Source organism: Bos indicus x Bos taurus, chromosome 5 (assembly GCF_003369695.1).
Source record: "Bos indicus x Bos taurus breed Angus x Brahman F1 hybrid chromosome 5, Bos_hybrid_MaternalHap_v2.0, whole genome shotgun sequence".
Taxonomy (NCBI): domain Eukaryota; kingdom Metazoa; phylum Chordata; class Mammalia; order Artiodactyla; family Bovidae; genus Bos; species Bos indicus x Bos taurus.
In genome coordinates, this window is record NC_040080.1 from 66,704,565 (window position 1) to 66,776,653 (window position 72,089).

Here is a 72,089-nt window from a genome sequence, read left to right on the forward strand (position 1 = left end):
TTTCTTCACAGTCCAACTCTCACATCCATACATGACCACAGGACAAACCATAGCCTTGACTAGATGGACCTTTGTTGGCAAAGTAACGTCCCTGCTTTTGAATACGCTATCTAGGTTGGTATTAACTTTCCTTCCAAGGAGTAAGCGTCTTTTAATTTCATGGCTGCAATCACCATCTACAGTGATTTTGGAGCCCAGAAAAATAAAGTCTGACACTGTTTACACGGTTTCCCCATCCATTTCCCATGAAGTGATGGGACCAGATGCCATGATCTTCGTTTTCTGAATGTTGAGCTTTAAGCCAACTTTTTCACTCTCCTCTTTCACTTTCAACAAGAGGATTTTAGTTCCTCTTCACTTTCTGCCATAAGGGTGGTGTCATCTGCATATCTCAGGTTATTGATATTTCTCCCGACAATCTTGATTCCAGCTTGTGCTTCTTCCAGCCCAGCATTTCTCATGATGTACTCTGCATATAAGTTAAATAAGCAGGGTGACAATATACAGCCCTGACATATTCCTTTTCCTATTTGGAACCAGTCTGTTGTTCCATGTCCAGTTCTAACTGTTGCTTCCTGACCTGCATCTAGGTTTCTCAAGAGGCAGGTCAGGTGGTCTGGCATTCCCATCACTTTCAGAATTTTCCACAGTTGATTGTGATCCACACAGTCAAAGGCTTTGGCATAGTCAATAAAGCAGAACTAGATGTTTTTCTGGAACTCTCTTGCTTTTTTGATGATCCAGCAGATGTTGGCAATTTGATCTCTGGTTCCTCTGCCTTTTCTAAAACCACCTAGAACATCTTAGTTCATAGTTTACATATTGCTGAAACCTCGTTTGGAGAATTTTGAGCATTACTTTACTAGCGTGTGATATGAGTGCAATTGTGTGGTGGTTTGAGCATTCTTTGGCATTGCCTTTCTTTGGTATTGGAATGAAAACTGACCTTTTCCAGTCCTGTGGCCACTGCTGAGTTTTCCAAATTTGCTGGCATTTTGAGTGTAGCACTTTCACAGCATCATCTTTCAGGATTTGAAATAGCTCAACTGGAATTCCATCACCTTCACTAGCTTTGTTCGTAGTGATGCTTTCTAAGGCCCACTTGACTTCACATTCCAGGATGTCTGGCTCTAGGTGAGTGATCACACCATCAGGATTATCTGGGTTTTGAAGATCTCTTTTGTACAGTTTTCTTTGTATTCTTGCCACCTCTTCTTAATATCTTCTGCTTCTTTTAGGTCCATACCATTTCTGTCCTTTATCGAGCCCATCTTTGCATGAAATATCCCCTTGGTATCTCTAATTTTCTTGAAGAGGTCTCTCGTCTTTCCCTTTCTGTTGTATTCTTCTATTTCTTTGCATTGATTGCTGATGAAGGCTTTCTTATCTCTTCTTGCTATTCTTAGGAACTCTGCGTTCAGATGCTATATCTTTCCTTTTCTCCTTTGCTTTTTGCTTCTCTTCTTTTTACAGCTATTTGTAAGGCCTTTCCAGACAGCCATTTTGCTTTTTTGCATTTCTTTTCCATGGGGATGGTCTTGATTCCTGTCTCTTGTACGATATCACGAATCTCTGTCCATAGTTCATCAGGCACTCTGTCTATCAGATTTAGTCCCTTAAATGTATTTCTCACTTCCACTGTATAATCATAAGGAATTTGATTTAGGTCATACCTGAATGGTCTAGTGGTTTTCCCTACTTTCTTCAATTTATGTCTGAATTTGGCAATAAGGAGTTCATGATCTGAGCCACAGTCAGCTCCTGGTCTTGTTTTTGCTGACTGTATAGAGTTTCTTCATCTTTGACTGCAAAGAATATAATCAATCTGATTTCAGTGTTGCCCATCTGATGATGTCCGTGTATAGAGTCTTCTCTTGTGTTGTTGGAAGAGGGTATTTGCTATGACCAGTGTGTTCTCTTGGCAAAACTCTATTAGCCTTTGCCCTGCTTCATTCTGTATTCCAAGGCCAAATTTGCCTGTTACTCCAGGTGTTTCTTGACTTCCTACTTTTGCATTCCAGTCCCCTATAATGAAAAGGACATCTTTTTTGGGTGTTAGTTCTAAAAGGTCTTATAGGTCTTCATAGAACTGTTCAACTTCAGCTTCTTCCCCATTACTGCTTGGGGCATAGACTTGGATTACTGTGATATTGAATGGTTTGCCTTGGAAACGAACAGAGATCATTCTGTTGTTTTTGAGATTGCATCCAAGTACTGCATTTTGGACTCCTTTGTTGACCATGATGGCCACTCCATTTCTTCTGAGGGATTCCTGCCCGCAGTAGTAGATATAATGGTCATCCGAGTTATATTCACCCATTCCAGACCATTTTAGTTCGCTGATTCCTAGAATGTCGACATTCACTCTTGCCATCTCTTGTTTGACCACTTCCAATTTGCCTTGATTCATGGACCTGACATTCCAGATTCCTATGCAATATTGCTCTTTACAGCATTGGACCTTGCTTCTATCACCAGTCACCTCCACAGCTGGGTATTGTTTTTGCTTTGGCTCCATCCCTTCATTCTTTCTGGAGTTATTTCTCCACTGATCTCCAGTAGCATATTGGGCACCTACTGACCTGGGGAGTTCCTCTTTCAGTATCCTATCACTTTTCCTTTTCATACTGTTCATGGGGTTGTCAAGACAAGAGTACTGAAGTGGTTTGCCATTCCCTTCTCCAGTGGACCACATTCTGTCAGACCTCTCCACCATGACCCGCCCATCTTGGGTGGCCCCACACGGCATGGCTTAGTTTCATTGAGTTAGACCAGGCTGTGGTCCGTGTGATTAGATTTACTAGTTTTCTGTGATTATGACTTCAGTGTGTCTGCCTTCTGATGCCCTCTTGGAATACCTACCATCTTACTTGGGTTTCTCTTACCTTGGACATGGGGTATCTCTTCACGGTTGCTCCAGCAAAGTGCAGCTGCTGCTCCTTACCTTGGACGTGGGGTATCTCCTCACTGCTGGCCCTCCTGACCTTGAACATGCAGTGGCTCTCTTGGCCCTCCTGCACCTGTGCAGCCTCCGCTTCTGGTAAAGTAATTAACCTGATACAATTGCGAAAATTTTTCCAAAATGTGCATAAAGTGGGCAATGACTTTTGTATTTCATATTTAAAAACATAAAGAAATTAGATTAAATTTTTTTGGTTTATTTCTTTTTCTGTTATTTCATTTGAAAAAAAAATGTGACAGAAGTTTGCAATGACATATTTCACTATATCCTTAGTAAGAATGTTTTCTTTGAAATAGTCGTTTTAGCCAGGTACAGATATGTGTGTGGTAGTAGTTTTATTAAGGGAACTGGTGATGATTCACCTGGAATTTCCCATAGATTATCTTCAGAAATGTACATAATGACAGAAAAGTTCAAAACTCTATGTTAGCTCCTAGTTATTTCTGCCCTGTGAATTCTTTAGCAGGGAGCTTGTTATGGCTATGAGAGGACATGCATCATTGTTGTTAAATGTGTAGCACATAAAAGGCGATGAGGGTGTGCGGGCCACAGGACCTACATTTGACCGATGCGTTTGCAATGTGAGAACTCCCATCTGAAAACTCAGGGCACATGAAAAGAAAGAATGTTTTATTTTGCAATATAACATTGAAATATGTCAAGCACATGAACTGAGACTTGCTGGGCTCATACGTGTTCTGAGAATAAAAGAAACATAAATTGCTAAGGCTCAGGAATATGCTCATTCTATGAATAGAGATCGACTTTGCTATCAAGGGAAGCAAGTTGCTTGGGTTTTAGGTGATGCATTCCCACTCTTTACCAAGAAAAAGGTTTGGAAAGCAAACTACTTGCAATGTTTTCCCAGAGGTTTCCAATGAATATCAAACCCATAAAACACCACATTTATTTTAGACACAGACTCTCTATGCCTCAGGAAACTCTTTCAACTCAAATGTCATTGGAAGCACCTGTCATCTTCCTTCACCTCGTACTGTCAGGCTATCTGCCTTTCAGGGAGGTCACCTTTCTTTGGCGTCTGGCTTCCTTATAGGATTGGAAGCTGAATTTCTTCCTCTACATGAGTTGTATTTGGAATCTGAGGTCTCTTTGTGTGCCTTCATTTGCTGCAGCCTGGATGGCATCATCCACTCAATGGATCAAACTCTAGGAGACAGTGAAGGACAGGGAAGCCTGGCATGCTGCAGTCTGCGGGGTCATACAGTCAGATATGACTTAGCCACTGAACAAGAACAACAACATGTCAATTTGACCATTGCATGGTCAAACTGTCACTTTCATTCATCTATTTATTCATCAGAATATTTCTATATTATATAAATATTACATTTAAAATATTATAAATTCGTATTTTATTAGCTATTATTTACTGAACTGCTATGAGGAACAGATAGTTTTAGGGGTAGAAGAGTAAGGCAGGGAGACTTGCTCTTGCAACCTTTGAGTTAGCCTGGGGAGAATGGTGCTAGGAGAAAGACAAAGAGGTTTCTGTAGCAACAGAACAGAATCAAGGTCTGTTACTGCTCTTCTTAAAAATAGGAAGAAATGGGGTTCCCCTTGGACATATGTAGAGACCTGTTTCCGACTATCCCTGCAAATTTCAGTCCAACTCCTCTATGAAGAAAGTGATGAGTTATTTTTGTAAAAAAACTGGAAAACAGCTTTCCTAAGTTTTTTTCCCACTTTGTTTCCTATCAGGCTTAGGAATGAGATCCTAGGATTCAGTATGCAATGCTGAGCCTGGGCAATATGTTTTTATTATTCTAGAAACATTTCCTAGAGCCTCTCAAGGTTAATCAAGTACACCAGAGGCTTCTATGGGGGTTGCAGAACCTAATTACTATTCCTTGTGGTTTCCAAACCAGCTTCATCAATGCTGCTTTTAGAACTCCTTCTGAGAGAGTGAACAATTCCACAGCCAGGTGCTTATGGAGAGAGTTGTTCTGCCTCTTATCAGATTCTAAAGGGCAAAATGAGGAGAGGAAGGAGTGCCTTTGGTTTCAGTGACTGATCAGAACTGAGTTTTCTTTTACTCTTGTGTTAAAAATCCAAAAGACAGTGCTTTAATAAGAATATAATGGGTGATTGGGTGATAGGAGACCCGTATGAAATAGGAATTTTTGAGGGAGTGTGTGATAGGAAGAGAATTATTACCACCTGTTTCACATTGAGAACAGGGAGACAAATTCACCTTGATTCAGATTATATTTCTTCAGGGAAGAGTGAGTAGGGAGTAATCTTTAAGTTTATATTTTTAGATAAATGAATCCAGGAGCTAATCTCATAATGTCATCTTTTGCTCTCTGAGAGGTTTAGCGAATGCAGGCCAATGAGGCTCTACCAATTAAATCATTCCAAAGAAACAACAAGAGACCAGCCTAGTGAAAAAGAGGGTTGAAGATTTCATTCACAAAGATTGATTACTTAATAGGATGGGACTGCTTTGACCTGCATAAGATGGTGTTTACTTTTGGGGGAACAATGACTAAAACTGGGGGACACATCTAAAAACCAACTCATAACCTTGGTGCCCCAAATGAAACTTGGACAGGGACATAGACCACTAAGGTCACCTCGTTATGTTTGTTTAAACAAAAAATAGAGTCACCTAAGAATGAGAATGTGTAGCAGCTGTGGAATTATGTTCTCAAGGTGAAGAATTAAACTTTCTATGGTTAAGCTATAGCAGACATTATCAGTTGATTATCCAAAAGTCATTCCACATCCCTTTATCTTCTGCAGGCTTCCCAACTCATAGTCTGTAAAGATAGGTCTCTTTCACTGCAGAGGTGACCATATAAGATAGATCTGGATGCTGATGTGTCAGGGGTAATCTAATTGTGTGTGTGTTGGGGGTGGGGGGTGGGGGGATGTTTGGAAAGATAATTTCTAGATGAATTGGTCAGGAACAGGAGAGTTGGATCTCTTCCCATAGCCAATGCTTCCCAGACTTGAACTTGTACATGATGATACCCAGAGCTTAGCCAGGCATTTATTACTGGGAAAGAGGAGGTGATAACATGTGTGTGGAGAAAAACCTTATACCCTGAGAATAATTTACAATGAAAAGAAAGCCGGTGACCTTTACTAAACCCACTGAGTGGTTTTCTGCCTCCAGACTTCATTTTAACTGAACAATAAATGCCCCCTGACTTAAATAGCTTCTATTTGGATATTAATACTTAGTGTCAAAAGCATTTCTCACTGATAAATAAGGTATGTAAGTACCCAAGGCATTGGTTGAAAGATAAAATACATGTGAATATAGTTATTTCAAGTTTGGGAAGTGAGTTATTTTAGTTTCCCATATCTTCTCAAAGACCTTTCACATAAATATGTATTTGGTTAATATACTACCTCTCAGAAGCAGACAAGGTTAGTGTTGATTACAGACTTATAAATGAGGAAACTGGATGACAGAGGCAAAGTGCATGCATGTTTAGTCGTTCAGTCCTGTCTGACTCTGCAATTCTATGGACTGTAGCCCGCTGGCTCGTTTATCCATGGAATTTTTCAGGCAAGAATACTGGAGTGGGTTGCCATTTCCTTCTCCAGGGAATCTTCCTGACCCAGGGATCAAACCAGCGTCTCCACATTGCCAGGTGGATTCTTTACCATTGAGCCACCTGGAAAGCTCCACGGAGGTAAAGAAACTTTATCTAAAGCAACAAAACACGATTACAAAAGAGCTAAAGCCTGAACTAAGATCTTTGATTGTTTGCCTAAGATCCTCTGCTGGGTCATGTTGCAAGTTAAAAAATAAATAAATAAAATTATTTTGTATCAAAGAAACTGGACGACAAATGAGAGTGATTTTTCTCTTTTGTTTCAAACTAAGTAGTAGCAATATACTAAAGAAAGCATATTTCACCTAGGCTTTCTCCATTTTCTGCATAGAAGGGAATTTATACAGTTATCCCAGAGAACTACCTTCCTACAACAACAATCTAGATTGTGGCTACAGCAAATGTGTTTACTTGGGTTAGAAATACAAAACCCAACCGTTTATAAAAGGAGCCAGAGAAGGTTGTAGCAGAACCACTATAGCTCTGGTTTTCTTCTTTCAATTCAGATCCTGCCACAGAGCCACACTCCCTTTTGGGTATTCATGGTTTGCAAAGAGAAAGGATATCCAGTTTTATAGTTTCTCTGCTGAAATGCAGCAAAATGAATAGTCTGTACGTCAATCCAATAATGTAAATCCTTAGATGGGCTAATCAGCCTGTATAGAAATCTGTTCATCCCTATACACAAGAATCAACTATGGTGTTTCTTCAAATGCCCTTTAAAAATAACTGCAATTCAATTGCTTTTCTTTTATCCAGGTAATCCAATTTTGTTTGCGGATTGTCTTTTTATAATGGAAAAAAAAAGAGTATTAAATGCTTTTGAAATGAATGTAATAGTTCTATGAAAACAACACACAACTCTAAATGCTCCATACTTTATCTCACAAATGCGTTAATACATTGAGGGCAGCACCTGAGGCAGCAAAGGTCCTGAAATGAATGGGAACCACAGTGATTCACACTTGGCTATTCTGTTATTATTAAGAAATTTATGATTTCAGATAATTTTTGAAAAAGCATTTTTAGATCTTACTTAGTTTTCCTAGAGATGGAGACTTTTTGGAAGTGGGTTGGAGGAGATAATTCAATCAAAATATTTGATATGAATTATTTTTGTAACATAATATACCAAATCCAATATCTATTATATGATGATTTAGTAGATACTGGAAACTAACAGGCGAGATTGCTTATGCTTTCTGTAGAAAACATCTTTTTCTTTTTAATAAGTAGATACTGATATACTTACTGAAGAGGAAAAAAAATATTTTTTTTCTTAATAGACATCAAGATCATTCTTTGATTTTTGGACATGGTAAAGGTTAATCATTACCAAGTCTATGTCCCAACCAGTAACGCTGAAGAAGCTGAAGTTAAACGGTTCTATGAAGACCTACAAGACCTTTTAGAACTAACACCCAAAAAAGATGTCCTTTTCATTATAGGGGACTAGAATGCAAAAGTAGGAAGTCAAGAAACACCTGGGGTAACAGGCAAATTTGGTCTTGGAATACGGAATGAAGCAGGGCAAAGGCTAATAGAGTTTTGCCAAGAGAACGCACTGGTCAAAGCAAACACCCTTTTCCAACAACACAAGAGAAGACTACACATGGACATCACCGGATGGTCAACACTGAAATCAGATTGATTATATTCTTTGCAGCCAAAGATGGAGAAGCTCTATACAGTCAGCAAAAACAAGACCAGGAGCTGACTGTGGCTCAGATCATGAGCTCTTTATTGCCAAATTCAGACTTAAATTGAAGAAAGTGGGGAAAACCACTAGACCATTCAGGTATGACCTAAATCAAATCCCTTATGATTATACGGTGGAAATGAGAAATAGATGTAAGGGACTAGATCTGATAGATAGAGTGCCTGATGAACTATGGAATGAGGTTCGTGACATTGTACAGGAGACAGGGATCAAGACCATCCTCATGGAAAAGAAATGCAAAAAAGCAAAATGGCTGTCTGGGGAGGCCTTACAAATAGCTGTGAAAAGAAGAGAAGCATAAAACAAAGGAGAAAAGGAAAGATATAAGCATCTGAATGCAGAATTCCAAAGAATAGCAAGAAGAGATAAGAAAGCCTTCCTCAGTGATCAATGCAAAGAAATAGAGGAAAACAACAGAAAGGGAAAGACGAGAGATCTCTTCAAGAAAATTATAGATAGCAAGGGAACATTTCATGCAAAGATGGGCTCGATAAAGGACAGAAATGGTATGGACCTAAAAGAAGCAGAAGATATTAAGAAGAGGTGGCAAGAATACACAGAACAACTGTACAAAAAAGATCTTCACAACCAAGATAATCCTGATGGTGTTATCACTCACTAAAGCCAGACATTATGGAATGTGAAGTCAAGTGGGCCTTAGAAAGCATCACTATGAACAAAGCTAGTGGAGGTGATGGAATCCCAGTTGAGCTATTTCAAATCCTGAAAGATGATGCTGTGAAAGTGCTGCACTCAATATGCCAGCAAATTTGGAAAACTCAGCAGTGGCCACAGGACTGGAAAAGGTCAGTTTTCATTCCAATTCCAAAGAATGCTCAAACTACTGCACCATTACACTCATCTCACACGGTAGTAAAGTAATGCTCAAAATTCTCCAAGCCAGGCTTCAGCAGTATGTGAACCGTGAACTTCCAGATGTTCAAACTGGTTTCAGAAAAGGCAGAGGAATCAGAGATCAAATTGCCAACATCCACTGGATCATGGAGAAAGCAAGAGAATTCCAGAAAAAACATCTATTTCTGCTTTATTGACTATGCCAAAGCCTTTGACTGTGTGGATCACAATAAACTGTGGAAAATTCTGAAAGAGATGGGAATACCAGAGCACCTGACCGGCCTCTTGAGAAACCCGTATGCAGGTCAGGAAGCAACAGTTAGAACTGGAACAACAGACTAGTTCCAAATAGGAAACAGAGTACATCAAGGCTGTATATTGTCACCCTGCTTATTTAACTTATATGCAGAGTACATCATGAGAAATGCTGGCCTGGAGGAATCACAAGCTGGAATCATGATTGCCAGGAGAAATATCAATCACCTCAGATATGCAGATGACACCACCCTTATGGCAGAAAGTGAAGAAGAACTAAAGAGCCTCTTGATGAAAGTGAAAGAGGAGAGTGAAAAAGTTGGCTCAAAGCTGAACATTCAAAAAACGAAGATCATGGCATCTGGTCCCATCACTTCATGGGAAATAGATGAGGAAACAGTGAAAAAAGTGTCAGACTTTAATTTTGGGGGCTCCAAAATCACTGTAGATGGTTATTGAAGCCATGAAATTAAAAGACGGTGGAAGGAAAGTTATGACCAATCTAGATAGCATATTCAAAAGCAGAGATATTACTTTGGCAACAAAGGTCTGTCTAGTCAAGGCTATGGTTTTTCCTGTGGTCATGCATGGATGTGAGAGTTGGACTGTGAAGAAAGCTGAGCACTGAAGAATTGATGCTTTTGAACTGTGGTGTTGGAGAATACTCTTGAGAGTCCCTTGGACTGGAAGGAGATGCAACCAGTCCATTCTGAAGGAGATCAGTCCTGGGTGTTCTTTGAAAGGACTGATGCTAAACTAAAAGTCCAATACTTTGGACACCTGATGCGAAGAGTTGACTCATTGGAAAAGACCCTGATGCTGGGAGGGATTGGGGACAGGAGGAGAAGGGGACGACAGAGGATGAGATGGCTGGATGGCATCACCAACTCGATGGACATTAGTTTGAGTGAACTCTGGGAGTTGGTGATGGACAGGGAGGCCTGGCCTGCTGCAGTTCATGGGGTCACAAAGAGTCGGACACAACTGAGCGACTGAACTGAATCGATCTGAAAGTTTAATCAGTGGAGTTCACACACAGTAGTCTGAATCATGACCAGATGCAATCAGCATCTTAGTTCCCAGACCAGGGATCAAACCCAGGCCCCCTGCATGGGAAGCGAGGTGTCCTAAACAATGGACTGGCAGGAAAGACTCTGGGAACAGCTTCCCTTATTCTTCCATTAATTCTGAAACTAATGACTGAATGAAGAAAAGATGTTGGAACACAGGAATGAGCAAGACAGATAGCTGGAATGAACTAAACTGATGAATTAAGAGAGAAAAGGGAAAAACTTAGGGACATAGGGAAAACCCCCAAAATGAAGAGAAAAGTAAAACATAACCAAAAATTACATTTTTGCATTGTGTGCTAACTACCCAAATTATGATTATTTCTGCTGACAATTCATCATTGCACTTTTTGTTTTATATGCTTGTTATATAAATATATCTTTTAGTTTTTGCCATCTCTTTAAATCATTCATTGCTTGATTGGCTGACTCATACATTTCTTTATTATTTCATCCAGATATTTATTAAATATTTATTGGATTATTTTAATGTACCATGGATTAAGTTTTAGAAATACAGATAGTCTTGGTTCCAAATGGGTGACACAGAAATTGACATAAAAAATTAGAAATACTTTTAAAGGCATTTTGATGTACATATGTGCAAAATGCAAAGGGAGAATTTTGTAACTTTACCTTTTTTTAATTGAAGTATAGTTGATTTACAATATTATGTTAGTTTCAGGTATACAGCAAAGTTATTCAGTTATATATATATATTATTTTTCAGATTATTTTCCATTACATATTATTACAAGATACTGAATATTGTTTCCCTGTTTCTCATCTGTTTTATATATAATGGTTTGTATCTGTTTATACCATACTGCTAATTTATCCCTCCTCCCTCCCTCCCTTTTGGGAACCATAAGTTTGTTGTCTATGAATCTTTTCCTGTTTTCTATATAGATTCATTTGTATTATTTTTAAAATTTTACATATAAGTGATACATGATATTTATCTTTGTCTGACTTACTTCACTTAGTATGATAATCTCTAGGTCCATTTATGTTGCTGCTAATATCTTTATTTTACTCTTTTTTATGGCTGAGTAATGTTCCATTCTATATATGAACCACATCTTCTTTATACATGTATCTGTTGATGGATATTAGGTTGTTTCCATGTCCAGCTAAATAGTGCTGCTAAGACCATTGAGGTGCATGTATTTTTTAGAATGAGAGATTTTTGTCTTTTCTGGATATATCTCTAGGGGTGGAATTGCTGGATCATATGAGAACTCTACTTTTAGTTTTTTAAGGAATCTCCATAATAGCTACTCCAGTTTACATTCCCACCATCAGTGCAGAATGGTTAAAGAGAGAATTTTAAAGTTCAGAATCTGATGTTTTTCAACACCCCCACTGCTGCCTCTTTGGTCAGATCCACATTATTCAATGCTTGGATAATTGCAGGAGGCTTGTCACCTAACATCGCTGCATCTCCCTTTTGCTGGAAAGATCCCACATGCCATGGAACACCTAAGCCAACGCACCACAGCTACTAAGCCTGTGCTCTAGAGCCTGGGACCAGCAACTACTGAAGCCTGCATGACCCAGAGCTGCACTCTACAACAGAAGCCACCAAAATGGGGAACTCACACCCTGCCACTTCAGAGTAGCCCCTGCTCACCACAACTAGAGAAAAATCTATACAGCAATGAAGACCCAGCACAGCCAAAAGTCAATCAATAAAATTATTTTAAAAAATCATAGTGGAGAGAACATGAAAAAATATTATATATATGTGTGTGTGTATATGTCTGAATCATTTTGCTGTATAGCAGAAATTAACACAACATTATAAATCATTTATACTTCAATAAAATGATTTTAAAAAAAGAAATATGAGGAGTGTGTCTTACAGAAAATAAAGAAAGGGTATCTGCTAAACCTTCTCTCTTTTTTCAAATATTTTCTCTAAAGTCCCACTTTCTCAGTGAAGTTTACACTGGGAACTCAATATGGCAAACTGCCCCTTTTCCACACGTATTTCCTATTTCCTCTATAATGCTCGATTTTTTTCTTATTTTCCCATAATAATGTTCACCATGTAACATGCAACATGACCTGTTTACTTATTTTAATGACTGACAATGCTTCATTGTTTGCATTCCTCCCCGGAATGGAGGTTTTAAAAACTGGGATCTCTAGTTTGTTCACTGGTGTACCCAAAACATGGAGACCATATGGTAGGCCCTTGATCACATGTTTCTGAATGAAAAAACGAAAAATAAGGACTTTATTCCACTAGTGGGTAGATGAGAAGAAGATTGAGAAAGTCAACCACAAACTAACGACCCATGTATTTAGATTGGTAATATCATAGTCATTTGACAGTCATTCACTAGGAAAGAAACTCTCAGGGAGAGAAAAGTTGTGTCAACAAAAATGAGGCTAGAAATAAGTATGTGGAGGTGTACAAATTTGCCTCTTATCTTAGGTCAGGGGTCAGAGAACTGTGGCTTATGGGCCAAACTCATGCAATTCAGGCCATATTCTTTAATATATTCTCTCTCTATATATTCTCTCTCTCATAGTTAGAACATAGCTATGCTACAAATGGTCCTCAAAGACATTAATTTCTGAAGCTTTTAAGAAAAAGTTTGTTACCCCTGTCCTAGTAATTAAGGAATAAGTGAAAGCTTAAAGCTGGAAAGTGCATGTTCCATATCATGATAGGGGAAAATCATTTTCTCTTCAACTCAGCTTTCCTAGTTAACCTTTCCCTCAAGATATCTCATAAATTTTATTCTTTTTTAGCTTTTTTCATGTATGTGTGCTGATGTGTAGATTTTTATTTTGTCCTACCAACTATAAAGGAAAGTTTCATCTTATACAGTATATTTTATTTTCGTTTTATCTTCAATCCTAGTTCCCTGGTCTTTGTGGATCTTCCTTATAAAATATAGCATGTGTGCTAAGTCTCTTCATTCATGTCTGAATCTTTGTGATTCCACGTTCCTCTGTCCATGGAATTCTCTAGGCAAGAATATTGGCATGGGTTGCTATGTCTTCCTCCAGGGAATCTTCCTGACCCAGGGATCAAATGCATGTCTCTTACATCTCCTGCATTAGCAGGCTGTTCTTTATCCCTAGAGGCACCTGGGAAGCCCAACAGCACTTGCTACTAAAGACTAAATGGGTGATGATAGCATGGAATATTAAAATTCATCCAGCCTCAGGGTCTGATGTGAGATGCTTTTAATGAAAACACGAAACAACAGATGGTTTCCAACGTACTTTAGTTATTTGTGTCATTATTTGGATTTGGTTGACTTTCCAATCTTTTTATCTTCTTTTGAGAAACTGGATAAAAACAGTGTATTTGAAGAATAAATTAATTGCTAAGGTGGGCCAAACACAGTTAATCATGCAAAATATCTGGTAGAAAGTGAGCTGGAATCATCACACTAATTTAATTTATAAAACTCAAACTGGTGAGAGACTGTGCAACACTAATGATAGCCAGTTGCCTAATTAGCAATTAGCTCTGCAACAGTCTTTCAAATTTATTAAAGCAAAATGAGCCATAGTGGTGAATGAGCAGATAAATTCCTCTTAAAAATCTGTTTGAATGTATAGGGAGGTGGGTTTAACAATAGAGGTAGTCTAGTATACATAGGTGTCTTCAGCAAATGAGAACATTCAAATGACATTTGAATGTTATATTAAAGGATGTAAAATTTATCTTTATCTAAAGCAACAAGCACAAATCCATGAATAATCTAAGTATGTTTCTCAATAAACATTAATATATTGTTAAAAAGACTCTCCTTTTTTTTTTAACAGGGGTTTATTTCATTATTCACTGTTTATTGTTTATCCAAACTGTTACTATAGGTTTGTTTGTGTATTGCTTTGAGAAATTAAAAAAAAAATAAAGGAGTCTCTTTCAACTAAGTTATTCCTAAGATTTTTATGATCATTTGTCAGATATCCTGTCTCTGTAACATTCAGGTGTGGTTCAGAGGATAATCCAAACTATGAATGACATGATAATCTGGCTGATTTTTAAAATTTACAACCTAGACAGTTAGTTCCCTTAAAACAAACAAGGATCTGCATTAAAAAAAGTATATGGAGTGGGAGTCATTCCTTCTGCTTTCAGAGGTTTACAAGCATAATTAAGTTGCTAAAGTGCTCTAAGTGCTCTAAAAATCTGAAATTATCTAGAAGAAAAAGGGAAATGAAGTTGAATGAAGGAACCAACAGTATGGATAGATTAGAATATTCCAGACTTGCAACACTTGAAACAGGTAACACAATAATATGGAATATCAGGGAATTTCCTTTGGGTATTGCTCATAACTCCCAGCACAAAACCACATTAGCCAGGCATATGGACATTAGCAGCACAGATGATATGATTGGAAAAAGTCTAAGGTCCTCTTTTCAACATAGAGTGGCTATAAATTTCAGGCATACACGTAGAGGGTAGCTGGAACAAATGACAACTAAACATCATGTAGATATTTAGTTGTCCTTTGTGAATGAATCCAAAAATCACTTCAGATGGTGACTGCAGCCATGAAATTAAAAGATGCTTACTCCTTGGAAGGAAAGTTATGACCAACCTAGATAGCATATTCAAAAGCAGAGACATCACTTTGCCAACAAAGGTCTGTCTAGTCCAGGCTATGGTTTTTCCAGTGGTCATGTATGGATGTGAGAGTTGGACTGTGAAGAAAGCTGAGCACTGAAGAATTGATGCTTTTGAACTGTGGTGTTGGAGAAGACTCTTGAGAGTCCCTTGGACTGTAAGGAGATCCAACCAGTCCATTCTGAAGGAGATCAGTCCTGGGTGTTCTTTGGAAGGAATGATGCTAAAGCTGAAACTGCAGTACTTTGACCACCTCATGAGAAGAGTTAACTCATTGGAAAAGACTCTGATGCTGGGAGGGATTGGGGGCAGGAGGAGAAGGGGACGACAGAGGATGAGATGGCTGGATGGCATCACTGACTGGATGGACATGAGTTTGAGTGAACTCTGGGAGTTGGTGATGGACAGGGAGGCCTGGTGTGCTGCAATTCATGGGGTTGCAAAGAGTGGGACACGACTGAGCGACTGAACTGAACTGAACTGAGCTGTGAATGAACAGAGAAACATATTTGTCTTTTTTTAAAAACTGGAGTATAATCACTTTACAATGTTGTGTTAGTTTTTGACCTGAATCACCTCTGCTGCTGCTGCTATGCTCAGTCCTGTCTGACCCTTTGCAACCCCATAGACTGTAGCTTGCCAGGGTCCTCTGTTCATGGAATTTCCCAGGTAAGAATACTGGAGTGGGTTTCCACTTCCTACTCCAGGGGATCTAATCAGGTATATGTATACATATATCCCCTCCCTCTTGAGCCTCACTCCCACCCACACCCCCATTCCACCCCTCTAGGTCATCAGAGAGCTACCGGCTGAGCTCTCTGTGTTAATACAGCATCTTCCCACTAGCTATCTGTTTTATGCATGGTTAGTGTACATATGGGGCTTCCCTGATAGCTCAGTTGGTAAAGAATCTGCCTGCAATGTGGGAGACCCCAGTTCGATTCCTGGGTTGGGAAGATCCCCTGGAGAAGGGAAAGGCTACCCACTCCAGCGTTCGTGGGCTTTCCTTGTGGCTCAACTGATAAAGAATCCATCTGCAATGAGGGAGACCTGAGTTCGATCCCTGGGTTGGGAAGATCCCCTGAACAAGGGTAAGGCTACCCCCTCTAGTATTCTGGCCTGGAGAATTCCATGGACAGTCCATTGGGTTGCGAAGAGTCAGACACGACTGAGCGACTTTCACTTTCTTTCAGTGTACACATGGGCTTCCCTCATAGCTCAGTCAGTAAAGAATCTGCCTGCAATGCAGAAAACCCAGTTTTGATTCCTAGGTCAGGAAGATCCCCTGGAGAAGGAAATGGCAATCCACTCCAGTATTCTTGCCTGGAAAATCCCATGGACAGAGGAGCCTGGCAGGCTACAGTCCATGGGGTCTCAAGAGTAGAACACAACTTAGCGACTAAACCACCACCACCAGTGTATACATGTCAGTGCTACTGGCTCAATTTGTCCCACCATCCTCTTCCTCTCCTGTGTGTCCACATGTCTTGTTCTCTATGCCTGCCTTGCATGTCCTGTTCTCTATTTGCCCTGCAAATAGGTTCATCTGTACTCTTTTTCTAGATTTCATGTTTAAGTTGCTAATTCAGGATGATTAAGTGAGGTAGCTTACATGCTTTCAAACTGACACTGGGATAGAACAAAGGTTGGAACTGGTAGGAGGGTGTTATCATTCTACCTAGTTGTTCATTCATAGATTCTGGCTGTTAATTTTACTTTACACAGGAAGAAAGTGTCATGGTTTACAGTATAAGTTGGCTTAAAGCTCAACATTCAGAAAACGAAGATCATGGCATCTGGTCCCATCACTTCATGGGAAATAGATGGGGAAACAGTGTCAGACTTTATTTTTCTGGGCTCCAAAATCACTGCAGATGGTGACTGCAGCCATGAAATTAAAAGATGCTTACTCCTTGGAAGGAAAGTTATGACCAACCTAGATAGCATATTCAAAAGCAGAGACATTACTTTGCCAACAAAGGTTCGTCTAGTCAAGGCTATGGTTTTTCCAGTGGTCATGTATGGATGTGAGAGTTGGACTGTGAAGAAGGCTGAGCGCCAAAGAATTGATGCTTTTGAACTGTGGTGTTGGAGAAGACTCTTGAGAGTCCCTTGGACTGCAAGGAGATCCAACCAGTCCATTCTAAAGGAGATCAGCCCTGGGATTTCTTTGGAAGGAATGATGCTAAAGCTGAAACTGCAGTACTTTGGCCACCTCATGCGAAGAGTGGACTCATTGGAAAAGACTCTGGTGCTGGGAAGGATTAGGGGCAAGAGGAGAAGAGCATGACAGAGGGTGAGATGGCTGGATGGCATCACTGACTCAATGGAAGTGAGTCTGAGTGAACTCCGGGAGTTGGTGATGGACAGGGAGGCCAGGCGTGCTGCGATTCATGGGGTCGCAAAGAGTCGGACATGGCTGAGCGACTGATCTGATCTCATCTGATCTGATAACCAACTTAGCATCCCCATGTCTCTTATGATCAACCAAGGAACTCTAGCAAGGCAAAGAACTCTCAAGGAATCAGCAGGTTCTCAGCTGCCTGGGAACACCTGAGAAAGGTGTTCTTAACACAAGTCAGGTACCCAGTGGTTTTCCAATTGAGTGTAACACAATATCTTGACTCCTTTCTTGGAGCAGGTTTCATTTCCAGAGAAAAAAATGTTTCTTACAAGGCTGTCCCCATAAAGATCAATTTACTTCATCATTATTACAGAGCTCACAGAAATCATTTGCTTTAACATATATTTGCAAACATCAGTGAAAGAGTAGTATTGTACTAGAATTTCAATACCAAGTTTGGAATTATCCTAATAATACTTCTGCCACTTCAGAAATTCAGCTGTCCAGATGAGACTCTAAAATGAATGAAAACAACTCTCACTCTTGTATGAGGATTTAAATTAATTATTGAAAAATGCAAATAGTATTTACCTGGGTCATACCTACCTGTTAAGATAGTGATTGGAGGAAAACACAGAAGAAACACCATTCTTTCATTATATGTTTGATTTCTAGAACCATCTTACATGACATTTACAAACTTTCCAACTTATGAAAAGGCAGGTTGTGCAATGGGAAACTACAAGCTTTGGGGTTGTACAGTAACTGTCAACTGTCATTTACTAATTAGTTACTAGATCACAACAGGCCTTGTTGTCCAAGTCTCTGAAATGAGGACTAAACACTTAAATTATAGGACCTTTGTGAAGAGTAATTGAAATAACGAAAGCAAATATTTAAGACACACTAATTAAGTAATCTCATTATATTATCATTATCAAATAGAAGTATATATAATAATTTACCAAATAATTTATTAAACAATATTTACTTCCATTCCTTTAGCACTGTTGAGTCTTTCTGTCATTGTTAACCCTGTAAACATTTCTTTGGTGTTCAGATTAGTTCTGCCAAACATAGACACACCCTAGTATCTTTTTCTTTAATGTTAGGTATTTTTCATAAAGCGCAACACAATATTGTATTTCATAGCATAATTCAATAGCAGAATCTACATCATTTCGTTCTTTACCATTAGCTTTTAACATAATTTATTTCAAGCAAATCTTTGTGTGTATGTTTAATTTGATGGCTTTCAAAGTTCTTTTTTGACTTTTTAGCAATCAAGCCCTTCCTCCTCCCTTCTGAAGCAAAACTTTACATAGACCTTCGATATATAAAACTGACACAAGTTGAGATTTTATTAAAGCTGATATAATGGGTCAGGGCTATTTACTCACTTTTACCTCCTTCCTGCCTACCCACCTGCCCTAGCAATCCCTGAGTCACTCTGAAAAACTAGTCACAACCACAGTTTAAAAACTGACATTTTCATCAACCCATTGCATGCTTTTCTCCTATGTAATGCTAACACAGTGACACTAACTTTACCCAACATAGTGACAAAATGTTAAGAAAATAAAACACTGAACATAACTTTTACTAATGTATTTGACGTGCTAACATTTTTTTATCTGTTCATGTTCATCATGGGACCCAGTGTGATTCCTGGTGTCTTTCTGGTCAGTAACTCGTCTGCTCTCTTAGATCTAAAGAGTAATCCTGGCCTTGAAATGTACAATTTGAACTTCCTTTAATTGTCATCATAGGCATTTTTCAAGGTTACTTTGAATATCAGTTCTACATTTTCTATCACCCTGCCTGGTGTGTAGACTGTCTATAGAATGAATTTCATGTGATGCCAGTTGACCAATAAAGTGAAAGAAAACACCAGGTTGATCACATTTTTCTATAACTGTTGTTTATTATATGTTTTTGGCACACTTTAAATTTCATTATGACAATCATATGCACATGAATTGACTTTCCTTCCTGTCAGGAGAGGAATATATCACTCACACATGAGAGAAAAGATGCTTCTCTTCTTCTCCTGCCCAACCACCTTAAAATTATGTACAGACTAGGGACTTGTTCTCTATCAAGAAAGAGGGAAAACATTAAGATTCATAGAGTGTTTAAAATGAAAACAAACACACATTGCCATCAATTTAATCTATCATTTTTGATCAGTAGAATGTTCTCCTTGGGAAACTTCATTACAAATTTTGCGTTTTGGAAAGTCATAAGGTGTTGCTGGTGCTTCTAGCAGAGGCAAATATAAAGTTGTTTCAAATGAGCAAAATTTAGGTTTCTGTCTCTATAGCTCATTAGCATTAGCAAGTTCCAGTCTCATAGCAACCCAGATCTGATGATGAACACCTGCCAGCCCAGATGGTTTAGAAAGAAAATTTTTAGCCAAATGGAACAAAGTTCTGCTGTTTAGCTGTCTAAGCCATGTTTTAACAGAGTTGCTATAAGAACTCTGAACTCTTTTTGTGGAGTCATGATAAACAAGTATCTCCCAAGTTGTCATCTTCAGTTGCCATCACTTCGAATGTCTAACTAATGCTAGTACTTTTTAAACTTGTGTAAATAATATACAGTTCTATGTCACATACATATTACAGAACGTGCATGCTCAGACACTCAGTCGTGTCCAACACTTTGCGACCCCATGAACTGTAGCCTGCCAAGCTCCTCTGTCCATGGGATTTGCCAGGCAAGAATACTGGAGTGGATTGCCTTTTCCTTCTCCAAGGGATCTTCCCAACCCAGGGATAGAACCCACATCTCCTGTGTTTCCTGCATTGCAGGCAGAATCTTTAGAAGATACCAGATGTCAGTTGGTATTGACAGAGCATTGCAGCAAAATTGATAGCATCTGCACAATTAGGAAACAGATGCTTGCATTTTCATATTTGCTTTTAAATAAACACAATCCTTGCTTCTTCTAATGAACTGGCTGATGTTCAAAAAACTATCTTCTGAAATAGAATCTTAAATAGAAATTGAGTCAACCATTCCAGCCCACAGTACTTTCTCTCTCTTCTGAACCACTACTTTACCGCGTGTGCCATTGGCAGAGAAAAGCATATGGCAGCAGAGAAAGGGCTGGATGGGGAGACAAAAGTTCTGGGCTGCTGGGTATCCTTGTTCTGTTGTTGTTTTGTGACCTGATTAAGCCATTTAATCTGAGTTTTCCTGTCTGTGAAATGATTTGGAAGTAAACAACTAATTGTGTTTTGTTTTTTTTTTTCTCCAAGTGTGGAAACAAAGTTTGCTTCATTATCTTTATTTGCGCATAGTTGCTTTACATAACAGTGAACTCCTTAGAACAAGGACTGCACTCTAATATCCCTGACTAGAGCTTTGTACACAACAGATGCTCAAGAAATATTAGTGTTCTCATTGATTACCTCTTCAGTTAGTGGAAATTACAGACATTACAACTTGGTTAGAAGATTTACTACTTCATAGCTCTGTGATCTTGGGCAAATTGCCTAAGTTCCTGAGCTTCTCTTTCTTCATTGTACTTATCTCATGAGATTGGAAAGAGTATTAGCAAACTGATACACGTATATAGTGGATTCTCAGTAAACTTGATTTCTCATGTTTGTCTGTGGTTGCTGGCACTGAAGACTGCATAGAGTTGATATTTAGGGTGATACCATGCAGCAATTAAGAAAACAAGAAAGTTTGGGTTCAAATCTGGCTTTGCCATCTCCTACCTTGTACAAATAATTTAATCTTTGTTTTTCTCAATTTCCTCATCTTTAATAGAAACAATGGTAGTATTTACTTCATAGGAATTGTATGCAGAGTCAATGAATTTAACACATGTAAATTATTTGAAGATAATAGGACATAGAAGTATTATGTAAGCTTAGATCTTAGTTTCAGCTTTACAAATATCCATGATTTAGGTCTGTGAGGAAAATGCTATTATAATGTGGATTGTTCATAAATTTCCACCTTATTTACTTGATATTAATTATGTTCAAGATGAGCATGATAAGTATCCTTGAATTTGGTGGATTGCATATAATATACATTTTATAAAACAACAGATGTGTGGTTTTTAAACAAGTCTTTATAATGTACCTTTTTTAATTGTATGCTAATCAATATTTTAAAAGAATGCAAATAGATTTCTTGCCTACTCTCTACACATTGTGTTAATTTCTATCTTTTTAATCTATTTATACTCAAACATCTTCATAATATGCTAATGATAATGATAGTTTAATATTTTTAAGGCCACCAAATTCTGCCAGGTTTGTTCATTTCAATGATACTTGAAATTTATAAATGTAGTCTATGAGTGCTTTTTCATCTGTTTAACTCTCAACTTCTTCTAAACCAACATGACTGTAGTGTTGGGATGTTATTCAATACCACAACTTCATAATTGAGAGTACTGTATCTTTTAAAATTATTGAAGACCTTTCTTGTATTGTCTATTTTCCCCTATGTAACAAACAAAATGCATTCTAGGAGACTGTCTCCCAAATATTCTTAAATGTTAATTGATAAGATATGATGTTCCCAGGGTTAAGAAAGATGGAACACTGGCAAGGGTGTTAATAGATGATAAAAACTTAAAACTATTGAACAGAAGACCATGAAAGCTGCTGGAATGGAAAACTGTGGTCTTTGCCCAGGCCAGTTCAAATTAAATTCACAAACCCAGAGCTCTTGATTAAACGGGAATCCTAGAAGTCTTGAGGAAGGACTCTACAATCCTTTGAAAATACCCACAAGATCTGTGGTCATTTGCAGATCTGTGTGGTCAAACACTGATACCTGGGAAACCAAAACATCAACTAAAATACGACATTATGGAGGTCAGATGGACGTGTTGGGTAAATCTGTATTATAACGTTTTTAAAAATTTTCAGAGATACTATGTGATTATTACCCCAGTCCTGAAATGTGTTCTTGGAACTATATATTCAGCAGTTGGCAGAATAATCACACTGGTTTCCTGACTAGAGAAATAAGAGATATTATTATATGAAATGCCAAATGGAAGTCCCAGAAACTACTGGAAACTATCCTGCCCCTGCCAAGACAGTAAATCAAAAGTAATAATGCCTCTGGGAAGAAATGCCAAGGGTTTTCATGTCATTATTTAATTAGCCAGTATAATCCTTCCAAAAATGAGATGAATAAATGGTTGATGAGTATTGACAGACATAAATTTAACCAGTTGGTAGCCCCAATTTCAGCTGCCATGTTGAATATTTATACTTTTATTTGAGTAGATCGTTAAAGCCTCTGACACTTGGTATGTGGTCATTGATCTGGCAAATGTTTTCTTCCTGATCTTCTTCAGCAGGGAAAACTAGAAATATTTTGCCTTTGCATAAAGCGATGGCAGACCTCAGTACCTGCCTTGCCCCAAGGATATGATCTCTTCCTCTCTGTTGTGATATATGCACAGGGATGTCGATTATTTTGACACTCCACACACATTATACTAGTTCAGTATATTGATGACAGCATATAAACTGAGTCTGATGATAAAGAAGAGACAAGTACTCTAGATGCTCCAATAAAATATTAATACATACACGTCACAACTTTCCTCGTGGTCCAGTGGTTAAGACTCCATGCTTCCACTGCAGGAGCATGGGTTCCATCCCTGGTCAGAGAAGTTCCACATGCCCCACTGTGCAGCCAAAATATATATGTCATGCTCTTTCGTGCTCAGTTGTGTTTGACTCTTTGCAACCCCATGGACTGCAGCCCGCCAAGCTTCCCTGGCGGGCTTATTTATTCCTGGTTCCTAGAACAGAGCTCCTAAAACACTTTAGATAAGAGGCTCTTCTGTTATCATATTTGGTTCTAGTCTCTGGTTCTTCATATGAGAGTTTCTAAGACTCTTGGAATCTCCAGAGCATTAAGAGTGTCCTATTGCATGCTAATGAGATGACTGATGGCTGAGGGCCCCTAGGTAACTTCAGAACAGGAGGTTGGTTGCCAGAAAGAACAAAGGATGATTAGAAGGCTGAAACTTTTAATCGCATCTAGACCCTGACCTTCAGCCAAGGAAGAGGTGCTGGAGATTGAATCAATCATCTATGGTCAATGATTCAATCAATCATGTCTACATAGTGGAGCCTCCATAAAAATCCTAAATAATGGGGTTTGAAGAGTTTCTGGGTTGGCAACTGCATCCACATACCAGGGAGTGCTGCTCTTGAACTCCGTAGGGATAGAAATCCTTCACTCAGGTTCTTTGGTCTTCAGTCTATATAGCTCTTCACCTGATTGCTTATTTTTATCCTTTACAATATTCTTTATAATAAACTTGTAAATATAAGTAAAATGATTATTGTAAATTTTCCAATCTGAGGACAGAGTTGTTGGAACCTCTGATTTTTAGCTAGGTTGAACAGAAGTGTGGGTAGCTTGGGAACCACTTCTTGTGACTGGCGTTTGAAATGGGAGATAGCCTTCTGGTACTGAGCCCTTTACCTGTAAGGTCTGCTCTAACTCAGAAATGAATTAAATTTTAGGATACTCAGTTGGTGTCTCAAGAAAATTGGAATTTCTTGGCGCGGAAAGCCTATGAATTGGTGTCAGGAGTGTTATGAGTAGAGTAACAGTCTTCCATCAGCAGATTAGAAGAGTACAAAGGAATGACACCATGCTTGAAAAGCCTCAGCTTAGAAATGACACATTGTTACTTCTGATCACATCCTATTAGTTGAAGCAAGTCCCCTAGGCTAAACTACAAGGACTTGGGAAGAGAAGTGACTATTTGCTGAATTATATCCAATCTATCACAATTTCTATGAAATATGACTTAGCAATATCTATCAAGAAAGTCCCAGAAATTCCACTCCTAGGATTTTATCCTATAGGTATATGGCACAAATATGAAGTTCTATCAATAGATTATTTGCAAAGTCAGTTACATCAATTCAATAAGTCTATGCAACTCATTAAAAATAGTGAGGTGACACTGTACACTTGTGGAAGAATCACCAAGATAAACTGTTAGATATAAAACCAAGGAACAGAAAAGTATGTATATAGGTGTTATAATGGGAATACCAGACCACCTGACCTGCCTCTTGAGAAATTTGTATGCAGGTCAGGAAGCAACAGTTAGAACAGGACATGGAACAACAGACTGGTTCCAAATAGGAAAAAGAGTATGTCAAGGCTGTATATTGTCACCCTGCTTATTTAACTTCTGTGCAGAGTACATCATGAGAAATGCTGGGCTGGAAGAAGCACAAGCTAGAATCAAGATTGCCAGGAGAAATCTCAATAACCTCAGATAGGCAGATGACACCACCCTTATGGCAGAAAGTGAAGAGGAACTAAAAAGCCTCTTGATGAAGGTGAAAGAGGAGAGTGAAAAAGTTGGCTTAACACTCAACATTCAGAAGACGAAGATCATGGCATCTGGTCCCATCATTTTATGGAAAATAGATGGGGAAACAGTGGAAACAGTGTCAGACTTTATTTTTTTGGGCTCCAAAATCACTGTAGATGGTAACTGCAACCATGAAATTAAAAAACGCTTACTCCTTGGAAGGAAAGTTATGACCAACCTAGAGAGCATATTCAAAAGCAGAGACATTACTTTGCCAACAAAGGTCTGTCTAGTCAAGGCTATGGTTTTTCCTGTGGTCATGTATGGGTGTGAGAGTTGGACTGTGAAGAAATCTGAGTGCCAAAGAATTGATACTTTTGAACTGTGGTGTTGGAAAAGACTCTGGATAACCTGGTGTACGAGACAGCAAAAGAGACACTGATGTATAGAACAGTCTTATGGACTCTGTGGGAGAGGGAGAGGGTGGGAAGATTTGGGAGAATGGCAATGAAACATGTAAAATATCATGTAGGAAACGAGTTGCCAGTCCAGGTTCGATGCACGATGCTGGATGCTTGGGGCTGGTGCACTGGGACGGCCCAGAGGGATGGTATGGGGAAGGAGGAGGGAGGAGGGTTCGGGATGGGGAACACATGTATACCTGTGGCGGATTCATTTTGATATTTGGCAAAACTAATACAATTATGTAAAGTTTAAAAATAAAATAAAATTAGAAAAAAAAAAAAAAAAGAAAAGACTCTTGAGAGTCCCTTGGACTGCAAGGAGATCCAACCAGTCCATTCTGAAGGAGATCAGCCCTGGGATTTCTTTGGAAGGAATGATGCTAAAGCTGAAACTCCAGTATTTTGGCCACTTCATGTGAAGAGTTGACTCATTGGAAAAGACCCTGATGCTGGGAGGGATTGGGGGCAGGAGGAGAAGGGGACAACAGAGGATGAGATGGCTGGATGGCATCATTGACTCGATGGACGTGAGTTTGAGTGAACTCCAGGAGTTGGTGATAGACAGGGAGGCCTGGCGTGCTGCGATTCATAGGGTCCCAAAGAGTCGGACATGACTGAACAACTGAACTGAACTGAACTGAACTGTGGAAAGAAATATAAATATGCCTGGAAATAGATATATACTATGTCCGAAAGGAGTTATTAGAATCTGGCAACAAAAGTTACTCCAGTGAGGGAAATTTAGTGTCTGGAAAGAGTAGTAGAAGGAAGACTTTCTTTTCTTTTTTTTTTTAATACCATTTTACTATTGAATTTGGTACAAGGCCCACTTTTTACTCCCTTCAGAAAAATAAAGAACCTATATACAAGTTAAAAATAATATAAGATTTTTCTCTTTTTTCATTGATCTGGAGTTGTTGAATGTCTGGCACTTTCTGAAGTTCTGACCTTTATGTCCCCAGGTGAAGCTATGGGGACTCAAGAAAAATTCAGCTCCCTGTATAAGCTACTGCATCAGATAAACGTGATTCTGTTTCAAAATCTACTTCATGCTCCTTGTTCCTCTTTGGATTCATATACTTTTCTACTGTTCTGTTTGTTTCTCCTTCACCATCCCTTATAAAATGATTTTTTGCTTCACTCTGTAGATTCCTGCTTCCATTGCTTTTTTAAACACATCACAGCTACAGTAAGCATTGCCACTCTTAAAAGCTTTTGTTTATACCATTGGATTTCAGAGACCCATTGAAGAAAAAAAAAATGCAGATACTTGTTAAAGATGGTAAGGAAGATATTCTTCCAAAAGGACTTTATATAATTGGAATTTTGCATTAGGAGAGAGAGACTAGACTCAACTCCTAGTACAATGAAGACAAGTGGAGATTTATGGACCAAGAACAGGGTTGTCAGTGTATTAAAAAAAAAATGCTAACAGGAAATGTCAAGTTGGGAGGCATTCTTGCTAGACCTACTCAATAGGAGCTATTGTTGAAGGCAGTTTGGTTTTAGTCACAAAGTCGTGTCTGACTCCTGTGACCCCATGAACTGTAGCTTGCCAGGCTCCTCTGTCCATGGGATTCTCCAGGCAAGAATACTGGAATGGGTTGCCATTTCCTTCTTCAGGGGATCTTCCCAACCCAGGAATCAAACCTGGGTCTCCTGCATTGCAGGCAGATGATTTACTGACTGAGCTATTGTTGAAGGCAGGGTAGGGTGATAAGTTATCAAGTAGGGCATGAGAAATTTGATCAGATTTAGAGATTTTTCATTAAACTGTCTGAGCAGGATTCTTGCTAAAACTAGACTAAGTAGACCAAGAAGAAAGATCAAAGTTGAGGCCTAGTCAAAAACTGGACTCAGGAAAACCTAACTCAAGTCTGATCAAGAGAGAGCCTTTAACAGGCAACACTTAGTCTCTGACTCTTACCTATGTTCACTAAAAAAGAGGCACAACATGACAGTTTTGACTGAAATTTTATTTGGGGCAACATGAGTTTGAGTAAACTCCAGGGGTTGGTGATGGACAGGGAGGCCTGGCATGCTGCAGCCCATGGGGTTGCAGAGAGTCGGACACGAGAGCGACTGAACTAAACTGAACTGAGGGCTGCAGCCCAGGAGATAGCACCTCACATAGCTCTGAGAAACTGCTTCAAAGAGGTGGTGGTGGAAGGTGATATGATTTCCTTGAAGGGGGGATTTCAATGCAATCAGGCACTTAATCTTACAAAAGGTTTTCTGCTAGTCAGAGGAGAGGATGTTACCATGAAGGGATTTAGCGTTTTTTCTGGATATGAGATAAAAGGATTGGGATCCTGAAATTAGTTCCTGAAAATATCTAGCTATCTAAAGACCTGTTCCACCAGTTTTCCTGGAGCACATAGTGCCTTATTCTCCACCTTAGACTCCCTTCAGGGCATGTAGAAGGTCAACAGCTGCAGCAGCACAGGATTCAATCTCTGCAGAGGCAGATGGCAGATGCCCTTGGCAAGAGCCAATTCATAATTGACACCTTCTGATTCTGCTCTTTAACTTTCCTTCTCTTATCTGCTTTGCTCTGTCTTACCCAAATTTCTGTAGAAGTCTGAAAGTACTCTTTTTTTCCTGTAGAAAAAAAATTCCTTTTCATTTTTTAGCCTCTGGCAAGAGACAACTGGTCCCAGCCCACCAATCCTGAGGATTCATCTCTGACTCTCTTCTGGCTACTCTTGTCTGCAGAGGACAAATGGCTCAGGGGTTAAGGAATGGGTTGATTTACCTTGATAACTTTTATATATGAAAGCTTCTATTGGTATCTTATGGCTCTGGGATCTTTTGACAAGGGGTGATTAGAAGCACCAAGCTTTTATAAAATAAAAAAAAAGAGAGAGAGAAAAAAAGAAGCACCAAGCTTAGGCTCCTTAGACAGAGTGTGGGCTCCTCCCTGACATCAGAAGGCTGATCTCTTGTTTCTTGGTGTCATATTTAAGAAGAGCGACTCTTTAAAATATCTGCTATTAGGAAAAGCCTTTGCTGCCCTGCACATAGGACTGTTGGTACTATCTTTCTAGATTCTATATATATACATATGTGTCTTAATATATGATATTTGTCTTTCTCTTTCTGACTTACTTCACTCTGTATCATAGGGACACAGACATAAAGAACAGAGTTTTGGACTCAGTGGGAGGAGAGGGTGGGATGATTTGAAAGAATAGCATTGAAACATATACATTACCATAAAAATACATAGCCAGTGGGAGATTGATGTATGATGCAGGGAACCCAAAGCCAGTACTCTGTGACAACCTGGAGGGATGGGGTGGGTGGGGAGGTGAAGAGGAGGGTTCAGGAGGGAGGGGACACATGTATGCCTATGGCCAATTCAAGTTGATGTATGGCAGAGGCCATCACAATATTTTAAAGTAATTATTTTCCAATTAAAATGAATAAATAAATAAAAAGCCCTGATGATCCCCTTGGGGGTGTTGATGGTGGTAGAGCCTGATGAGTAATTGCTACAGAGTGTAAATATACTTTCAAAGCCCCTATTCTCCCACTCATGTAAAGTACAGTCCTTTCTGGGCTTTGGCTATAGTTAAGGGCCATACAGTGACTACTCAGGTAAGAAACGGATTCTAAAGGGAAGAGGATGAGCCTGAGAAGGAACCAGGAAAAGTTCTCTGAGGCAACAGGAACACAGTTGCACTGTGTAAAATGTGACACCGTGTAGTTGCATTTTACAGGGCAATTCTGATTCCCTCCTGGGGCAGCTTTGTAAATAGTTCAACTGCTTCAACAAGACATTAAACCTGCTTTCTTCACAACTAGAAAAAATTATCCAGTTGGGTAACTGATCAAATCTTTGGAGCTCAGTGGAGAACGAAGTTCGGATGTCTGAGAAGTTTTATGAACTCTAAATAGCCTTTTAGTCCTCACTTATCAATAACTTCAGATATGCAGATGACACCACCCTTATGGCAGAAAGTGAAGAGGAACTAAAAAGCCTCTTGATGAAGGTGAAAGAGGAGAGTGAAAAAGTTGGCTTAAAGCTCAACATTCAGAAGACAAAGATCATGGCATCTGGTCCCATCACTTCATGGGAAATAGATGGGGAAACAGTGGAAGCAGTGTCAGACTTTATTTTTCTGGGCTCCAAAATCACTGCAGATGGTGACTGCAGCCATGAAATTAAAAGACGCTTACTCCTTGGAAGAAAAGCATAGATAGCACATTGAAAAGCAGAGACATTACTTTGCCAACAAAGGTCCGTCTAGTCAAGGCTATGGTTTTTCCTGTGGTCATGTATGGATGTGAGAGTTGGACTGTGAAGAAGGCTGAATGCCAAAGAATTGATGCTTTTGAACTGTGGTGTTGGAAAAGACTCTTGAGAGTCCCTTGGACTGCAAGAAGATCCAACCAGTCCATTCTGAAGGAGACCAGCCCTGGGATTTCTTTGAAAGGAATGATGCTAAAGCTGAAACTCCAGTACTTTGGCCACTTCATGTCAAGAGTTGACTCCTTGAAAACAGACTCTGATGCTGGGAGGGATTGGGGGCAGGAGGAGAAGGGGACGACAGAGGATGAGATGGCTGGATGGCATCACTGACTCGATGGACGTGAGTCTAAGTGAACTCTGGGAGTTGGTGATGGACAGGGAGGCCAGGCGTGCTGCGATTCATGGGGTCACAAAGAGTCGGATACGACTGAGCAACTGAACTGAATTGAACTGAAATGATGCTTCCTTGACATTGGAGGTTCAAGAAGAAGCTCAGGAGTGGAATTCTATCTTTAGTTTTGTAATTAAAAGGCAAGGGGTGCACATTTGCTCTAGGGGAAGGGAGTAACCCTGCCTTCTGCTTCTCACTGATGTGCAGAGCTAATCACTGAGGAGGAGGAAGTAAAAAATAAACTAACAATAAAAGCAAAAAATACCCAAACAAGTACAAGAGTTGAGACCATTTGTCTTTTGGGAGGAAAGGAAGAGAGAACATGTTCATTTTTTTATTTGGAAAGTCAGACAATGTCTCTTGGAAGGAAAAGAGAGCAAAAGGAAAACTGTACCTGAGGTACAGCCTTCCTAAACCTGGAAGGCCTGGAGCAAGCAGGGCCCTCAGGCATGATGACTAAGTTGCTTGTGTAAGGTCCTGAGCTATCAGTTCAGTTTGGTCACTCAGTTATGTCTGACTCTTTGCAACCCTGTGGACTGCAGCACTCCAGGCTTCCCTGTCCAACACCAATTCCCGAAGCTTACTCAAACTCATGTCCTTTGAATCGGTGATACCATCCAACCATCTTATCCTCTGTCATCCCCTTCTCCTCCCACCTTCAATCTTTTCCAGCATCAGGGTCTTTCCAAATAAGTCAGTTCTTCACATCAGCTATAAAGCCTGGTAAACCTGCCAAATGTGATTCAACTCTCAGTCAAGCACAACACAGAAAGGAGTGTCATCATGCTTCAAAGGACCTCAGCAGTTGGGAAGCTGATCACTAAGTCACAGGCAATGGAAAGAACAGCAGAGACACAGACAGTTCTTGAGTACAAAGGATAATTTTTTAACTCTGAAGACCTGTGCTTGAAGTCCAGCTTTAGCATGATGGCACAGAGCAGGCAGAACCAACTCGTCATTCATTACAGTGAACCTGAGTTTATCGATTAGAGAAGTCCGCAAGAGAGATTTTGAACTGCCTGCTCACCTGAGCATGTGGTGGCTTAAGCAATTAATTTGAGTATTTAAAAAAATATGTATATATATATATAGTCTTTTATATGCTATGGATTTCTGAAGTGAATATAGGGTGTGATTTGAGTATTACCCCAAATATTCTGTCCTAAGGAATATCACAGACTTCAAGCATTCATGTCACACAATGAGTAATTCTCATTTTTTTGTCAAGTTATTGAAAGCTTTTGTTGAAATTCAAGTGTTATCTAGATCATTGACTGAACATATGTTGCCTAAATAAATGAATGCTATATAGAGAAGAGGATAGCAGAATTCCAATATGGTAGATTGGTTGCCTAAAGGCATGAATTAAATTAAGTAAGAAAGAAGGAACAGTTTTTTACAGCCCATTATTGAACAGATGACAAACCAAAGATATAGAAATCAAGTCTGAGAAGCTCAGAGAAACAACTTATGATGTAATTGACAGAGTTCAGGGCAGATCATCGCAAAATATGCCACTTTGGCATATTGATTATTTGAATTAAAGTTACTAAGTCATGACCAGTGCAAGAAAAATGTTGACCCTCCCCTGTTCCCTTGAAAGCAAGAAATAAACTTACCATGTGAAAAACATCTTTCCTGTACAGGAAGGTAGAGAGATATCTTTATCATCAGAGATATGGAATTAAGGACTGTAAAGGTTGTATAAACAGTAGAATGACTTCTTTACGAACTTATAACCCCCAAGCTCAAACTTCTTTTTCTTGTCATTTTCTCACAAATATATTGGTTCTTTGTCTAAAAGCTATTAAAATCATTTGCTTTGGTCACTTCTTTGAATCTTATATTTCTATGATCTCTTATATGTGCAAAATTTGAGTATGTTTTTTTCTCCTGTTAATCTACCTTGTGTCAATTTAATCTTTGGTCAGTCAAAGAACCAAGAAGGGAAAAAGGAAAAGTTTCCCCCCAACATAATTTTTCTTTTCCTATTCTAGGTCTGCATCTTTTGCAATGATATAGTTGTACACTAAAAAAATAAGATTCTGTAACTTATATTGAGAATAAAAAAAGCAGTACAAGGGTCTTGATTTTCATAAATGAGGTCATAGTAACAGGGCCTAGATGCCATAAGAAATGATTGGAAACGTGGATCAATGGTGAAGTGGGAATGTTAGTAGACTAGGGTACTAAAAGGAGGACAATTAGAAGAAAAGGAACAGTACAATCTTTTCTTTCTGACATCTTTGCCCTGTTGTTGACTACAAAACAACTTTGCTTTTCCCAAATACAACAAAGAGGAATACCTGCATATTCTGTGCCTACCTGGTGATCACAGAAGGGTATTTATTCAAAAACATTTAGATTTCAGTCAAATCAGTAGCCATAACTTAGAGGATATCCTTGGCTGTAAGGAAGAAGACAACTGATTTAATCATACCCATCCTTATCTGATTGAATGACTTTGTAAACAACATCTGAGTTTTCAAATCTCTGAGTTTGAAGACATCATTAATAAATTATTACTAATAGGAGACATTATTAATACAAGTACATTCTGAGAAATGTATCTTTGTGGCTTTTAAAATCTGGCTATATTTTAACATGATCTGGAGAACTTTAAAAGAGAATCCTGGTGACTGAGCCCCACCTTGAAAGTGAAAGTGAAGTTGCTCAGTCTTGTCCGACTCTTTGTGACCTCATGGACTGTAGCCTACCAGGCTCCTCCCTCCATGGGATTCTCCAGGCAAGAGTACTGGAGTGGGTTGCCATTTCCTTCTCCAATGCATGAAAGTGAAGACGTTCAGTCGTATCCGACTCTTAGCGACACTGGAGTGGGTTGCCGTAGAATAATTAAACGCAAATCTCTGGGAATGAGCCTGTGACTTGAACAGGTATTAGAACAAATGAACAAACAAAAATCTCTCTCCAGGGGATTCTAATTTGTAGTCAGGGTTTAGAAACATTGACTTGAAGAGCATCATTGCCTACATCCATTTTTACCTTGCCATATTTGTATTTTCACTGGGGCAAAAAAGAAGATATTCAATGTTTTGTTTCCCTGAGAACTGGTAGAGTTGTTTCAAAGTGTTATGGATTGTGTTATTTTACCACAATTCTTTCATCCCTACATTCCCCTGCCACTGCTTCCCTGTTGCTGGAATATACTTTTCCACTCTATTGACTTCAGACTTGGACATATGACTTACTTTAACTAGTGGAATGTGGAAATGACACTTGGTCAGTTTTGATCTAAGGCTTTAAGAAGCATGACAAATGTCCACCAAGACTCCGGGGGCTTATCCCTTCCCTCATTAGGCCTCCTGGTAGCTATCTGCATGGTCATGTCACTCAAAATGGTTGTTCTCCTGCTCTCTGTACAGCTCTTGCTTCACCAGTGCCTGCTTCACCTACACCCTGCTCACATAACTGACTTTCCTACATACTTACCCCAGGTCCCAGCTAGTGATTGTTCCAGCTTTAGATCAAAACTCTCCACTATACTTATCAAAGGGCAGTGAGGGGTGTATCTCTCTGCTAGTTTCCCTGGTAAACAATGATCCAACTTGACGTAAGTTCTTTGTATAATTGGTAACCTCCCCTTCCCTTGGGAGTAAAGACTGTTGCCATGTCTTGTCCAGAGTCTGCTGCACTTGGTGTGGTGTCCCTCCAGGACCTTGCTTTGGACATATGAAATCCTTATCCCTTAAGCCACTGATGTTTCTGTTTCTGACTCTGGGGCTCTTTCTTCAGTCTTGATGTTGAGTAAGTATAGGCATGATAGGCAGTCTAAAACCATTAATCTTTGACCTTAATCCAGGAATAAAGCCGTATGGAAGTCATCCATAACCCAAAGTCTAGAGACCCACCTGGTGGCAGCTAAACCAGTCTAAAATCAGCAAAACTGTAACTGACCAATAATACTATGAATATGAAACAAACTTTCTTGACACAAACCTCTGAAATTTTGGAGTTGTTTTTAACCCAGCATTATTGTAGGGGGTAAAAAAAAGAAGCTAATATACAAGTATTTGTTTGTAAATAATCTGTATATCAAGCAATATCAAGCAAATAATAGCTGCTAAATAAGTATTTGTTAAGTTAATCTGCTTTTATGTAGGGCTCAGTTAAACTTGATCATACTAAACAAAATTGGAAATCAAATTTTAAAATGTTTTACATTTATTTTATGTATGTTAAAAAATAATGTGATTATCAGAGTTTAAATGAATTAAATGGATTGCATTCCTATGGCCTGCTAGTTAGTCTGTCCATTAATGAAAAGAATATTAGGAGGTATGCTTAGCATTGCTTTTTCCAGTGGCCCAATAGATCAACTTTTCACCTAGATGATGGTTTTGTGGAAAGCATCTGCCTTCTCAGCAAGTGTGTATAGATGGAGATCAAACTTTGCACTGATTTGGAAATACTCTCCCTTGCCTCTAGGATACTGCCAAATTTTCAGTTAAGATTCAGAAAATTCAATTTGTAATTAAGAAATCTGTGCATCTGAGAAAGGTTTTATCATTAACATTGGAAATTATTAATAGCAATACACAATGGAGTATTACTCAGCCATTAAAAAGAATTCATTTGAATCAGTTCTAATGAGGTGGATGAAACTGGAGCCTATTATACAGAGTGAAGTAAGCCAGAAGGAAAAACATCAATACAGTATACTAATGCATATATATGGAATTTAGACAGATGGTAACAATAACCCTGTGTACAAGATAGCAAAAGAGACACTGATGTATAGATCAGTCTTATGGACTCTGTGGGAGAGGGAGAAGGTGGGAAGATTTGGGAGAATGGCATTGAAACATGTATAATATCATGTATGAAATGAGTTGTCAGTCCAGGTTCAATGCACGATGCTGGATGCTTGGGGCTGGTGCACTGGGACGACCCAGAGGGATGGTATGGGGAGGGAGGAATGAGGAGGGTTCAGGATGGGGAACGCATGTATACCTGTGGCAGATTCATTTCGATATTTGGCAAAACTAATACAATATTGTAAAGTTTAAAAATAAAATAAAATTAAAAAAAATAGCAATAAGCAGATAACACTTCTGGGGCAGTAACTTAGTCAAGATGAAGAATTAAAGAATAAAAATCATTGAAAATATCCTTTGTAATAAATTAGGAAGTTATAGTCAGGCAAGCAATTATAGAATTCTTCAAAAGAGAAAATCCTAGTTTGAAGGCAAAATACATGGTAATGTCAATTAAACTGTCTTTTTGAAACTACTAGTCTAGATAAAACATGCTTATTCACTTTTGAAAGTGTTTTAGTTCATTTTAATATAACACTTCATTTTTAAAGTCATTGTCTTAAGTTCTTCCTTATGGTAATCATAAATTACTTTATATCTGATTTTGATGATTTATCAGTGATTACTAAGGGATTTAGACATAAAGTAGAGGTACCAAATAAATTATCTTTGCATTATGGATAATAGCAAGATGTAATTATGTTGTTACCTCCTCATGTTTTGAGACATATCAGAATGCATTAAATAGATGCAAAAAATACCCAAACTTTTTTCGACTATGAAACTGCCATTCATATGTGATGTTATTTATAGCAAAGGCAAAAATAGCATAGCACAATAATACAAGAAATGTGGCGCTCACACAAATTGGCTTTGGTGTCCAGGTGTCTTTTTAAAAAAGTATTAATTTTACAGTATCTTGGGGACCAAGTTGATGCTCCACACATAATCCACAGTGTCACAAATGTCCATAGTAAACCACACTCCCAGTTGCAAAGCCTTCACACTTAATATAGCAGAATGTCACTCTGTGCTCACTGGGTTGCCAAAAAATGCTAGCAAGGTTACCACTATATCACCTACCTTCCCCCCTGAGATGGGAGAGAGTAGACAATTCAAATTAAGTGTAAAGAAGGCTGTTAGTGTTAAGTAAGGTAGTGCATTTTGATTCCAGGTATTTGGATGTTGGCTAAAGTCTTATTCCAGGCATTAATGTGGTCTTACTGTAGGTTTGCATGAGACTTTTAAAATACATTAACAGAACTTAAGAATCTCCTGCATTCAATATATAGTGTTTTATAACTAAATGTTATATTGCTATCCATTTTCTCATGTTTTCACATTTTTTTCCACTCACAATAATCAGCTAAGTACAAATCTATGGTAAATATGTGCCTGATTTGGACTAATAAATATTATAATACTAGAAAAGTTATCTTTCTACAAGGAAAGTATTTGATGGAAAAAGTCTAAAGTCCAAAGAGGAGGACAAGTCAGCACTCAGTCATATGCAGTCCAGGGGCAATAAGACACAAGGAAATTTTACTGATAAGGTGTACCCTTCCTTTAAGAAAGTTCAGCCAAGCTGTTCTGTCTTTTTGTGAGATGGGACCTCCTAAAACTTTTCAGTGATGGATTAGTTGAATAAAGAAACAATCTTAGAATTCCTGATATAGAGAGGATAAGAGGTAGAAAAATTGTGACACCCAAGGAAAGTTTATAAACACCACTTGTACCACTTACCTAAAGCAATAACTCACATCTAATCAACGGCATCATCAGGATTTGAAGCAAAAGTGATGAGTAGAAGGAAGAGATTGTTAAAGGAGAAAAATGGAGAAGCAAAACACTAATTATAGAACATTAATTGTAGGGCACTTATATACAGATATATATATATATATATATATATATATATATATATATATATTGCAAGGTGGTTATTTTTAAAAGCTTGGCTTTTCAGTTTTTTAAGGATCTAGTGTTTCAAGTGCATACCTCAAAAAAGGTTTTTAAAAAAGATATAGCCCATTCATTACCAACATGATTTTTAAATTAAAATGTTATAGAATATGGTACACCCCTTACTCCTCAGCTTTTTCATATATAAAATGGAAAGATAGGGCTAAGGTCTGAGTTCTGTTCAGTATTACATCATATGATTGTTAACTGAACAAGTAAGTTACTTGATTAAGATAAAATATACTCAGATTATGTCATAATGCTCAGTGAAGGGATAACTCAGTCTAAGTGGTCAGGATCTTAAAAAATTATCTGCATGACATTCAAATAGGAAGTAACTTTTTGCATGTTTTCCTTGATCTTACAAGAAGACGCGCTACACTGATTGGATTGGCAAAAAGAAGTACAAGAGAGGGATATGATATAGATGTGGCAATTAGCAAGTTTTCCTCTAAGTCCTATCTCCAGTTTCCCTGTGTGAGGTACCATAGATGGTAAAAAGAGATAAGAAACATTTCCGTACACTTATGTGGAGCAGTTTACAGCATATCTTATTATGTGAAAATAGCAAAGTGCTGATATTGTTTATAGTATTATACCTTGTAAGTAACAAAGGAGGGAATTTTAAGTAAGAAGTAAAAGGAATGATGGCCTAGTAAACCAAAAATCAATATTAATTCTAACCTTCAGATGGGAGGAGAAACAATGTGAAAGATGCCCATCAGAAGCAAGTCTTCTGTGAATGTAAATTGTTTCAGAGTTTTCAATCTTTCCTAACTTAAGAATAATCAAAATGAAACCAGAGAGGGAGAAACAGAAATGCATACAAAGTTAAAAACATATGGGAACAAATGGACTTTATTATATATAAAGTTGGTGATATAATCAGAGAAGAAAGACATTATTTCAAGCGATTTTAACAGCTTTTTCAACAGCTTTACTGAAGTACAATTTACCTATAATAAAATTCACTCAGTTTAAACTTAAATGTAAGTTGAGTTTTAAACACAGTTACACAATGTACACAGTTATATAATTTTCAGCATAGTCAACATGTAGACTATTTCCAACTCAAAAACCTCCCTTAAATCCTACAAGAGTCCGTGTTGTCCCTCAGCTGCTGACCACTGGTGAATACTAATAAATTGTCACTTCCCCTTTTATAGAATTTCATATAAATATAATTATCAATATGTTCTATTGTGTGTGTGTGGCCAAGACTGAATTTTTAACACTCTTCTTCACAGCAATATGTCTGCATTTCAAAGAAAAACCAAAACACTTTCTCTAGCACTTCTCTTAAAACTGGAGAGTATTTTACATTTCTTCTGACAAAATGTGGTCCACTGGAGAAGGGAATGGCAAACCACTCCAATATTCTTGCCTTGAGAACCCCATGAACAGTATGAAAAGGCAAAAAGATAGGACACTGGAAGATAAACTCCCCAGGTTGGTAGGTGCCCAATATGCTACAGGAGAAGAGTGGAAAAATAACTCCAGAAAGAATGGAGATGGAGTCAAAGCAAAAACAACACCCAGTTGTGGATGTGACTGGTGATGAAAGTAGTAAAGTCTGATGCTGTAAAGAGCAATATTGCATAGAAACCTGGAATGTTAGCTACATGAATCAAGGTAAATTGGAAGTGGTCAATCAGTGAACTAAAATGGACTGGAATGGGCAAATTTAATTCAGATGATCATTATATCTACTACTGCAGGCAAGACTCCCTTAGAACAGGAGTAGCCCTTATAGTCAATAATAGAGTCCAAAATGCAGTACTTGGATGTAATCTCAAAAACCACAGAATGATCTCTATTTGTTTCCAAGGCAAGCCATTCAGTATCACAGTAATCCAAGTTTATTCCCCCAACCAGTAATGCTGAAGAAGCTGAAGTTGAACAGTTCAATGAAGATCTACAAGACCTTCTAGAAAAACACCCAAAAAAGATATCCTTTTCATTATAGGGGACTGGAATGCAAAAGTAAGAACTCAAGAGATATCTGGATTAACAGGCAAATTTGGCCTTGGAGTACAAAATGAAGCAGGTCAAAGGCTAATAGAATTTTGCCAAGAGAATGCACTGGTCACAGAAAACACCCTCTTCCAACAATGCAAGAGAAGACTCTACACATGGACATCAGCAGATGGCCAATACCGAAATCAGATTGATTATATTCTTTGCAGCCAAAGGTGGAAAAACTCTATACAGTCAGCAAAAACAGGACCAGGAGCTGACTGTGGCTTGGATCATGAACTCCTTATTGCCAATTCAGAAATAAATTGAATAAAGTAGGGAAAACCACTAGACCATTCAGGTATGACCTAAATCAAATCCCTTACAATTATACAATGGAAGTGACAAATAGATTCAAAGGATTAGATCTGATAGAGTGCCTGAAGAACTATGGACAGAGGTTCATGATATTGTACGTGAGGGAGTGATCAAGACCATCCCCAAGAAAAAGAAATGCAAAAAAGGCAAAATGGTTGTCTGAGGAGCCCTTACAAATAGCTGAGAAAAGAAGAGAAGCTAAAAGCAAAGGAGAAAAGGAAAGATATACTCATTTTGAATGCAGAGTTCCAAAGAATAACAAGGACAGATAAGAAAGCCTCCTTCAGTGATCAATGCAAAGAAATAGAGGAAAATAGAATGGGAAAGACTAGAGATCTCTTCAAGAAAATCAGAGATACCAAGGGAACATTTCATGCAAAGATAGGCACAATAAAGGACAAAAATACTATGGATGTAACAGAAGCAGAAGATATTAAGAAGAGGTGGCAAGAATACACAGATTAACTATTCATAAAAGATCTTCATGACCCAGATAACCACAGTGGTGTGATCACCCACCTAGAGTAAGACATTCTGGAATGCAAAGTCAAGTGGGCCACAAAGAACAAAGCTAGTGGAGGTGATGAAATTCCAGTTGACCTAGTTCAAACCCTAAAAGATGATGCTGTGAAAGCTCTGCTCTCAATATGCCAGCAAATTTGGAAAACTCAGCAGTGGCCACAGGACTGGAAATGGTCAGTTTTCATTCCAATCCCAAAGAAAGGCAATGCCAAGAATGCTCTAACTACTGCACAATAGCACTCATCTCACATGCTAGTAAAGTAATGCTCAAAATTCTCCAAGCAAGGCTTCAACAGTATGTGAACCATGAAATTCAGATGTTTAAATTGGATTTAGAAAAGGCAGAGGAACCAGAGATCAAATTGCCAACATCCGCTGGATCATTGAAAAAGCAAGAGAGTTCCAGAAAAACATCTATTTCTGCTTTATTGACTATGCCAAAGCCTTTGACTGTGTGGATCACAATAAACTGTGGGAAATTCTGAAAGAGATGGGAATACCAGACCACCTTACCTGCCTCCTGAGAAATCTGTATGCAGGTCAAGAAGCAACAGTTAGAACCAAAGCAACTTTATTTTTTTGGGCTCCAAAATCACTGCAGATGGTGATTCAGATCAGATCAGATCAGATCAGTCGATCAGTCGTGTCCGACTCTTTGCGACCCCATGAATCGCAGCACGCCAGGCCTCCCTGTCCATCACCAACTCCCGGAGTTCACTCAGACTCATGTCCATAGAGTCAGTGATGCCATTCAGCCATCTCATCCTCTGTCGTCCCCTTCTCCTCCTGCCCCCAGTCCCTCCCAGCATCAGAGTCTTTTCCAATGAGTCAACTCTTCGCATGAGGTGGCCAAAGTACTGGAGTTTCAGCTTTAGCATCATTCCTTCCAAAGAAATCCCAGGGCTGATCTCCTTCAGAATGGACTGGTTGGATCTCCTTGGAGTCCAAGGGACACTCAAGAGTCTTTTCCAACACCACAGTTCAAAAGCATCAATTATTCTGTGCTCAGCTTTCTTCACAGTCCAACTCTCACACCCATACATGACCACAGGAAAAACCATAGCCTTGACTAGACGAACCTTTGTTGGCAAAGTAATGTGTCTGCTTTTCAATATGTTATCTAGGTTGGTCATAACTTTTCTTCTAAGGAGTAAGCGTCTTTTAATTTCATGGCTGCAGTCACCATCTGTAGTGATTTTGGAGCCCGGAAAAATAAAGTCTGACACCGTTTCCACTGTTTCCCCATCTATTTCCCATGAAGTGGTGGGACCGGATGCCATGATCTTCGTTTTCTGAATGTTGAGCTTTAAGCCAACATTTTCACTTTCCACTTTCACTTTCATCAAGAGGCTTTTGAGTTCCTCTTCAGTTTCTGCCATAAGGGTGCTGTCATCTGCATATCTGAGGTTATTGATATTTCTCCCAGCAATCTTGATTCCAGTTTGTGTTTCTTCCAGTCCAGCGTTTCTCATGATGTACTCTGCATATAAGTTAAATAAACAGGGTGACAATATACAGCCTTGATGAACTCCTTTTCCTATTTGGAACCAGTCTGTTGTTCCATGTCCAGTTCTAACTGTTGCTTCCTGACCTGCATACAAATTTCTCAGGAGGCAGGTCAGGTGGTCTGGTATTCCCATCTCTTGAAGAATTTTCCGCAGTTTATTGTGATCCACACAGTCAAAGGCTTTGGCATAGTCAATAAAGCAGAAATAGATGTTTTTCTGGAACTCTCTTGCTTTTTTGATGATCCAGCGGATGTTGGCAATTTGATCTCTGGTTCCTCTGCCTTTTCTAAAACCAGCTTGAACATCAGGAAGTTCACAATTCACATATTGCTGAAGCCTGGCTTGGAGAATTTTGAGCATTACTTTACTAGCAGCCATGAAATTAAAAGATGCTTTGCTCCTTGAAAAAAAAGCTATAACCAACCTAGACAGCATATTAAAAAGCAGGGACATTACTTTGCCAACAAAGCTCCTTCTAGTCAAAGCTATGGTTTTTCCAGTAGTCATGTATGAATATTAGAGTTGGATATAACGAAAGCTGAGCACTGAAGAATTGATGATATTTAACTATGGTGTTGGTGAAGACTCTTGAGAGTCCCTTGGACTGAAAGGAGATCCACCCAGTCCAACCTAAAGGAAATCAGTCCTGAATATTCATTGGAAGGACTGATGCTGAAGTTGAAGCTCTAATACTTTGGCCACCTGATGCGAAGAGCTGACTCATTTGAAAAGACCCTGATGCTGGAAAAGATTGAAGGCAGGAGGAGAAGTGGGCAATAGATGATGAGATGGTTGGATGGCATCACTGACTCGATGGACATGAGTTTGAGTAAGTTCCAGAAGTTGATAATGGTTAAGGAAGCCTGGCATGCTGCAGTCCATGGGGTTGCAAAGAATCGACACAACTGAGAAACTGAATGGAGAAGGCGATGGCACCCCCTCCAGTACTCTTGCCTGGAAAATCCCATGGATGGAGGAGCCTGATACGCTGCAGTCCATGGGGTCGCGAAGAGTTGGACACGACTGAGCGACTCACTTTCGCTTTTCACTTTCATGCATTGGAGAAGAAAATGGCAACCCACTCCAGTGTTCTTGTCTGGAGAATCACAGGGAAGGGGGAGCCTGGTGGGCTGCCGTCTATGGGGTCGCACAGAATTGGACACGACTGAAGTGACTTAGCAGCAGCAGCAGTGGCAGAGCGACTGAACTGTACTGAACTGGATTCTTATTCAAGGGGCTTCTAGTAAGTTATCATCACTTCTTCCTGAAAGTAGAGGGTGTTTTAGTCTGAATGTGGGGACTCTTGGTCTAGGCCCCAGGGTGTGTTTTAAGTACATTCCCCTTGGATTTAGGAACTGTTATGACAATACTGATGCTGGCCCAAACTGTCATACTCCTGAAGCCTGTACTGAAAATTAGATCCAAACAATGATTCTGAAATATTCTGAGACAGTAAGTTGACTAGCCCTGAATTCTACAGTTTATTGTTCAGTCATTAAATTGTGTTCTACTCTTTGTGACCCCTTGAACTGCAGCATGCCATGCTTTCCTATCCTTCACTGTCTCCTGGAGTTTTTCAAACTCATGTCCATTGATTTGCTGATGCCATCCAGCAATCTCTAAAGTTAATGGTGGTGATGGTTTAGTTGCTAAGTCATGTCTGACTCTTAGTGTCCCCATGGACTATAGCCTGCTACACTCCTCTGTCCATGGGATTCTCCAGGCAAGAATATTGGAGTGGGTTGCCATTTCTTTCTCCAGGGAATCTTCCTGACCCAGGGATCGAACCCGGGTCTCCTGCCTTGCAGGCAGATTCTTTATCAATTGAGCTACAAAGTAAGACAAATAGATAATGAACTTGTATAATTAAAAGAAGAGACTTAGATAGAAACTGTCCCATATACAGGTATAGCTCAAAGATAATGCAGATTCAGTTCCAGACCACCTCAATAAAACAAGTATCACAATAAGGTGAGTTAAAAATGCAGCTATGGTCACTTTCCTGGTGATTGGGTCCCATGTTCCTAAAAATTGGGATTCCAGTGTGTCAAAGAGGGCTTCCCTGATAGCTCAGTTGGTTAGAATCTGCCTACAATACGAGAGACCCTGGTTCAATCCCTGGGTCAGGAAGATCTGCTGGAGAAGGGATAGGCTACCCACTCTAGTATTCTTGGGCTTTCCTTGTGGCTCAGCTGGTAAAGAATCTGCCTTCAATGCAGAAGACCTGGGTTTAATCCCTGGATTGGGAAGATCCCCTGAAGAGAGGAAAGGCTACTCACTCCAGTATTCTGGCTTGAAGAATTCCATGGACTGTATAGTCCATGGGATTGCAAAGTGTCAGACATGACGGAGCTACTTTCACTTTCACAATGTGTCAAAGAGAGGGAACTTCTAGTGGAAACAATTTTCTATTTGTGAAGAAGTGTGCATATAAAAATCATGTTTACATTGTACTGCAGTCTTAAGTGTACATTAGCATTGTCTAAAAAAAACATATGCCTTAATTCAAAAATAGTTTATTGCCTAAAAATACTAACCATCCCATCTGAACCTTTAGTGAGTTTTAATCTTCTTGTTGGTGGAGGGTTTTACCTAAGTGTTGATGGCTGCTGACTGATCAGTTCAACTGAATGTTGGGTTGGCTGTGGCACTTCCTATAATAAGATGACAAAGAAGTTTGCCACATCAGTTGACGCTTCCATTCACCAATGATTTCTCAGTAGCATGTACTGCTGTTTGATAGCATTTTACCCATAGTTGAACTTCTTTTGAAATTGAAGTTAATGCTCTCAAAACCTGCCGCTGGTTTATTGACTAATTTTATGTAATATTTTAAATTTTTGTAGTCATTTCAACAATATTCATAGCATCTTCACCAGAAGTAGATTTCATATTAAGAAAACACTTTCTTTGCTCATCTATAACAAGCAACTCCTCATTCATTCAAATTTTATAAGATTGCAGCAATTCAGTCACATCCTCAGGCTCTACTTCTGATTGTAGTTCTCTTGCTATCTCTACCACGTCGGCACTTACTTCCACCACTGAAGTTTTGAACCTCTCCAAGTCATCCATCCAAGCCAGGCTTCAACAATACATGAACCATGAATTTCCAGATGTTCAAGCTGGTTTCAGAAAAGGCAGAGGAACCAGAGATCAAATTGCCAACATCTGCTGGATCATCAAAAAAGCAAGAGAGTTTCAGAAAAAAACATCTATTTCTGCTTTATTGACTATGCCAAAGCCTTTGACTGTGTGGATCACAATAAACTGTGGAAAATTCTTCAAGAGATGGGAATACAAGACTACCGGCCTACCTCTTGAGAAATCTATATGCAGGTCAGGAAATAACAGTTAGAACTGGACATGGAACACAGACTGTTTCCAAATAGGGGAAGGAGTACGTGAAGGCTGTATATTGTCACCTGCTTATTTAAATTCTATGCAGAGTACATCATGAGAAACGCTGGGCTGGAAGAAGCACAGCTGGAATCAAGATTGCCGAGAGAAGTATCAATAACCTCAGATATGCAGATGACACCACCTTTATGGCAGAAAGTGAAGAAGAACTAAAGAGCCTCTTGATGAAAATGAAAGTGGAGAGTGAAAACGTTGAGTTAAAGCTCAACACTCAGAAAACGAAGATCATGGCATCTGGTCCCATCACTTCATGGCAAATAGATGGGAAAACAGTGGAAACAGTGGCAGACTTTATTTTGGGGGGCTTTAAAATCACTGCAGATGATGAGTGCAGCCATGAAATTAAAAGATGCTTACTCCTTGGAAGAAAAGTTATGACCAACCTAGACAACATATTAAAAAGCAGAGACATTACTTTGCCAACAAAGGTCTGTCTAGTCAAGGCTACGGTTTTTCCAGTGGTCACATATGGATATTAGAGTTGGACTATAAAACAAGCCGAACGCCGAAGAACTAATGCTTTTGAATTGTGATGTTGGAGAAGACTCTTGAGAGTCCCTTGGACTGCAAGGAGATCCAACCAGTCCATCATAAAGGAAATCAGTCCTGAATATTGATTGAAAGGACTGATGTTGAAGCTGAAACTCCAATACTTTGGCCATCTGATGCAAAGAACTGACTCATTTGAAAAGACCCTGATGCTGGGAAAGATTGAAAGTGGGAGGAGAAGGGGATGACAAAGGATGAGATGGTTGTATGGCATCACTGACCCAGTGGCCATGAGTTTGAGTAAACTCCAGGAGTTGTTGATGGACGGGGAGGCCTGGCGTGCTGCAGTCTATGGGGTCGCAAAGAATCGGACATGACTGAGTGACTGAACTGAACTGAACTGAAGTCATCCATGAAGGTTGGAACCTACTTCTTCCAAACTCCTCCTAATGTTGATACTTGGACTTCTTTCTATGATTCACAAATATCCTTAATCATACCTAGAAGGTTAAATCCTTTCCAGAAGGTTTTCAATTGAGTTTTCCCAGAGTCATTAGAGGAATCACTATGTATAGTAGCTATAGCCTTATGAAGTGCATTAAGTAAGACTTGAAGTTGAAATGACGCCTTGATTCATTAGTTGCAGTACAGGTGTTGTGCTAGCCAGCAAGAAAACAACATTAATCTTGTACATTTCCATCAAAGCTCTTGGGTAACCAGGTGCATTATCAATGAGCAGTAGTAATTGAAAGAAGCAGTGGGTCTCAACAGTGGGCTGAAAATATTCATAAACCATGTTGTAAACAGATGTGTAGTTATTATTATACTGGAAGAAGAGGCCATTCAGGACTTTCATAGCTCAGGAAGAGAAGTCAATACCTGGTTTCAGGGCTTCCAAGAGCAAACTGACTCTCTTGTCAGGGTCTAAGGCAACTTGTGATTGTATGTTGAAGTCAATGCTTATTTGCAGGACTTCCTGGAGGCTCAGACAGTAAAAAATATGCCTGCAGTACAGAAGACAAGGGTTCAATCCCTGGGTTGAAAGATCCCCTGGAGAAGGGAATGGCAACCTATTCCAGTATTCTTGACTGGAAATTTTCATGGACAAAGGAACCTGATGAGCTATAGTCCATAGAGTCACAAAGAGTCAGACATGACTGAGTGACTAACACTTTTGCAACAATGTTTATTTACCATTCTGCAAACCTTAGGGTTTTTAAATAACATATAACATGCCAAACAATTAAAATAATAATATCAACATTCTGTGATCACAGATCACCACAGAATAATGATAAAAAATTTGACGTATTGCAAGAATTACCAAAATGTGACATACAGAAGTGAGAAAATGCTGTTGGAAAATAGCATAAATAGGTTTCAATTAGTGAAAAATACAATATCTACAAAGTGCAATAAAGTGAAGTGTAGTAAAATGAGTTATGCCTCTATGGAATTCTGCTAGAAGCAGGGCAAATTTCTCAAAGGCAGTGGACTCAGAGGCTAAGAGCAAATACTAAAGTAAGACAAGCCATTGTTTTTTAAATCAGCTTTGTCACTTGCTGATATTGTGACTCTTGGCATTTACTAAAACCTTACTAAACTTTAGTTTCCTTGTTTACAAATGTGGACTGTCATAACTGTCTCATGGGACTTAAAGGACCAAATGAAAGTACTTGAAGTACTTTAATCAGTGCCTGACACATGGTAACCATTATATATAAACACATATATGCATATATATTTAAAGTTTTAGATTTATTAATGAGAGTAAAGCATGGATTATTCATCCAAATAAGTTGCTTAGATATCAAATATTCATCTGATCCTTATCTTGTGTTTCATAAGTGTAATGGCAGACAGAGAGAGTAAAGTGAAATCTGAAAGAGCTCAGATCCTAAACTGACATTTTACAATTGCATGTGGTGTGACTTATTAATCTTTTTTTGTTGCTGTTCAGTTGCTAAGACATATCCTATTCTTTGTGACCCAATGGACTGCAGCATGACAGGCTCCTCTGTCTCCACTATCTCCTGGAGTTTTTCCAAATTCATGTCAATTGAATCAGTGATGCTATCCAACCATCTCATCCTCTGCCACCCCTCTCTCCCTCTGCTTTCAATCTTTCCCAGCATCAGGGTCTCTTCCAATGAGGCGACTATTTGCATCAGGTGGCCAAAGTACTGGAGCCTCAGCCTCTGCATCAGCCCTTCCAATTAATATTCCAGGTTGATTTCCTTTAGGATCGACTGGGTTGGTCTCTTTGCTGTCCAAGGGACTCTCAAGAGTCCTCTCCAGCACCACAATTCAAAAGCATCAATTCTTTGCTGCTCAGCCTTCTTCATGGTCCAATTCTCACATCTGTACGTGACTACTAGAAAAACCATAGCTTTGACTATATAGACCTTTGTTGACAAAGTAATAATCCTTAAATATTCTCATGTGATACAAAAAAATGTAATATCTACATCATTTAGAATTAATTGACTCTTACTTGTTATTTTTGTATACAATTCTCTATGAGGATACAGAACTTATCTAGTGATGGCTATTGAGTCAGCCTCACAGTAGTCTCTCTAGATGGCAACAATTTCATAACTATAATGTTATTTTGTGCAGTGAAAAACAATTTATTGAAAATGAAAAAAAATTTAAATGATTCCTGTAAAGAAATTAAATTAATGTTAGGTACTAGAACACAGATGTTTTGTGTGCCATACCTATGCAACCATGTCATTAAACGCAACTCTCTAATTAACTGACATCTGTTTCTTGTTCAACTTTGAAATGATTCATTGAGACCATTTGCAGAAACAAGTAAATTTATACAGGAAAAAAAAAAATGCTCCTGACCTTTTTTCTCCTTCTACTTCTTTCTACTTTATTAATGTTTTTTAAATTGACAGACTGACAATGATACAGAATTAAGACATATCTGGCACTCCAAAGTCTTTCTATCTTAGGTCTTAGCTTCAGATCCTGTAAAATAAAAGTTTCCATGATAAAATCAGAAACACTAAATAATATTAAGTCATGAAAAACAGGTTTCTATAACTTGGGATGATAATTAATTTTAGAAGTAAAGCAGAAGAGCTAATTTTAGACTGGCCCTGAAGCTCAGATTCTATTTACCAAAAATATTAATATTTAAATTTAATTAAACAAATATCATTGCACATATATCTATTAGAAAGATAGCTACATTGCAGTAAACCAGAAGAAAAACAAGGACTTTGAATAAGAGAGTTATTCCAACTCTAATTCTGAAACTAACATTGTAACTTTGATAGTTAGCATCTCTGAATTCCATTTTGCTTACACATAAATGGTCATACTATTAAGAACAACATCAAGGGGTAGAGTGAAGAGTGACATACATGCTGTTTGAATCTGCCCCTGTGGTATATTACTCATAATAGATGCTTAATAAGTTATAATTTAAAATTTTATTACTTCTTTAGTACTTTAGAATATGCTTCTTACATGTTGGTAATTTCCCACATTAACCATCCATTTTGTTATGATAAAAGCCAGAAAATTTGAATTGTTAGACTTTCATATTTAAGGATGAGTGTAAGTACTCAGGCAGTAAAAAAAATCTGTCTGCAATGCAGGAGACCCAGGTTTGATCCCTGGGTCGGGAAGATCCACTCCAGTATTCCTGCCCAGACAGTTCCATGGACAGAGGAGCCTGGTGGGCTACAGCTCAGAGAGTTGCAACGAGTGGTACTGAGTAATTAACACTTTCACTACCTCACTTTTTCATAAGTACTAGATGTCAGGCAGGAGCTCAGCCGAGCTGCAGAGAGCATTGTTACCAGATTTAGAAATAGTTGATTAAAACAACAAGTCAAAAATAATAGTCAAGCCTTTGATCTCTTACTGCAATAGTATAATCAATGTCTAAACCAGACAAAGCACTGATTTCTCCCGTCCCCTCCTGCTTTCATTTCCCATCAAGAATGACATGGAGGTCAAAGGAGGTAGACAGTATAGATGTGTGGATGTCTGCTGTAGAGAAGGTCCCTGCAGTGGTATGAACCTAGGATGAGGAGGAGGAAAAACTAGGAGTAGAGATGTACTGAGTTCCGACTCAGAGTGAAGAAAACTGAATTTAGGTTTCCTCTTTATCCCTTCCCTGAATAAGGAGATTTCAGAACAGGAAGGCCTCTGCTCAGTATCCAGATAAAATGGACTCCAAACGAAGGTGTCTGAACTAAGAATGCAGATATGCATATGCGCAAGGCCGGCCAGGAGTACCCAAGTCCTTGACTGCAACTCCCTTCAAAGACTGTATTTCATGGCTTGTCCACAAGCCAGGTGTGGAAAAGGAAGCCTTTTCCCTGTGAAGCTGCAGGTTAAGTCTTTGTGATTGCCAATGGTGGGGCCTGAAAAATCACAGATAGAATTTTGGCCTGGAGCTGGACTCTTCACTGTGCCTGGATCCTTCAATCAGGTAAATTCAAAGGATGCTTAGATATAGATTTGACAAAAGTGAAGAGGTGGTCTTATTTGGGTTGGGGTTGGGAGCAGTATTTTTCCTTTCAAACTCAGTTAAAGAACTAGCTAGTTGAGTCGATGTGGTAGAGGTGAAGCTTCTTGCATTTGAACCTGATCATCCTCAGTGCTGAATGAGATGGCAAGCAGTGTTACCACTGAAGCATTTATAGTTTAGGAGATTTCCATATCAAAGAAAATTATATGTTAAATCTAGAATAAGGTCTTAAGTGCAGTCATCAGCAGAGGTATACACGTAGAATTTTATGATTCTGGATAGCTCTTTATAGTGTCATTTGGTGAGATTTATTTACTTTACTTTTTAACATTAAAAATTCTTGGTTTATAAACTTATTTACAAATGAGGATACATGATATATTTATATATTGTATTTAGGTCTCAGTGTAGTATAAACAAACTCATACCTATTTTAAAGTAGTGATGTCATAGCAAAGATATGAATATACCTCCATTTGCATGAAGCCATCATGAAGAAAAGTGAAAGTGAAAGTCACTCAGTTATTTCTGACTCTTTGCCACCCCATGGACTATACAGTCCATGGAATTCTCCAGGCCAGAATACTGGAGTGGGCAGCCTTTCCCTTCTCCAGGGGATCTTCCCAACCCAGAGATTGAACCCAGGTCTTCTGCATTGCAAGCAGATTCTTTACCAGCTGAGCCACAAGGGAAGCCATCATGAAGAAGTGGATCTTAAAGTTAAGAACAGAATAACTTCATACTGCAAGTGTCAACTCAGGAAATGGTAGTTTTTAATTAACTTTTTATCATGATTTAGATTCTTGTATGAATATTAACATTATCTTATTTGGAGATACTATATATTTTAAGATAAGTAAAAGTAATCTAAAAAAGGAAACAAAATGTCTCTTTTCTAAAAGAGCACAAGTTAAAATATATTGACATAATGTCAACAGGATATTCAATTTGCTGCACTTTTGCTGGGAAAACAAACAAATGCTGATGATACAGAATGAATTTGGATTAAATAGCCACTGTCATGATAAGTTTAGTCTTATTTCTTAATGTTTATATTTAGGAAACTGGTAGAAACACTCTCTTTGATCCTTAGTGAAATCTTTATGTAAAAGAGACACAAATCCCTAGCTGGTTTGCTATCTGAGCAAGATGAAACACTCCTCATATTGAATGATTTTATTGAGATCACTTCCCAGTGACATTAAAGTATATTTTTCCCTACATGTAAGAATATACACTTAAATATTAATTTTTCACATGTAAACCCATGGCTGATTCATATCAATGTATGGCAAAACCCACTACAATATTGTAAAGTAATTAGCCTCCAACTAAAATAAATTAAAAACATATATATGCTAATTTTTCTTTACTTTTAAATATATTTTTATTTTTTATTTCCTCCTCTTAAAATGAAAATTGGTCTGAAATCAAACACTATTGTGTTAAGACAGGTCCTCTCTGAGAGGCCAGCAGGAGGTACTGCTAAGAGAAGAGAGATCTTTCAGTATCATTATTTGTAGGTTTCATATTATGGTATCTATGGTCAACACCGAAATCAGATTGATTATATTCTTTGCAGCCAAAGATGGAGAAGCTCTATACAGTCAGCAAAAACAAGACCAGGAGCTGACTGTGGCTCAGACCATGAACTCCTTATTGCCAAATTTAGACTTAAATTGAAGAAAGTAGGGAAAACCACTAGACCATTCAGGTATGACCTAAATCAAATCCCTTTTGATTATACAGTGGAAGTGAGAAATAGATTTAAGGGCCTAGATCTGATAGACAGAGTGCCTGATGAACTATGGAATGAGGTTTGTGACATTGTACAGGAGACAGGGATCAAGACCATCTCCATGGAAAAGAAATGCAAAAAAGCAAAATGGCTGTCTGGGGAGGCCTTACAAATAGCTGTGGAAAGAAGAGAAGTGAAAAGCAAAGGAGAAAAGGAAAGATATAAACATCTGAATGCAGAATTCCAAAGAATAGCAAGAAGAGATAAGAAAGCCTTCTTCAGTGATAAATGCAAAGAAATAGAGGAAAACAACAGAATGGGAAAGAATAGGGATCTCTTCAAGAAAATCAGAGATACCAAAGGAACATTTCATGCAAAGATGGGCTCAATAAAGGACAGAAATGGTATGGACCTAACAGAAGCAGAAGATATTAAGAAGAGATGCAAATACACAGAAGAACTGTACAAAAAAGATCTTCATGACTAAGATAATCACGATGGTGTGATCACTCACCTAGAGCCAGGCATCCTGGAATGTGAAGTCAAGTGGGCCTTAGAAAGCATCACTTCGAACAAAGCTAGTGGAGGTGATGGAATTCCAGTTGAGCTATTCCAAATCCTGAAAGATGATGCTGTGAAAGTGCAGCACTCAATATGCCAGCAAATTTGGAAAACTCAGCAGTGGCCACATGACTGGAAAAGGTCAGTTTTCATTCCAATCCCAAAGAAAGGCAATGCCAAAGAATGCTCAATCTACCACACAATTGCACTCATCTCACACGCTAGTAAAGTAATACTCAAAATTCTCCAAGCCAGGCTTCAGCAATATGTGAACCATGAACTTCCTGATGTTCAAGCTGGTTTTAGAAAAGGCAGAGGAATCAGCGATCAAATTGCCAACATCAGCTGGATCATCGAAAAAGCAAGAGAGTTCCATAAAAGCATCTATTTCTGCTTTATTGACTATGCCAAAGCCTTTGACTGTGTGGATCACAATCAACTGTGGAAAATTCTTCAAGAGATGGGAATACCAGACCACCTGATCTGCCTCTTGAGAAATTTGTATGCAGGTCAGGAAGCAACAGTTAGAACTGGACATGGAACAACAGACTGGTTCCAAATACGAAAAGGAGTTCGTCAAGGCTGTATATTGTCACCCTGTTTATTTAACTTATATGCAGAGTACATCATGAGGAATGCTGGGCTGGAAGAAACACAAGCTGGAATCAAGATTGCTGGGAGAAATATCAATCACCTCAGATATGCAGATGACACCACCCTTATGGCAGAAAGTGAAGAGGAACTCAAAAGCCTCTGGATGAAAGTGAAAGTGGAGAGTGAAAAAGTTGGCTTAAAGCTCAACATTCAGAAAACGAAGATCATGGCATCCAGTCCCACCACTTCATGGGAAATAGATGGGGAAACAGCGGAAACAGTGTCAGACTTTATTTTCCTGGGCTCCAAAATCACTATAGATGGTGACTGCAGCCATGAAATTAAAAGATGCTTACTCCTTGGAAGGAAAGTTATGACCAACCTAGATAGCATATTGAAAAGCAGAGACATTACTTTGCCAACAAAGGTTCGTCTAGTCAAGGCTATGGTTTTTCCTGTGGTCATGTATGGATGTTAGAGTTGCACTGTGAAGAAGGCTGAGCGCCAAAGAATTGATGCTTTTGAACTGTGGTGTTGGAGAAGACTCTTGAGAGTCCCTTGGACTGCAAGGAGATCCAACTAGTCCATTCTGAAGGAGATCAGCCCTGGGATTTCTTTGGAAGGAATGATGCTAAAGCTGAAACTCCAGTACTTTGGCCACCTCATGCGAAGAGTTGACTCATTGGAAAAGACTCTGATGCTGGAAGGGATTGGGGGCAGGAGAAGGGGACGACAGAGGATGATATGGCTGGATGGCATCACTGACTCGATGGACGTGAGTTTGAGTGAACTCTGGGAGTTGGGATGGACAGGGAGGCCTGGCGTGCTGGGATTCATGGGGTCGTGAAGAGTCGGACACGACTGATCAACTGATCTGATCTGATCTGATAATGTATTATGACATAATATGGAGTTATAACCTTTCCTTTCTTTCTAACTTCCCAGTCATTGCCCTTGGGACTATTTCAATGGCAAAAGCTTCATTATATAGCCATGATCATTGTTGTTCAGTCGTTAAGTCATGTCTGACTCTGACCCCGTGAACTGCAGCATATCAGGTTTCCGTGTCTTTCAACTTCTCCCTGAGTGTGCTCAAACTCATGTCCACTTAGTCAGTGATGCCATCCAACCATCTCATCCTCTGTTGTTCCCTTCATTATCACTATGATCATTACTTGCTTGAAAACTTGTAGCAAGGATAGCAAACAAAACAAAACAAAACAAAAAAACAAGAGGAAAAATAAACACAACTCTTGTCCTGAATCTGGATCAAATCAAGATAAGAATTCCTTAGAGGGACTTTGTCAGATTTAAGAATCCCTGGAGAATCAGCTCTGCTAAAATATAGCTCTGCTAAAATATAGCTCTGCTAAAATAGATGCTTTTCTGGAACTCTCTTGCTTTTTCGATGATCCAGCTGATGTTGGCAATTTGATCGCTGATTTGACCCAAGTAACTGTAATTAGGGCTTCCCTGGTGGCTTAGAGGATAAAGCGTCTGCCCACAATGCAGGAGACCTGGGTTCGATCCCTGGGTAGGGAAGATCCCCTGGAAAAGGAAACGACAACCCACTCCAGTACTCTTGCTTGGAAAATCCCATGGATGGAGGAGCCTGATAGGCTACAGTTAATCAAGTCAACTTATTTTCTGCATTGTATCCTTTATCCTTTTTCTCCAAAATAGATAATCCAATCACTATCTGAGGAGTTTCTAGCTTGCTAGCAGAGATTTTGGAGGAGAATATTGAGCTTCTTAATTAAAATCTGAAATTGAGTTTTATAATAGCTTCAGTGTTTAGGTAGTCTCACTTATAACACAGGTAGGAGATTTCTTTGGTATATATAGACAAGTTTGTAAAAAATTTTACCTATTGTACCTTGATAATACCAAATATGCTATTCAATAATACTGGCGTGTTCTGCTCTTTGCTGCTTTTGTTTTCATTTGATTAGTTATGTTATGGGCATTTCTGACTCTATTCTTGCATCATTTTAGGAAGTAGGGCAAGGAACATTTCCTTCAGTTTTGATTTCATCCAATATTATCAGAATTTTAAAGAAAAGAATTAAAAGTTTAAAATGGACCTGGAAGCAAAGAAAACAGTATTCTGTAAACTTCAAATACCACTAAGCTGTTTCTTTCCTTTGCTATCCCATAGAGTTGTAAAAGAGAAAGGATTATGAACATATTTTGTAAATCATAAAAGTCTACATTAATTACATGTCAAGGGCAACAATTAATAGTTCATCCTCCTGCCTTTTGCTACTCCTACTGCTTCATTTGCAATTTCTAGAAGTCCAGAGTATGATATTTATTCTGTAATTTAGTAAAACATCTTAGTGTTTTATTAAATAACATTATGCTTGGGGCTGGTGCACTGGAACGACCCAGAGGGATGGTACGGAGAGGGAGGAGGGACGAGGGTTCAGGATGGGGAACACGTGTATACCTGTGGCGGATTCATGTTGATATATGGCAAAACTAATACAATATTGTAAAGTTAAAAAAAAATTAAATTAAATTAAAAAAAAGAACAAATCCAGACTATTTTTGGAAAGAAATTATACATTTTATTTTAACTGAAACTTTCTACTTTTGTTATTACACCATGGTTTTCTAAGTTCATTTAGCTTGTTCAATATAAGAAAATGTTTTAATTCCCCTACAAATTTGACTGATACCTTTATATTTCTGTCCTTTGATATCTTGTATTTATATTTTTATTTATATTTTTGTATTTATATTCTTGTATATCTTGCATTTATATTTATATTGTATTCATCTTGTATTTATATTTAATATGATCTTGAATTTTTATTCTTGGAGTAAGAAATGGCAAGCCAGTCCAATATTCTTGCTTGGAGAAATCTATGGGCAGAGGAGCCTGGCAGGCTATGGTTATATATCTTCTAGGTAGGTATTCGGAGAAGGCAATGGCACCCCACTCCAGTACTCTTGCCTGGAAAATCCCGTGGACGGAGGAGCCTCGTAGGCTGCAGTCCATGGGGTCGCTAAGAGTCGGACACGACTGAGCGACTTCACTTTCACTTTTCACTTTCATGCATTGGAGAAGGAAATGGCAACCCGCTCCACTGTTCTTGCCTGGAGAATCCCAGGGACGGTGGAGCCTGATGGGCTGCCGTCTATGGGGTCACACAGAGTCGGACACGACTGAAGCGACTTAGCAGCAGCAGCAGCAGCAGGTAGGTATTAATGTGCTAACATCTCCTAACTTTTTAACCACTGTAAACTTTTCTGTTAGCTTCCCTTTTCTACCTTGCCACATATTTCTAAAGGAGTTTTACAATCTCTCCCCCTACTTCAGTTCACTAATTGAACGTTTGAAACAGTTTCAATGTAAAATATTTGTTATAACTTTATAAAATAATTTTACTTTTATTTATGTTTAACTTTATGTTTCAGATATTTTCTGTACCATCTTTAGCAATAATCTTGGTAACAAAGTATTTTACTCATATGAGGCAGTTAGATTTTATGCTAAAGTCTGCCTTGCCAAAGTCTTTGCATAATTCAAAACTATTGGAATACAAGATAGAACGTGACAAAAATGGTGACTATCTCTGTCTATTGGTACACAGAATAATGTCTTGTAGCATCAACATAAACACAGCTCACAATCATTCCTTATTCCTCTACTTTAGAATATGCTCATTTTAAAGATTTTTGGATTTTGGGATGCTCATTATTTCAATCTTTGTTGATGAAGTAAGACATATTAACATACATGTTTTTCAAATGATAAAATATAACATTCTCAAAATAATATCCAAATATGTAAAATGCTAAACAAGTGAAATATCTTATATTCAAGTATAAGAGTAAGGTATTCCTTTCAAATCTAAAATCATGTTTTTAAATTTTAAATAATAAATTTAGTTTTATGCCACATAAAACTATCCCACAAATTTATTTTCTTCCTTTACATGATGATCATGATGGAATACCTAGTAATGGAGCAGCTCTTTTGCTGAAAATAACTCTAAAGTCATAAAAATATTAGGAAATAAATTGTGAAAGACAGAACAGTGGTTCTATAAAGATATCCAGACCCTAAACCCCAAATCTGTAAATGTGTAACCTTACATGACAAGGGAATTTGCAGATGTGAATAGACCAAGATGTGCACCTTAAGTAAGAATATTATCCTTTTGTATTTTCTGGTGGGGTCCAATCTAATTAATCATGGGCAATTTTCTAGGCTCAGTTAGAGAGATGAGACAGAAAGAGAAGGAAGAGAGATGTGATATGAGAAGGACTCAACATATTGTTGCTTCTTGGATGCTGAAAGAGAGGAGCTATGAGCCACGTGATGCTGGCAACCTCTAGGAATGCTGAATAAGGCAAGGTGATGGATTGTCAACCTTGAATATTCATTGGAAGGACTGATGCTGAAGCTGAAGCTCCAATACTTTGGCCACCTGATGCAAAGAGCCAACTCATTGGAAAAGACCTTGATCTTTGGAAAGACTGAGAGCAGGAGGAGAAGGGGGTAATAGAGTATGAGATGGTTAGATAGCATCACCAACTCAATGGATATAAGTTTGAGCAAACACTGGGAAATAGCGAAGGACAGGGAAACCTGATGTGCTACAGTCATGGGGCTACAAATATCTGGACATGACTTAGCTTATGAGCAACAACAACTAGTGAGGTGGATGAACCTAGAGCCTGTTATACAGAGTGAAGTAAGTCAGAAAGAGAAAAATAAATATAGTACATTAATGCTTATATATTAGAGAAGGAAATGGCAACCCACTCCAGTGTTCTTGCCTGGAGAATCCCAGGGATGGGGGAGCTTGGTGGGCTGCCGTCTATGGGGTTGCATAGAGCAGGACATGACTGAAGCGACTTAGCAGCAGCAGCAATGCTTATATATGGAATCTAGAAAAATGGTACTGATGAACTTATTTTCAGGGAAGGAATGGGAACACAGATGTAGAGAAGGGACTTGTGGACACAGTAGAGGAAGGAAAGAGCGGGATGAATAGAGAAAGTAGTGTCTACATACATACACTACCATGTGTAAAATAGATAGCTGGTAGCATTGACGTTACATACACTACCATGAGTAAAATAGATAGCTGGTGAGAAGTTGCTATATAAAGCAGGGAGCCCAGCCTTGGACTCTGTGATGACCTGGCTGGGGGCATGGGGGAATGGAGAGAGGGGAGGGAGGCTCAAGAGGAAGGTGATATGTGTATAATTATGGCTGATTTGCATTGTTGTATGATAGAAACCAACACAACATTGTATTGCAATTTTCTTCCAATTAAAAAAGAAAAAAAAAAAAAGATAGCTTTATTCATCTTTAGCCCCATGGAGCTCTTCTGTCAAGGCTGATCAGTACTTCCCCCCAAAAGATGAATGATGATAATAGAATAAGAAGCCTCAGGGTGAAGTGAAGTGGGAAGATAAGTCAAGGAAAAAGACCACAGCCAAGTAGGAATGAGAGGGCTTGCCTGATGGCTCAGATGGTAAAGAGTCTGGCTACAATGTGGGAGACCTAGTTTCAATCCGTGGATGGGAAGATCCCCTAGAGAAAGGAATGAAAACCCACTTCAATATCCATGCCTGAAGAATGACACAGGAGCCTGTGGGCTATAGTTACAGTCCATTACACTTTCACTTTCAAGTTAAGGATGAGGTGATTAGATAAAAAGAGCTCGGACAAGGCTAGAGGATAGAATTGATCTCTACTTAGTTGAGAACATAGTTGACAAGGTATGTCTGAACTAGTCAAAGCTCCCAAGAGTTTCTCATTTTTATATCAGCACATTCCTAGAATAATTAGTACAAATAATTTGGGTAGGATAATAAATGGGGAAGAGACAGGGTAGAAAATCAAATTTACCTTAATGTTTCCATATTTTAATATTTTTGTTTCAAAAGCCAAAGACAATTATTAGACAAATGATCTCAGCAGAAAACTGAGAGGATTGATATCAGTCTCCAATAGATTAATTAGCAAGAGATTTTTTTCCCCCTGGCTATGAAGAAAGAGAGAGAGAAAAAAAAAAGAGCAGAGACAGATTGAGACATCTGGGAGTCCTGAGAGTTACTGGTTCTTATAGCCTGCTGGCCCCGATGGTGCAATGGAAATAACAAGACCCAAATGATGACTATATGATACATCAGGCCAGATGGGATACCCAAGTCCTATACTTGGCATATAAGTAGCAATACAGTCATTTCCAAGTCCCACGGACTACATAGAAACAGCAATAGAAATATTGGAATTTCAGGATTCTGGATCAGTAGAATGAAGGACATTTTAATAGCAACTTATGTAAAATGCCCTTCGTTCTAACCTAAAGAAAGCTGAGTGCTGAAAAATTGATGCTTTTGAACTGTGGTATTGGAGAAGACTCTTGAGAGTCCCCTGGACTTCAAAGGAGATCCAAAGAGGTCAGTCCTACAGGAAGTCAGTCCTGCATATTCATTGGAAGAACTGATGATGAAACTGAAACTCCAATAATTTGGCCACTTGATTTGAAGAACTGACTCATTGGAAAAGACCCTGATACTGGGAAAGATTGAAGGCAGAAGGAGAAGGGGATGACAGAGGGTGAGATGGTTGGATGGAATCACCGACCCAATGGACATGAGTTTGAGCAAGCTCTGGGAGTTGGTGATGGACAGGGAAGCCTGGCATGCTGCAGTCCATGGTGTGACAAAGAGTCAGACATGACTGGGTAACTGAACTGAATTGACTGATGTGAAAGGGAAACCAAGCACCAAATGCCTCCAGCTACTGAATTCCCTCCCAAGCATCTGAATAGGATTAAACTCTGGGACTGTGGCAACATGATGGAAACTAAACCACAGATATCAAGTGAAGTCAAAGGTCCAGTCATCCTGGCAGGTTGGTATTGGGGTGGGGGTGTCAAAAAAGAAATGGAATTTTCTTAGTGAAAATGGAAAAATCGACTGTTTGGCACCTTAGCTTATGAATGGACATTCCTAATAGGACAGTTATGACCAACTTAGATAGCATATTAAAAGGCAGAGACATTACTTTGCAAACAAAGGTCCATCTAGTCAAGGCTATGGTTTTTCCAGTGGTCATGTATGGATATGAGAGTTGGACTGTGAAGAAAGCTGAGCACCAAAGAATTGATGCTTTTGAACTGCAGTGTTGCAGAAGACTCTTGAGAGTCCCTTGGACTGCAAGGAGACCCAAACTATCCATCCCAAAGGAGTTCAGCCCTGGGATTTCTTTGGAAGGACTGATGCTAAAGCTGAAACTCCAGTACTTTGGCCACCTCATGCGAAGAGTTTACTCATTGGAACAGACTCTGATGCTGGGGAGGGATGGGGGGCAGGAGGAAAAGGGGACGACAGAGGATGAGATGGCTGGATGGCATCACCGACTCCATGGACATGAGTTTGAGTGAACTCCGGGAGTTGGTGATGGACAGGGAGGCCTAGCGTGCTGTGATTCATGGGGTCACAAAGAGTCAGACACGACTGAGCAACTGAACTGAACTGAACTGAATATCAGTCTAAATATTTAATTAGTGTTTTGTATAAAACATTATGATAAGAACATTACATATAGTATCCTATTTAATCTTCACAACAATCTTTTCTATGAATTATAAAGCATTACTTTAAATTATATAGTGCACAAGGAAATCTCTAAAAACTGCATTGTTGTTGTTCAGTCTCTGAGTCATGTCCATGCCTTTGCAACTCCATGGACTATACCATGCCAGGCTTTCCTGTCCTTTACTATCTCCTGGAGTTAGCACAGATTAACACCCATTGAGTTGATGATGCTATCTACATACATTTTAACCTCTATGATAAATACCAGGCTTAGAAATGCAGTGCAGTTCTATCAGTCAGCCAAGCTGGTTTTTCTCTTTGTCTGTGCTAATTATTGCACTCCACCACCCAGCCTACTTTGAGGCTGCATGCTGCTGCTGCTGCTAAGTCGCTTCAGTCGTGTCTGACTCTGTGTGACCCCATAGACGGCAGCCCATCAGGCTCCCCTGTCCCTGGGATTCTCCAGGCAAGAACACTGGAGTGGGTTGCCATTTCCTTCTCTGATGCATGAAAGTAAAAAGTGAAAGTGAAGTCACTCAAAGTGAGCAAAATCTAAGAAAGGTTTCCTCCTGAACCAGTTGATGGGATTTCTTCAAAAAAAAAAAAAAAAAAAGAGAGAGAGAGAGAGAGAGAGAGAGAATTGCTTTCTGAGAAGGGCTAATGTGGAAAAAAAAGCAGAATACATGGTGTTTATTGCATTTGTTCCTTTTATGTATATAATTCTTATATTTTTGAATAGGAGGAGTTTAGAACAATTTTAAATTATATTAGGTCACCAACCTGTTTACTGGCTTCCAGATTTTATCAATAACTTAGCCCCCATTCCAAATATTTGGAAAAAGCTTGCTTGTAACTCTGCAACTCTTTAAAAATATGGAATGAGAACAGCTGGCATAGGGCCCAAAGCCCTACATTCAGGTAACCTCCAATCCTTTTTAAGAAATAATACATGAAAATTAAAAATGTTATTATTTGTAAAACATATCTTTTTAATTTGGGTTTATAATGTAGGCTTATTGTATCTCTCCCCACCCTCTTCACTTTCAATCCTCATTCTCCAGAGAATGGCAGATATCTTACATAAGACCTATTACTGATGCCCCATGATATTTTCTCGAGGTCATGTTTTTCTCCTTGTGCACACATTTACAAATCTACGAAAGCATATTTCTTGAGAAGAGTATCTAAAAGGGAACAGAGGGATATGGATCAATAGGAACCATAGCTTTAAAAAAAGACCAGTGGGAAACCACAGAAAATGTCAATATGAAAACCCTTATCAGCCATACACAATGCTGTTTAAGAAGTAAGCTTTGCCTTGGGGTTCTCTGACTCAGTTATTCATTAACTGACAGGAAATGCCTGACCTGAGGGACAGTATTATTATTTCAAACTTGGTCTTTTTCCTTTTCTCCTGAAGTCTGAACATGTCTATTTCAACTGAATCCTTCTAATAAAATCCTTTCTGTGTGACTATACATTTTCTAGAAAATGATAAATTGTGTCCAGCAGGAAAAAGTTGAATTTATTTTAAATGTTGTTTGAAGGTTAAAATCTTATTAAAAGTCCATAAATTTGAAAAATGTTAACTATGCACATATGACAGCTCCTGTTCAAACAGCCCAGTGACAGCAAATGAGAGCTCTTTCTGTGAATATTTCTATTCAGAAAAACCACCAAATGCAGTTTTATTTACTGAACATGTCACTATTGTTCCTAAGAATATTTGATATTTGTTTTGTCAGGGGAGTGTGTAATTTCCTTGGTTCTGTGTCACCGCAGTAAAATTTGAAGCCATGGACAGATCAGTGTTACAGCTCTATGTTACAGCTCAGTTTTATTTGGCAAGCAGAGGAAAATACATCCTCAAGGCATGAGGGTGGGCTGACCCAAAAGACGCAAAGAGAAGCCCCCAGCTCAATTTTGGCTCCTCTTTTTATGTTTTTTTTCTCCTCCCCTGAGTCTGCCCTATGTAAACTGGACTAGCCAGGAGACCTGTTTGTTTTACCTGAGGTCCCCACTACAGTCCGTGGACCTTCCTTTGTTCTATTTTCTTGGGCTTTTCCTGTTTTTGTCTTTTAGCCACCACTATTTTATATTCTTCTTCCTATTTTAACTAGCTAACATTCCCCTGTCAAGAGATAGGAGGCCCAGTTCTTTGGGAATAGGGGCACTGAGGTCTCTGGCTACTTCCTGCTGAACTGGCATGGTGAGGGGCATTGGGCCTCCCCCTCTTGGTAGTCTCAAGCCTTGGAATCCTTATAGTGGTGTTCATCTAAGGGTAAGTGATATTTTCTGTGGTAGGCTGTAATTTTATATATCTTTGTTGAACTGGCTCTGCATGCTGTTGACCTGCATGTTGACCTGGAAAGAGACAAAATGGGTTAGACAATTAGTAATACATGGCACAATCATAAGCAACATCAATACGGTGATAACAAGGATTAGTAGGGGAATTAGCCAACTCCAAATTCCCACTTGCCTGGAGAAGGATCCCCCAAAGAGAGATTGTAGCCACCCCGAGAACTCTCCAGCTTGTTCTTTGAGATCCTGTAGGATCTGAATTTTTTTTTTTTTTTTAGGACTGTGAGACTTTTTTAACTTGGCTGAAGGTATTTCCCCAGAAACAACACATCTCATTCAAGATGGATCAAGTCCCTCCTTGTTCAGGGATCAGGAGACCTATCTCCTGTCTATTTTGGAGTACAACACTTGCTAAGCTGTGTTTGCTCTTCAGAGCTGTCCTGAGAAATCTTATCCCCAGAAACTTGATTTTGGGGTTGTTCATTAGAATGGCATTCCTTTGCAGTCCTGAATAGGTATCTGAGATCTCCTAGGGGCTCACAGGTGTATTGAGTGTCCTCTTCTGTTTTCTTCCATGGCTTGACTAGTGAGTAGTGAATCCAGGAGTCATGTCCTGGTACCTTGACTGCTGTGGAGGTAGAAAGTATTACAGGGTAGGGGCCCATCCATGTGGGCTAGAGCTGAGCCTTTGGGGACCCAACCTTCCAGACTTTAATTAGAACTTGAGTCCCTGGAGCATTTAGTGGTGGCTCTTTAGAATCTTTTGGGTCCTGGTTGATACCCCACAAGCATATATCTTGTTGGAATTGCCCAATGGCCATGGTATAAGACTGGAGGGACTGAGCCTCTAGATGGAGGAAGAGGTCATTGACATAAACAAAAGGTCTCCCATATAGCATCTCATAAGGACTAAGACCTACATGCAGGTCAGGAAGCAACAGTTAGAACTAGACATGGAACAAACTGACTGGTTCCAAATAGGAAAAGTTGTTCGTCAAGGCTGTATATTGTCACCCTGCTTATTTAACTTCTATGAAGGGTACGTCATGAGAAAGGCTGGGCTGGAAGAAGCACAAGCTGGAATCAAGACTGCCGGGAGAAATATCAATCACCTCAGATATGCAGATGACACCACCCTTATAGCCGAAAGTGAAGAGGAACTCAAAAGCCTCTGGATGAAACTGAAGAGGAGAGTGAAAAAGTTGGCTTAAAGTTCAACATTCAGAAAATGAAGATCATGGCATCCGGTCCCATCACTTCATAGGAAATAGATGGGGAAACAGTGGAAACAGTGTCAGGCTTTGTTTTTCTGGGCTCCAAAATCACTGCAGATGGTGACTGAAGCCATGAAATTAAAAGATGCTTACTCCTTGGAAGGAAAGTTATGACCAACCTAGACAGCATATTCAAAAGCAGAGACATTACTTTGACAACAAAGGTCCATCTAGTCAAGGCTATGGTTTTTCCTGTGGTCATGTATGGATGTGAGAGTTGGACTGTGAGGAAAGCTGAGTGCCGAAGAACTGATGTTTTTGAACTGTGGTGTTGGAGAAGACTCTTGAGAGTCCCTTGGACTGCAAGGAGGTCCAAACAGTCCATTCTAAAGGAGATCAGTCCTGGGTGTTCTTTGGAAGATATGATGCTAAAACTGAAACTCCAGTACTTTGGCCACCTCATGAGAAGAGTTGACTCATTGGAAAAGACTCTGATGCTGGGAGGGATTGGGGGCAGGAGGAGAAGGGGACGACAGAGGATGAGATGGCTGGATGGCATCACTGACTCGATGGACGTGAGTTTGAGTGAACTCCGGGAGTTGGTGATGGACAGGGAGGCCTGGCGTGATGTGATTCATGGGGTCGCAAAGAGTTGGACATGACTGAGTGACTGAACTGAACCAACCTGTTCCTTAGGGGCATTATGGGTGTGGAGAAGAGCTATTGGTAAAGCCTCCTTCTATCCAAGGGAGGTCTCCTGAGTTATCTTTTTATCACTGATTTTAAGAGTTGGTTGTCTCTTTTTAGTTTTCCTGAAGACTGAGGCCTCCAGGCACAATGGAGGTAATAAGTGATGCCCAATGCCTTAGAGACCCTTTGGGTGACCTTAGAAGTAAATGATGTCCCATTGTCACTTTGTAATGACCTGGGCAGACCAAATCTCAGAATGATTTCATGAAGCAGTTTTTTCTTTACCATTTCCTCAGCCATCTCTGAAGAAGGAAATGGCAACCCACTCCAGTATTCCTGCCTGGAAAATCCCATGGATGGAGGAGCCTGGTAGGCTGCAGTCCATGGGGTCGCTAAGAGTCAGACATGACTGAGCGACTTCACTTTCACTTTTCACTTTCCTATATTGGAGAAGGAAATGGCAACCCACTCCAGTGTTCTTGCCTGGAGAATCCCAGGGACGGGGAAACCTGGTGGGCCACAGACCCCCCATCTATGGGGTCACACAGAGTCGGACACGACTGAAGCGACTTAGCAGCAGCAGCAGCCATCTCAGTTCAGGTGAGAAAACCTTCAATCCATTCTATGAATGTATCTATCATGACTAGTAGGTATTTATACCCTTGAGAAACTGGCATCTGGGTGAAGTCCATCTGCCAGTCCTCTCCTGGGTAGGTCCCATGCTGTTGGATGGGCTGGGCTAGCTGGGGTCTTCAAACTCCTTCAGTTCAGTTTAGTCGTTCAGTTGTGTCTGACTCTTTGCAACCCATGGAGCTCCTTAGGGGTTGTTTAACTGGCAAGTGGGATAGAGGAGACCACTTGCGTTATAGTCGTTTGGAGGCCTGTTCCTCTGAAGGATCTTTCTAGTAATCTTTGGAGGGCTTTTCCCCCTAAATGAGTGGTGGCATGTAAGGAGTTAACCAACTTCCATTGAAGGGTCCCAGGCAGAAAAAGGAGTTCCTCCTTTTGGAACCACCTCATACAATCTTGAAAGCCCTCACTCTCAGCTTTAAGAGTCTCACCTTCAGTATATGAAGGAGTTTCTGGCATATTAGTCTGTGGAACTAAGGTGGCAACCCCTATTTAGTCATTTTTTGGTAATGCTGCTCTCTTAGCTGCCTGATCAGCTGCTTGGTTACTTCATGCCACTTCCGTGCTCCCTTTTTGGTGTCTTTTACAATGGGAGACCGAAACCTCAGCAGGCAGATGGACTGCATCCAAGAGCCTAAGGAATTGATCACCATATTTGATTGGGGACCCTCGGGTGGTCAAGTGGCCTCTTTCCAAATAGTAGCATGTGCATGTAGCACCAGAAAGGCATACTTAGAGTCAGTGTACATGGCTACTCTTTTTCCTTTTCCCAGTTCTAAAGCTCGAGTTAGGGCTATGAGCTCAACTAATTGGGCTGAAGTATTGGTGGCAAAGGTTTAGTCTCTATGGTCTCAAAATTGAAGACTACTGTATATCCAGCTCTTCTTTTTCCATCCAAGACAAAGCTGTTTCCATCAGTTTACCAGATTTCCTCAGGATTGGTTAGAGGATTTTCTGACAATCCCTCTCGGGTTTTTGTCTGTTTATTCAAAGTTTCTGGGCAAGAGTGAAAGTGGAGAGCGCCCTCAGGGGTAGGCAGGAGGGTGGCTGGGTTAAGAACCGCACAAGGGTTCTGGCCTGGATTTTCCATCACCACTATTTGATATCTGAGGATCATTTGATCAGACATACATAAATGGCCTCTACCATTCAGGAGTTGTTTCACTTGGTGGCTGGTAAAAATAGTTACTTTGCCCCAAAAGTTCAGTTCAGTCACTCAGTCATGTCTGACTCTTTGCGACCCCATGAACCACAGCACACCAGGCCTTCCTGTCCATCACCAACTCTCGGAGTCCACCCAAACCCATGTCCACTGAGTTGGTGATGCCATCCAACATCTCATCCTCTGTCGTCCCCTTCTCCTCCTGCCCTGAATCTTTCCCAGCACCAGTCTTTTCAAATGACTCAGCTCTCTGCATCAGGTGGCCAAAGTATTGGAGTTTCAGCTTCAACATCAGTCCCTCCAATGAACACCCAGGACTGATCCTTTTAGAATGGACTGGTTGGATCTCCTTTCAGTCCAAGGGACTCTCAAGAGTCTTCTCCAACACCATATTTCAGAAGCATCAATTCTTTGGTGCTCAGCTTTCTTTATAGTCCAACTCTCACATCCATACATGATTACTGGAAAAACCATAGCCTTGACTAGACAGACTTTGGTTGGCTTCCTGACCTGTATACAGGTTTCTAAAGATGCAGGTCAGGTGGTTTGGTATTCCCATCTCTTTCAGAATTTTCCACAGTTTACTGTGATCCACACAGTCAAAGGCCTTGGAGCAGTCAATAAAGAAGAAATAGATGTTTTCTGGAACTCTCTTGCTTTTTTGCAGATCCAGCGGATTTTGGCAATTTGATCTCTGGTTCCTCTGCCTTATCTAAAAACTGGAAGTTCACGGAGCCATATTGCATAGGAACCTGGAATGTTAGGTCCAATAATAAAGGCAAATTAGAAGTGGTCAAACAGGAGATGGATGGCAAGAGTGAACATTGACATTCTAGGAATCAGCGAACTAAGATGGATGGAATGGGTGAATTTAACTCAGATGATCATTATATCTACTGCTGCGGGCAGGAATCCCTCAGAAGAAATGGAGTAGCCATCATAGAGAACAAAAGAGTCCAAAATGCAGTACTTGGATGCAATCTCAAAAATGACAGAATGATCTCTGTTCGTTTCCAAACCAAACAATTTAATATCACAGTAATCCAAGCCTATGCCCCAACCAGTAATGCTGAAGAAGCTGAAGCTGAATGGTTCTATGAAGACCTACAAGACCTTTTAGAACTAACACCCGAAAAAGATGTCCTTTTCATTATAGGGGACTGGAATGCAAAAGTAGGAAGTCAAGAAACACCTGGAGTAACAGGCAAATTTGCCCTGGAGTGCAGAATGAAGCAGGGCAAAGACTAATAGAGTTCTGCCAAGAGAACGCATTGGTCATAGCAAACACCCTTTTCTAATAACACAAGAGAAGACTCTACACATGTACATCAGCAGATGGCCAACAGCGAAGTCAGATTGATTATATTCTTTACAGCCAAAGATGGAGAAGCTCTATACAGTCAGCAAAAACAAGACCAGGAGCTGACTGTGACTCAGATCATGAACTCCTTATTGCCAAATTCAGACTGAAATTGAAGAAAGTAGGGGAAACCACTAGACCATTCAGGTATGACCTAAATCAAATCCTTTATGACTATACAGTGGGAGTGAGAAGTAGATTTAAGGGCCTAGATCTGATAGACAGAGTGCCTGATGAACTATGGACAGAGGTTCATGACATTGTACAGGAGACAGGAATCAAGACCATCCCCAACAAAAAGAAATGCAAAGAAGCAAAATGGCTGTCTGAGGAGGCCTTACCACACAATTGCCCCCAAAAGAGAGTTTTAAATCATGTTTTATCAGGACTGCAGTAGTTACAAGATTTCAAACGAAGGGAAAGATCTCTTCCCAATGGCATAGTAGAACACTCAGGGACCACTAGATACTGGTGGGAAAATATTTGTCCATCCCAGCAACAAAGAAGTCCTCAGGTGATCTTCTTGTAATTGTTTTTCCTGTAGCAGCTAAAATGGTACGTGTTTGGGGGGAGAAGGCTCCAGAGTAGAAGGTCAGGACAGAGTAGGTAGCCCCTGTATCAGCCAAGAAATTCTTGGACCTACCTGCCACATCCAGTTGCTCCCTTGGCTCCAGCCCCATGATGGTTATCTGTAACAGGTGGGCTGGCTGGAACAGGCCGCCTCAGTCCTGTTGAACCATCATGAGTGAGGGCTTGGCACTTGACCTTGAGGCCTTGGGTCCCAAGGGCAGAGTGTCAGCCAATGTCCCAATTGAAGGCATTTGTAGCAAGTTGTTTTAGGAGACTTGTCATGGTTTGGACACTCTTTGGCCTAATGTCCTGGTTGTCTACAGATTAGGCATTTGCCCTGTGCCTTGTCCTTCAAGGACTTAGGGTTTGCCATAGGGCTTCCCCAGAGGGCAGCCAGCATCTGGGCATGCTTTGTCTCTTTCCTTTTCTCCCTTTCCTGGGTCTTGGCCTCCCTCTCTTACTCTCTGTTATAAAATATATTTTGGCTGTCTGTACCATCTCATATAAAGAGGCAGCAGAGTCCTGCTGTTGGAACTGATGTAACTTTATTCTGATGTCTAATGCACATTGCAACAGAAATTTGTCCTTTAAAATCATCTGTCCCTCATAAGAGTCTAAGGCCATATTGGTAAACTTTTGGATGGCCTCTTTTAGACTTTCCAGAAAGGCAATGGGGTTCTTTTTGGACTCATGAGTTATTGCTGAGACCGGGCACAGTCCCACAACTATAAGGCTTCCTTCTATTTCCATGGGTGGGCTTCCAAAGGGGTAATTCTTTCTGAATCTTATCCTACCCAGTACTGTTGGAACCTGAGAGCTGGGCATCCCCGGTCAGGGTACAGATCCCCAGGCAAGGTTGAGGCATTTCACTTCTCGAGAATTGGATCCCCAGGGAGGTCGAGGCATGTTGACTTCCTGGGACCCTTGGACTGGAGGATCCCTGAGCAGATTGAGGCGTGACAACCTCCCAGGGACCAGATCCCTAGGTAGGTTGACCTCCTGGGATCCCCAGGCTGGAGTTGGATGTCCCCAGTGTCTCCAGAGTGACCAATGCTAGGTATGATTAAGGGGTTGTAATCTTAATTGATTTCTGGTTTGTCCACTGTGGATGTGAATAGATACCGTGATGTAAAGTAATCCAAGTCTGTGCCCTGAGACTGGGAACCTGGCAAAATAGCCATAAGACTTATCCTCTTACTGCTCTGAGGGAATGTAAGTCATGGATTTCTTCCCCTAGTCCTCCATAAGAGCAGTTTAGGGTGTTTCCAATGGTACACTTTTCATTGTCATAGACCCACTCTAGGTAATAACAGAAGTAATGACAAAGGAGTGGGTTATCTGGTTCTGTTAGGGACATTAAAAATATTTTAATAATAAGCTAGGTGGAGCACTGTTGCCTACAAGGGGGGGAGGTCCTGGTTGTAGGAGTTAGTAAGTGGCTTAATAAATTGATAAGAGGCAACAGACCAGATATTCCATAAAAGTGGAGTGGAGATTTGATCCGGGGGTTTGTTTGTAACTTTAGGAGAAGGGTGGCAAGGGTTTGGGCCCAAATGGCCTGCAGGACTGACTCCCAAAATGGCAAACATTGTCCCTGGAAGCCCAGTTGCCCATGAAGAGATGCCACCAACAGATGGACTTTTAGCAGGCATTGTGTGCCTGTCACCCACCTTAGCAGGTTCACTGAGAGATGCTGTTGTTGCACATGTTGTAGGAAACATGAAAGATGAAGACGTGAATATCTAGAGGGATTGGATATTATACAGTATTTCTCTCCCAAGGGCCGGCTGTTTTCTGGTTGTCCGTCCAGAAAATTGTAGAAGCAACACTGTAGGCCTGGACAGGGCTCAGGAAGAGCATGAAACAGGAGGGAAGCAGGCAGGGCACAATTTTTGAAAGTATGACATAGCCCAAGAGCATAACATAAACTGATTAAAATCAAATGGGTCCAAGATGGCAAGTCAAATTCAGCTAAACCTTGATCCTCAATCTGCAAGCTAAATGACACACCCAGAGGTGCCAGGACAGTTCCAAGTCACTGTCAAAGACCAAGGAGTAGGTGGTTCCCTAATTGTTGGAATGATCCTCCCACCCATTAGCATGTGAAATCACCCAGCTTGCAAAAACTAACCACATCACATTCCATGGCTGCTCCCCTGTGATGGCCCAAACTCTGTGGAGTGTGCTTCTCTCTGAATCTGAACAAATCCACCTCCTACCTATGGATGTGTCTCTCACTGAATGTTTTTGCAATGAGACATCAAAAGCCTGAGCTTCATTAAGTCATAAAACCAGGCACCTTGGGTTTTGGCCAGGCTCAAATCCCAGTCAGATATGACTGAGTGACTAAGCATAGGACAGAGTCCCTGCCACAAGGGTTTGAGTACAAATCTTAGGTAAATGGTTTCAGGCAACAACTTTCAGAAATGGAAAGATGATGACCTGCCCAATACTTTGTAAGCAGTGGCATAGATGGAGAGAGGAGCTGAAGGACGGGAGGAAAAAGCAGTGGGAAAACCGTGCCGGGGAATCCCCTTCATAACCTGCCAGAAAATCTGCTAAATATCTGACCTGTGCTCACAGTTTTCATTGGCTTGATCCTTGGCACAAAGAAGATTAAAGGCAGAAGAGTGCCCACCCACTTGGGTAACAGCTACTAATGCACAGCAGATAGTAGAGCCTTCAGGACACCCTGGGGCACCCACTGCTGCTCACTTGTTCGCAGGGGGATTGAGGAAACAGATATGAGAGATTGTAGGGGAATTAAGATTTTGTTAGCCATATGTCCTTCCAGCCATAGGAGCGAGGACTTACTATCCCAACCAGAGGCCTTCTGGAATTTGAGCCTGAGCTGCATGAGCTTTCTGCCAAGTTTGCTTTTGTTTCCCAGTTTGTAGCATGCTGGGCTTCTTGTCACTGCCACTGTGCTGGGTTTTCATCTCATTCAGCTTCCACTGTGGGAGCTTTCACTGAGTTGGGATTCTGCTGTGCTTGGCCTCTGCCTCGCAGGGGCAGAGCCGAGGTTGTTTTAGCCAGGTTAGATCCAAGTCACGGCACCATAAATGTCAGGAGAGTGTGCAATTTCCTTGGTTTTGTCTCACTGCAGCAACAATTTGAAGTGATGGACAGATCAGTGTTACAGTTCCGTGTTACAGCTCAGTTTTATTTGGCAAGCAAAGGAAAATGTGTCCTCAAGGCATGAGGGCGGGCTGACCCAAAAGATGTAAAGAGAAGAGAAGCTCAATTTTGACTCCTCTTCTTATATGCTTTCCCTGAGCCTGCCTTATGTAAGGGCTAGCCAGGAGGGCTGTTTGTTTTACCTGTGGTCTTCACTCTGGTCCTCGGACTTTCCTTTGTTCTATTTCCGTGGGCTTTTCCTTTCTTTGTCTTTTAGCCACTGCCATTTTGGACTCCTTTTTCCTATTCTAACTACCCAACAGTTTGATATTCTTTCAGTTCATAATTTACTAGTTTTTACAAAAGATTAGCTGATGACTGCAAAGAATTTGAACTAATGAAAGGAAAATTCAATTTTATGCACACTTTTACTTTTGTCAAAAAGTGGTGTCTTATTTCTCTTCAATACTCTATACCACTTAGTGTTTAACATTTGGTTCAACTGAATACAGATGACGGATATTTGCTAGTGTTTTGAAGCTGATTCCTAACCTGGAGATTTTTTTTTTTATCATTCATTGTTTTGTTTTGAGAAAAGTCCAAAGCAATATTTACAGCCGATAATACTACATGTGTAGAATTCTGTTTTTTTGTTTAATTACTGAGTTTTGTCTCCATTATTCCAACCTTAATCAATGAACTTTGAGATGCACTATTAGTAAAAGAAAGTACACATGCAATCAAAGTCATAGTGACATGATTTAAGTTATTTTTATTGTTATGCAGTGAAATGAAGTTCTAGGTTAAATTCTAGGATGTACTGTATTCCACATCTGCTTAGGACATAATTTTGTCAGGAAAGAGGTAGATAATTTACATAACAATTAGTGCCATTCTGTCCTACACTTATTATGTATGAGTAATCATTCCTCTGCTTGTCTTTTCTGGATATGATAAGTACTCTTTGGTAAGGCTTGAGTGGCATCAAGAAGGTGAACAATTTTGGGATTCTGGTTGAATGACAAATGAGAATACTTAACACACAAAAGAGAGAAGACAAGGGGTATTTAGAAATATGTTACTGTATTATGAAAACATTGCAACTAGTTTCATAGATCTCATCTATGAATTAGAGGGAATGACACATAGCCATGGTTTTTCTGAGGATTACATTTCTAAATGTGACTATTTTATAGTATACTTTGAAATATGAGTACTTTGGGCTTCCCTGATAGCTCA